General features: G+C 40.0%; 1 protein-coding gene across 1 annotated transcript; it reads right to left on the bottom strand.

The window, feature by feature from the left end:
* Window positions 1-463: 463 nt before the first annotated feature.
* On the bottom strand, window positions 464-44,752 carry MDFIC2 (MyoD family inhibitor domain containing 2). Its single transcript, XM_039388380.1, is given in 8 exon segments — window positions 464-1,089; window positions 4,933-5,154; window positions 10,123-10,191; window positions 42,847-42,969; window positions 43,657-43,714; window positions 43,716-43,742; window positions 43,744-43,821; window positions 44,735-44,752. Coding segments are annotated over 8 exon segments (855 nt in total). The 3' UTR covers window positions 464-829.
* Between the last annotated feature and the right edge of the window lie 16,196 nt (window positions 44,753-60,948).

Here is a 60,948-nt window from a genome sequence, read left to right as displayed (position 1 = left end):
GAAATCTCGAAATGGAAATAAAGCAGAGGAGTTTACTGGCTATCCACGGTGTAATTCTCCTCTGGAAGCATGCAGTCAATTCCCATTTAGGCTAATTACACTTAAGGAGCCCTTTCCTATAACTAATGAACAATAGGCATAACCTGTTATTACATAACCATAGGCACACACATTAATACACTGTCGAATGGCACTACCCTGTGAAAATGCTTCCTCCACAAAATTCACTGGAGATTTTAGCAACATTTGCTGTAATTACCACTAGCATGGTTTCTAATTCATTTAATTTTCTTTTCTATCTAAACTGAACATATAAGTGTGTTCTAAGAGATTGAATAAATAAATTTTTAATTATAAAATGCTGCTATATCATAAATTATTTATAATAACCAACAATGTGTAGTACATATTTAGGTATGAATCCATTAGGAAGATGAAGTAATATATATATCAGTCCTAAAATAATGTCCTAATTTGTCCTGTGTTTATGAATGGGGAAACCTGTGATTAAAGGAATTACAGGTTTATAAAAGCCTTGGATTGACAGTGGGTAAAGCATGTGGCACACTTGGCACTTAGGAATTCTGTTGTCATCTATGGCAAAGGAGAAGACCCTTTTTTGTCCTTTATTGGTTTCAGCAGTTTGTGAAATCACACAATCGGAACGGTACAGATATACAGACCTCCAGGGAGGGAGCAGCAAGATGCTCACAGTCCTCATTGGCAAAATCTCTGGTTATTATTAATATCTTAAAAAAAAAAAATCTCCTTTGTAATCTGTCAGTTCACTTTCAGGTAGTTTTGAGGAATTTTGTCAATTGTTTTCCTATTAGCGATAGCAGACTTCAGAAATTTCCATGGCAAGTTCCAGGCATTCCCCAGTCTCATGGCAGGACTCTAAAAGGCTGCAATCAATGTCACAGTCACAGTTGCAGTCGTTGTTGCCGTGGTCTTCGTCAGAGGTCTGGTAATATCTATTGGATGGACAACAGGTGTCTGTCAGCCAATGTTCACAGGTATCAGGCAGCATTACAAGAAAGTCCCAAAATTGGCAGAACAAGCAGGCCAGGATAAGAGTTGCACATTCATCTAAGAGAGAGGAAAAGCAGGGAGACATGAGAACAAGGGCATGTTGGATTACCCAGGTTTAGGCTTGTGTGGCTACACAGAAATGAGATGCAAAAGAGCACACAGGGTGGGCTAACAATACATTGATGATAACTACTTCCATAAAGACAAATGAACAGTTTATTTTCTATGATATTTGTGTCTGGAAAAACAACAGCTGCATGAAAATAATTTGAATGGAAACATTCTATGACAGTGAAGTTAAGAGGAATAAGCACTTTGAACCAAATTTATGGTTGGACTTGATGATCTTAAAGGTCGTTTTCAACCTAAATGATTCCATGATTCTATACTCTTTAAGTGTTTGGGCTGTAAGCTTCAGGCATCAGGGATGCTCTGAGCGGGGTTTGCAGCCTTGCAGGAGTTTGGAAATGCTGCTGGTTGGTGATGCCGCATGTTCTGCCTGACCAACTGTCCTGGTTTCAGCTGGGATAGAGTTAATTTTAGCTGGTACAATGCTGTGTTTTGGTTTTAGGATGAGAAAAATGTTGATATAGCACACTGATTTTTTTAGTTGTTGCTAAGCAGAGTTTATACCAAGTCAAGGACTTTTCAGCTTTGCATGCCCAGGCAGCAAGGAGGCTGGAGAGGCACAAGAAGCTGGGAGGGGGCACAACTGACTCCAACTGGCCAGAGGGATGTTCCAGTCCATATGGCATCATGCTCAGTATATAAATTAGGGAGAAAATGACCAGGAGTTGCTGCTCAGGAACTGACTGGACATCGGTCGGCGAGTGGTGAGCAACTGCCATATGTATCACTTGCTTTGTATATTCTAATTCTTTTTTCATTATTATTTTTCTTCCTTTTCTGTCCCATTAAACTGTATAATGAGCTCTCTCACTTGTACCCTTCTAATTCCCCCATTCTGCAGCAGGGCAGTGAATGAGCTGCTGTGTGGGGCTGAGTTGCAGCCTGGGACAAAACCATGACACCAGCACATGTGACACTGGAGTTTATTTTCATGTTCACAGGAATTTGCACTAAAAATGCTTAATGACTAGCCAAGGACAGGGAGGTAGAGCAGGTCTGGAGAAGAACATTCACAGAGGGCAGCGTGATCATCAAGTCTCAGCCCAGGGTCCTTCTACCTCCCCACCAAAATGGGGTTCTCACCTTTTCATTCACAAATGTCAATTTTTCAAAGGAGGAAAAAATTTGGAAAACAGGTCATCTAGCTAGTGTGTCTGTAGCTAGTGAATATTCCTGAAAACTTGGTCACCATGAGTAAAAGCTTTGTGTTTTGTTTGTTCCCTTCAAAAATCAACGAATTGACTCCCCACTGCTCAGCCTCCAGCATCTGGGAAGGCTGCTCGGGTGCAGCAGGTGTGAGATTCCGACTGTGTGAATCCAGTTGGAGCGCAAAGACCCAGACCTTTCCTTTTTTTTTTTTTTCTTTTTTTTCCCCCCTTCTTGTTTTTGGAAGGGAAAAATGCCTTCAACAATATGAATGTCTTTTCATTGGTTCTTTCGGGAAAGCATATGGTTATAACCACATTTCTTGCCCTAGGATGACTAACTGTGAACTCATTCAACTGCATTGGTTCTGTTGTGGCATTTTCTCTCTCACGTAACATTAAGTTCACTGCCAGGAAGTTTCCGGAATTATGCTCTTTTTTTTTTTTTTTTAAAAAAAAAAAAGCTTTCTTGCTGAAAAACAAAATTTAAAAAAATCCAGCTTCTTTATTTAAAAAAATAAGCAGTTAAGACAGGTAGCAAGAATAAATAGCATATGATTGAACTTCTTTTTGAGTGTCATATCATCACCAATGTTATCAATTTTAATACTTATTTAAATATGTCAAGATCTATTTATGTTCAGACAAGCACAACTAACTTCTAAGTCAGTTCTGTCGAATAAGAATGACTAGATTTCGGTGATACTTGGTAAATTCATGCTTATGTTTTTTTTCAAACTAAATGAACTGAAATAATTATAAAATTGAAACATTTAATAAGATGACACCGCTGCATTTAATTGTATGAAATTTACACTGTAGAAAATGTAATGATTTTATTCAGCAGTCTTTGGTGTAATTAAGACTATTCTTTTTAGTTCTTTATGTTTATGAAATTTCCTTCCTATACATAGATGTGAGAGACAGAATTCAAAATTATGTATTAATTAAGGATTTTTAATTTTTTTTTTCCCTCTCCAAAGATCTGTTTTCTAATAACAGGTTTTTTCCCTTGAATGTGTTAACCATAATGGTGCTTATGTAATCTGGAGAGAATAGATATGATTCTTAGGGCTTCATCCACGAAAGAGAGCACAAAAAAAGCACAAAATTTTAATAATAAAGTAATGTTTCAGCACAGACTCTGTGATGTGCAGTAAAGATGCTTTTAAATTCCCATCAGAGCACACACCATGAACTGTGATAATGGATGTAACACATTTCGAAAAACCTGCATGTGTGAGGCTTTTTGGTCCTGTTTTAAGTGGGGTAATGTATATAAATAATAGATATTAGCAATTAAACATCCATTCCTATGCATTCATTTATATATTTGAAAATAAATTAGCCACAAACTACATAAAAGAAGATGTAATCTCCTGTTTTCCCCTCTGTTTTCCCTGCTGTTTGCCAAACAGCGTTACTGCATTTATCTCAGTGAGAACAATGACCTCAGCTCTCATTCTCTACATTAGTAGATTAATTAGCACAAAAGAAGAATTTCTAATAATTTTTCTAGCATGCCTCATCTCTAATTTTTCCTGCTCTTGTTTGGTGGCATCTGCTTATAGAGATGATGCTCTGAACAGCCATGGTCCAACGCTCACTGAAGCCACACTGGCCACACTTAGTGACACTAATGTGGATCTGCTCCTCCCTGAGTGCACAGAACAACATAATCATCAATTTCCTCATCTATTCCTCTGCTTTCAGGGGTTCTCCATGCACCACAAAACAGGATTTGGCCTCATGTATGTAGAATAAACAGTAAGTTGTCAGAGTAGAGTGAGCTGAGTATGCAGTGACAACCACAAATCTGGCTTCCTTTGGTTTTCTTGGCTTCCATCCAGCCCTTAACATTATTAATTGAGCACAGATTGGAGGGTTTTTTTGTTGTTAATTTCCTTCACTTTTAGCTTTCTTAAGGAGTATGAAATCTGTTATTTGCATCACATGGTACACACCTGTGTGCCAGTAATGGTTGAGATAGTCAGCAAACTCAGAAAATTGGGAGTGCCTGGACTAGAGGACAAGTCCCCTAAATAAAATAAATACTTCAGATCCTTCATTAAAATTAAGTACATTCTAATAGATGTATCAGATACATCCCTTTTATACAGGATCAATGATAAAATAAAGATGTTAATGATTTCTGGAGAGCATGGCATTTTTTGTGCTGATCTATATTTCGACATTCTTAATTTAGGAATTGTTAAATGATATACAGGATATAACACACTAATCCATTATTGCAAAAGGCACACATAAAAAAACTTCTAAAATACTTCACAGAGCCTTTTTTCACATCCACTGGAGTAATCAGAAATAGCATTTATTTGATACTGATGCTGGTACCTCTGTGCAAACCCTCATTACTGAAGTACAAATGCTCCGTGGCACAATAAGCTCTACACTCCTCTCGTATGACTTTAATATCACTGACAATTTAAGATCATCTTCTAGAGAATCTCATCTACCACACAAATGTCTGCAGGGCAACTTAATATTGCTTTTGGCGATGTTCTTGAACCTCCCGTTCAACATGTAATTTCAAGTCGGATACACATAGTTCTTTTGCAATGGGCATTATTTAGAAATCAAATGTGATCTGTTTTATAAAACGTACCGTCACTGTCCCTCTGATGTACTGATGCGTCATCTTCAATGTAAGTGAATTCTCTGCATTTCTCCAGGGAAGCAATGGATGATCTGCTCGCATCTGACAATTTCTTCTCATTTTTGGTGCCCTTTGATGAAGCGTCTGTGATGCTGAATTCTGCGACAGAACTCATAACAATACCTTTCATAGGCTTTTCATCTGTGTGTTTTTCATTTGTAAGCTGGTTGTCTGGTGGGATTAGGAAAAAAAAATAGACTGTGATACCAAGACAGAGATCTGAAAGAATAACATATGCAGAATTTCCAAACCTACAGTTGTTTACTTCCAAGGCGTAACCCTTTTTACCTAATGATTTCAGTCTCCTTACAGGGATCTATTCTTAGTATAGGTATTTGTGAACTTGCCTTCTAAGGTTTTGTCTTAAACCCAGTGGACTTAGAGGCTAAGTAATAATTTACTTCCACTGGGTGGGATTGGATTTTGAGAGAGAACAGAACTATTGCCTCAGTTATCATCTATTTTGAGTATCCTATCCTAACTTCAATTTGTGATATAAAAGAATGTAAAACAATTAACTTGTTATTTTTCAACAGCAACTCTCTTTCCCTAAATTTACAGCCAACAATGTACACATAGGGGGTATCTTGATGCAGATGTGCCAGCTCACCATGGCTCATAATCTTGTAGAAAAGAAAGCCAGATGGTCTCTGTTTAACATCCAGATTCCTTATTTCATAACTTCATCCCCACTTGTGATGTTGGCCTGGAAGTCAGCTAGGAGATGGGATACTTCACATGCTGTCAGCGTGCCAGAGAGGCAGCTCAAAAACCAGAGGGAGAGCTTAATTTTAAGCCCCAACTAGGGGAAAGGTTAAGAAGAGTTCTGAGTTCAATTTATTCTTGAAGAACTTCTCAGGCACAGATAAACATGGGTTGATATATAGTTTCACTCACTCTCTGAAGTGATCAAGAGGCCAAGAAACACAGTCATTCTCTCTATGGCGGGGATGATAAAACCTCATCAGTTCTTATCTACAGCTGATTAACTCCTGCACCTCACATCAAGCACAGCGTCACTTCTTATCTTACTTAAATCTTGTGATATGCTTGCTCTTGAGCTACATACAGAAAATCAATCTTTACAAACAACTCAGTTTTGCAAATACTACTTTCTGAGAGGAACAGTAAGTGCTCTAAAGTGGTTAGTTTGCACTTGACTGCAAGGACCCCGAAGAGAGACCCTGCATATCTCTTGTTTTTCAGATACCTTTGACCTCTGACATATAGTGAAGAAAAGCCAAGGAAAGGCTGGCAGAGAGTGAAACCTTGATGAGACTGCAGTTGTTCCACCAGTATCCTTGCAGCCAAGAGGAGGAAATGTGGATGGAATGGATGAATTACAAGGTAAGTGAAAAACCACTGGGCCCATAAGGCTTGAAGTGGGGACAAGCAAGGATTTGAGGTCTAAGTGGTGCCTCGAGCAAGTCCAGTGAAGGCCACTGAAGATGTGAAGAGGCTGGAAGCACTTCTGTATGAGCAGAGGATGAGGGAACTGGGCTTTGTTGTCCTGGAGAAGAGAAGGCAAAGAACGGTGCTGGATGCTGTGTTCTACTTCATAGCCAGGGTAATGGAGAAGCCAGACCTCAGCTCCTCCCAGCAGTGAACAGAGGCAAAAGGACAAGAGGCCACTGTCGCAAGCTGCAGCAAGGGCAATTAGGATTGCACAGGGAACAAATTCCTCGTCATAGGAGGTGTAAAGCACCAGAGCAGTCCTCAGAAAAGATAGGGAAGCGTGTAGAGCTCAGCTGGGCATGGACCCCAGCAACCTACTCTTACTGCAGTTAATACTGGTTTGTGGCACAAGCAGATGAGCTGACTTCTAGAAACCCCTTCTGAACTCGTTCTTCTGGGATTTCTATGATTCTATTCATGCATAGAATGAGTGAGCAATTCATTTAAATTTCTGCTCAGTGTCTCATTGTAAATTTCATGCCATTTTAGGTCATTTTTACGTGGTGAAATATGTAGAAAGGTAAAGGTTAGTAGAGTAAGACCTCGGGAGAGGATATGCAGAAATACTAAGCTATCATTTTAATTTTCATTTTACATTTAAATCACTGCTTTAAAATTGTGTGTTGGCAGATGTATTGGCTTGATTTTGAACTTGTAATAATGACGTCCACTATGAAGAAAATGTGGAATTACCCTGTCCTGGAGAGCTTACAGGTTGGCCTTAGACAGGGAGAGAACGATGGGATGGAGAGAAATAGAGGAAAAGAGACAGTAAAACAGCAATGGCACAGAGAGGAGTCTCAGAAACCCATAACTGTCGGGTTTTATGAGTGTTATGATGAAGGAAAGCCACAGGTAAGACTTAGGAAGGGCAGGAGAGATGGTGGCTCCACTGGGTGTGACCCAGCAGTGCAAAGCATAGCACTTCTCCCCTGCAGGCTGTGCCCTCGGTCGTAGGAAACCAGCATGCCAGGCTGTGCATATCTGGTTTTGCCCATCTGTGGTGATTTGTTGATGGTTTTCCCACCAGAGAAAATAAATATAGCTCTCTTTTTTTCCCCCCTCTGTCTTCTTGGCCAGCCTCTTCAGTCCAAAATGTGAAAACTCATGCATTTTGGATGTACTTACATGTGCAGTAATCACTATTTTCCAGTGTTTATAAATCAGTGACACACCACAAGTTTTCCTGCACTTTCATTCAATAACAAACCATCTCCAGGAAAAGTTGTGCTAATTGAAGCAGCAGAGCTCTAGAGGAAGCAATGTCCTGCTTTTGCATTGGATTTATTGGATAATAATTGATTTGTGAGTCCAAAAGACACATGCCCCACCTGCTATTCAGGTGCCAATCTTACACATGGATCCTGTTTGTCCAGACTGAGAGCTACACACAAGCTGAGCCATTGAGCACACACAGATCAGATCCAAAGGCATAGGCAAGAATGACTATAATTTTCCACTTTCATAATTGGCCCAAAAATCCAAACTAGATATGTTTTACTTCACAATATATCTGTTGACTTCCCCAGTTCTGCAACAACACAATGGTCCATGGAATGCATTTAAGCATTCAACAAGCGAGACAGAAAAAAAATCAGACAGAAGTAATCAGTAAATGCCAGACTAACATTTACTGTATCCACCGACTTCTACTATTCATACTTCGAGTCAATTTTTATTCTTGAAGTGCTGTTGAAGAGAAATCAAAACCAGAAATAGAAAGACATAGACATAACCTGACTTTTTCAATACAGCACCATCAAACAAAAGGATAACAAAAGCTGTCACTCAAGGACTCTTCTGTTTGTTAAAGCATACTACATCTTGGAAAATACAGTACATTTTAGTGTCAGACTCTTAGTTTGAAAAGCTCCCTTTCAGTAATGTTATACTTGTCTTGTACAGCTAGATCAAGTCTTCATGCAATCACCGTAACAAGCAACTTGCTATGACAAGTGAGATCCTTGCTTCCAGAAAACACTGCGGGAGAGGCTAAAGCACTGTACAATTATAGGTCTCCATTTCATTTGTATGCAATTACCTTCAGTTCAGCTGTGGGTCCATCTACATTATGTCTTTTATCAATTTAATGTTTGCACAAAGTGTCTGAAGAAATAAAGATTATGCTAGACCAGCATAAAAAAAAAACGTGGTTAGCACTTTTTTCCCCCCCCCCATTATAGTTTGTTGCTGGATGGAACAGTAGTAGATTGAGAGTTTGGAACAAATAAGTGCAGCAAAATAAACTTCAAAAATATATACAACTGATATTATTTATTATTACTGCTAATTGAGAATATAAAATATTAAATTACAATGAAAGATGGGCAGAGGGTCAAGCTTTGCTGCTTCTTTTATGAGCTTGTGTTCAGCTTCAGCTGTCTGCAAATTTCTGTGTTTTTAACATGTAGAAATCAACCACTGAAGTGAATTTAAAAGAAAAATAAATGCATCACGATGAAGAAATCTCAGACTATTCAGTGTTAGACTGTTAGGCAGAGGCAGCTAAAGGTACACCCCCACAATGTGCCATTTTTAAATAGTATCATGAAGTAGCAACTTTCTTCCTCATATGGGGAAGCTGGGACTCGCCTTGGCTCTTGCAGTAGAAGACTGGGGTTGTTCACCCATGTTTGTATTAAAGATATAGTCTCAATACTCACCAGTGTCTAAATTCATGAAAGCACAAAGTAAATCACTTATTTTCCACTGAAGCCAGTCCCATATCCCTCTGGTTAACAGGGAGGAGCAGTGATACCAAGACTGGCATTTGCAGGAGGTCCCCTGACTTCTATTTTTCTTCATAGGCTTTGGACACAAACCAGTGTCTTGCAGTCCTGGAGAACAGGAGGCTGGGGTTTCCTAGCATGCATTTGAAATTAGATTTTCTATAGAGACATATAAAGAGTCTGGTTTTGATAAGGGATGGGGGGAATAAGGGGTGCTCTGTTCTGCTGGATAGGGACTGTAGCAATGTGTCTAATCCAAATAGCTCTTGGAGAAACTGGTTAGGGGGAGATGCCACTGAAAGAGAAAGAGAATTGATCTGTCACCATCGTGGGGCTCCTCCATATCTTACAAGCAAAGGACAAGGGAGCCTGTGGCTCTACTGGCCAGTGGGATTTGCTCCTAATTCACCCTGGCAGTGGCCCTTTGCCTCACACCTCTGTGGCAAGGAGTCCCAAGGGTTAATGCTAAACTGTGTGGAAAACTCTAGCAGTTTAGGACATGCAGCTTTTTAATTTCACCATGAGGCATCTTGGTGTATCAGTGCAGCAGAAGAACCAACGGAATGCCTTCCTGCTCCCCCTGCCATTTGTTATCCCATGCACTGCTGTCACTACCTGTCTGTTTAATATACCACATGCTCATCACTGGAAGAGCTGTGTGCCATGTCCACTCAGTCCCGAGATGAAGCAGGCAGAGCTACATCAGACCTGATGGATGATAACTTGTAAGTATAATGGCTTGATCTGAACTCACTGGGTTTGAAAAGACTCATAGTAAAATGAAACCCAAACCTCAGGTTTCGATGGGCACGTTTAAAAAAAGAAAAAGTAGAAAGAAAAACAAAATACTTTTTCTTGCTAGTTTAAAGGACATAATTGTCTTCCAGCAGCAATGGTAGGGAATGCCAGGGGTATCTCTGCACAATGTGACACATGCACGGGGCCAGCAGCTTACCTGGATGGTCCTCGCTGCTCGGCGTCACCCCAGGGAGTGCCAGGAGAGGCAGGGAGCTGGTACGGCTGTCTTGGGGGGAGAAAAAAAACAAGATTGCAGAGGGATAAATGTAAGTAAATGTGTTTTGGCACAGCTATCATCCTCAGCCATCTAGTGACAGTCATTGACTTTGGGAGTTGGTGCTTTGAAGTCAAACAGAAGCTAGTGTGCTTCCTTGCAGGGGGAGATTACATGGGATGGTGCATTGTTTCTGTTATCTTCTGTGTCATTTCTGGAAAGGAAGCCAAATTAAAACAAATTGCTAAGAGAGAAAGCTTCATCTGAAAAGAGGTGAAGAGGATCACCAGCAAACACAACAGTTCAGGTAGGAATAGAAAATTTGAGTGCTGGGAGGTATGCGATGAAATGTGGGGCATTATCCACACCCAAACACCACAGAAGCCTTACACGAGATTCCAAAATCATCAGCAAATGAGGAGAGAGGAAATTTCAGCCCATGCTCCAACCTCCATGACTTAGCAGTCTTGGTGGACAAGATGCCCAAGGTCCCCATGGTGGCAAGCCCAGGTGCCCACATGGGTGCTGAGCTCCTCCACCTGGGCTGCCCTTGCCACACCACGCACTCCATGCCTAGGGCTTGGAGGCTTAAACCTTCTCTCCTTATCTCTGCAAGTGTCAGGGAGGCAAAATAGGAGAGGGTGTGGGACTACCCCTACAGTGAGTGCAGCAGATGGAGCAAACTCCATGGGAACTGCTCTCATCCACGTGGGAGAGGCCAGAGGGACAGCGGGCGCCACAGCCGCCCCGCAGTGAGCTGCTCCAGACCAATACATCACGGGTGCTTTCATAACTCCGTGCCCATTACACTTTGCTGAGCTCAGGCATAAGGATGCAGGGGATTTAGAGACTGTTTATTTTTGTCATAAGGAAACAGGAAATAGTACACAAGGCTATAAATATATCTTGGGCTTCATATGACATCATGAACTCGTGCAAGTGCTTTGCTTCTGATTTACGATGATGGACTGGTAATTCACAGGAGCTTTGGGTTTACTTTATTTTGCTGTTGCAGTAACAAAGCTAATGGTGCAATCCCGGGAGGGGGTATTTTATCAATAGTGAATTTTTGACCTCATTGCATACGTTTTAACTTCATGAATTAGTGACCCAGCTAACTGTAAAGCCTTCTATAGGCTTATTATAAATCTATCACAGGACTGGCAAAAACTTTTGGCCCAGATCCTAAGCTCTGACAGGCATGTGTTGATGGACTGCATAGCAAGCACTTCCACTAATATTTCTCACTAATTATACCATATATTAAGAAAAAATGAATGAAGCCAATGTTTATATGCAGTTTTAACTGCTTTTCATATAAAAAAGCAACACAATCCCTAATAAATTTTCACCTTCAACATTTCTATTCATTATAATTTTTACCATGATGAATGAAGTTAGAACTGGAGAGGGAGGGGGTTCATCTTGAAATCTGTTCAGTGAATGACTGAATTTACTTCCCTTCCCCAACTTGTGTCGAGGAAGGAGGGAACAGATGGACACAGGAAGAAGAGGGAGGCGAGTGCAGAACGAAGGAGATGGGTGAGGAACAGATGGAGTTGGGGGAAAGTGGAGAGGAGAGTCAGCAAGGATGGTAGGAAAGTTTTCCACTTGACCTTGAGTTGAAGTGAAGATCTGCATACAGCATGGGACAGCTAGATTTTTGGGATGCATCCTTTTTTCTCTCTGTGGCACTTATGCTGCAAAGATTTTTGGGCCATCCCAGCAGCCCAGTCCATCCCAGGAGACCTGCAGAGCCAGGACTTAAATTTTTTCAAGGGGTCATTTGCAGAAAGGCCCCTGCACTGTGTTGGAGTTCCATAACGGTAATGGCAGGGGAGAAGTGTGTGTAAAGAGGACTCAAAATGAGTTGGGATGTCATAAGTCTCCCAGGCATCCCAGATGCCAGAAATTGGAGCTTATGGCTTTGAAAAGGTATCCTACACCCAGTTTGTTAGGATCCAATGGCCAAAGTACCGAGTAATTTATGATTTTACCTGCCTAAAGTAAGGCATTCGAGATGGCCTGATTTTCAGAATATGCTGAGCATCTGCGTTTTGAGGTGTATTGAATTATATATCCCAAATCACTAGTAAGTCCTGGAAAATCTTGATTATATTCTTAATTCTATTAAATTGCCTGCATATACTCCGTTGGTTCTGGCTTTGCTAGCTGAAGAATGGAAGAGGTGAAAGTTAAATATTGGCCATGTGTGTCATTCCCTTTGAAGAAAATGGGAGCCATGTGCACTCACCTAACAGCAATGTTTGGCCCCAACTATGATTTCACAGCTGGGCCCTAACTTCAGGAATGCCAAAGCACTAAATGACTCAATTGGAGTAATCTGATCAATGCTGTATTTTTGCTGTGGATTTAAATTGCACACACAGCAAGAGCAGAGTTAGTTTTCTTCTCTCTCAAAATCACTTTTCTCTGCAGATTTGATAGCATAAATATGAAGTATTGCTCTCATCACACAACTAAGTGAAATGGCAGAAAACGTATGTCAAATAAAATGCACAACATTACGTCCTTTTTAGTTTTTGGAGGCTGTTTAAGAAAACGGCTTCATTAATTTTGACTGAATAAAAGGTTCCTTTAAGGGATTTCAATAAGTGACATGAAAAATGTTAATACGAATGATCAAGACAATGGAGGTTAAAACTGTTTTGAAAATATGTTTCTTTTATAGATCTCAGCTGTTGGAAGAGTTACAGAATAAATATACGGTAGTGCTGACATTCAGTGCTGTTTCATCTTAGCGAAAGAGTTTTTAATAAAGAAAATTCTTTCCAAGGAATGCTTTCTGCAGCCAGTCTTCAAAAAGAGGTTTTCTCCCCTCCTAGTTTAATAAAAATTAAAGTAATTTATGTCATATTGATATGTCGATATGTTTTTCAATAAACTTTTTCACAGAGATTTTTTTTTTAAATTCTCTTCACTTTAAAAATTATAATTATATGTCTTCCTCCCACTTTGAAAATGGCACAAGGTGCTCATTTGCAGAGCTCTACTGTTCAAATCTTCCCTGAGAATAGAAATGTCATGACTCAGTTAACAATGCTTTATTATTCACATTGATCTTTTTTTATAGTGTTCTTTATCTCAAAAACATTGTAAATCAGATATCTTCCTCCCACTCTTTTGTTCATTTGCAAATTTTTATTATTCTAGTTTAAAAAAGCAATGGAGTGTCAAGAGTCAGTGTATATTGTTTATGTTCTTTTTGCTTTAAAATTACTTTTAACTATAAAAAGTAAGATGTATAGCAGGGGGGAAAAAAGCTGGATTTAAGGATGCTTAAAAAAGAATTGAAGGGATCAGTGTGAATTTTATACTGTTCGCTTACACCTTGGAGTTGTAACGACTTTGCAAGAAGGGGGACCAAGCACTTTATGGAAAGGGTTTTATGTGCTAATTCAAAAGTCCCTATTGCATCAGACACCATCATCCACATCGAACACTGGACGTAATTCACCCCTTAAATGAACACAAGAGCAAAATTCACAGCTGGTTTTGCCACGTGTTCCCTGGGTGGTTTACAGGCGCCTGCCCAGGGCCCTGCACTCCCATTGCTCCCTGTCAGAGCCTGGCGTCAGGTCCTCGGGAGCCCTTGGCTGATAAACACCAAGATGAATCATGGAATTCTCACAGGAACCTCACAGCTTTGGTATCAAGTGTTAGCTGCAGCAGAAACATAACCTCAGCTGGGCACAGGCAAGGCAGTCCCTGAAACCCATGGGCGCAGGATACAGCCGTGCATCCTCCGGGAGAGCCACACTGGGGACCCCAGGCCTTGTTTCTAGATTGGATCTCCCAAATTCTCCTTCAGCCACTGTTTTCTTTCCCTATCATGTTTTCCTTTAGGTCTGTATTTCTGTCCTGACTGTTGTGACTGTATGAAATGGCTTCCATGAAATAAATCCATTACAGGAATTGGGGTTAGTCCAAAGAGCAGCAGGATCCGGTGGTATTTCACATGCTACTTGTTGTTAGATCATTTTTTTTTCTTTTGCCTGTTTTAAATTTTCTGATCAGAACATTCTGGCACCCCGTTGTTATTCCAGCAGCTCTTTAAAGAGATCCTACTCTCTGGGAGTCTCTGAGAGGGAGTGGTTATTCCTGAAGTTTTCTTTAAGCTCCAGATTGGATTTTTTTGATCTTATGGAATCAGAGTATTTTGGGTTAGAAGGGACCTGAAAGACCATTTAGTTCCAACCACCCACCATGGGCAGGAACACCTTCCACTAGATCAGGTTGCTCCAAACCCCATCCAACCTGGCCCTTGAACATTTCCAGAGATGGGGAGGATCTTGTATGTGGTGTGGTGGCCCTATCATATTAAACAGCTATAAAAAGTTTTGTAAAGGAAACTAAAGTCTGCTTTCCATATTCTTTTGTTTCTTCTTTTTGTTTCAATGCTGCACTCTGCAGATATTTTGTTAAAAGGGATAATTAAAAACCTCAGAGTAGATAAGTCTCAAACTGAACCTGAACTGAAAACACACAGTCCTGTCCTTCCCTCTTCAAGTGGAGGCTTTGGTTTTACTAATGTCACCCCAGACACCATAGGGCCATGCCAGTCCTTGTTCCCTCCTTGGGCTGCAGGGATTTGGGATGCACAGCACCACACAGAGCCCTCAAGGCTGCAAGGACACCCTGCACTGGGTGCTGGGACAAGTCCATGCCAGAGCTCATGGGCAAGTGTTTGTTTTGCAGGGTTAACTCAAACCTCTCAAATTCTCTTTGTTCTTCACTGCAGAATGTGAAACTGGAGGTTTTGATGTGTTGTCTTATCTGAATTGATCTTATTTTCAAAGTAAAGAAAAAACAAACATTATCATTGTTATTGTTATTATTATTGTCCTTGCCTTGACAGCACTGCTGCATTAATTCTCTCTTCCTTCCTTCCTCTCATGGTTAATGACTCACCACACAATGAGGTTAAGACTGTCTGCAAATATGATCAAGTTTCAGAAACAAAATCCTAGCCAGAACTGGACAGGGCTTTGTTTAATACACTAGCACAGTAACTAAAGGTAAGTCTCACCCATGGACATCCTTGTGTTTGCTGTTGAGTTTGGGAAATTTATAGATAATGTAAAACAGAAAATGCTGAGTTTATTACAAAAAAAATTTTTACATGTTAATCCCTGTGTCATTACATTTGGAAAGCACTTAAAATGCTCAGTTTTATTTTTGGTAAGCACCATTTACTGAAAAGTGAAAATATCAGAGGGATCTCTAGGCAGAATTTGTGAACTTTCCAATGAAAAGATAGCAGAGTGTCTTCCTTTCATGTCCCAAGGTCTTTGTCAGTTGTGCCACTTTCTGTATGACACTGAAGTTTTGTGCCAAGAGTTTATTCCCAAAGCAGATATTACGCACGGTTATGGACACAAAGATATCCCTGCACAGCACTAATGCCAGAGGAGCTTCAAGGTTGTCAGCATTTTGATTTGGTGGGGGGATACACCATCAAAAGCATGTATATTAACACCATCAAACCATACATATTCTTAAAATATATCCAAACACTTCAAACACCATGAATTAGAGCTGCAAGTCGCAGAAGATGCAGCATTTCTCACAGATAGTCTTTAAAGCTCTACTTGTGGTAAATTGGTACATGATAACATATGACTACAAACCCCATGTCTTCTAATAAGTCATAAAGCTTTTCTTTGATTTGAACTCAATGGTGAGTGGCAATCTTTGAGAGTCTTATGTGTTCTAGAGACTCTCCTTGCAAATGCTTCCATTTGTTTCTCTCTAATCTGCATGCCATGCTGAAACACAACTGGGAGCTGGACTTGTCCAATATAACAAACATTATTAATCTTATTGCCAACTGAGAACCTTCCCAGGTGTTGCAGAACAGCCTATGCTGGACTGCACTGGAAAGCCACTTATTTATCTTCCTCAGGGCTCAATCTGGTATCATCAGATGTCAATGAAAAGAATTCCAGGGAACTCAACAGATGAGGCTCCAAACCAGCCTCCAGTATGGTAGCCTTGTCCGAGTTTCTTTGCTCTTTTCCTCAGGAAAAGTCATAGAAAAAGCAACTAGTGATATCTGAAGCACAAGATGTCTCATGCTGTGCATCTTATCACAAATCAGTTTTTTCCCTGCACCGAAGATGCAGAACACCTATTCTGGGGGCAGACAGATGACATCCACTGTTACTTATGTATGTAATAAGTACTCTTAAAACAGTGTAGTCTTGCCTGCTCTGGCAAAGGCAAACATGGTAACTGTTCTGCTCACAGCATTAAATACACTTCTCTCGCTGTGCAGTGGAAGAATGTGTTTAAACTCGCAGTCTATCACTATTCCTGGATAGTGTAGGAGAGTCAGGAACACTCAAGATGTCTTTTCCTGTGTATATTAACTTGTTCAGAAGAAAATAGTGTTCTTAGAAAACATGAATCTTACAGCAGAAGAAAGTTTCCTTCATGACTGTTACAAAGGTTTCTGAACATTCCTTTGGGTGCATGAAATATGAGGTTCAGCCTGCTCAGAAGTGCAAACACGTAATTTCTTCTCACCGTGGCACCTTCGCTGTGGTCATTTCCACCTGGCCTTGTGATGTTGGCACGCATAGTATTAGCACAAAGCCTTCATTGTACAAGCTTTTGGAGGAGGACTGTAGAACTCCACAGCTCCAGTGAAATGTCAGTGTCTCCCCAGGGCTGGCTGTTTATCCTGTTTCACCAGGAACTGTGCTTCCAAGGAGTTTTGTTAGAGTCTGATGTGAGCAGTGAACACCGTAGGTTCTAGGTGTTGGTAGATGGTAGGGCAGCACACTCCCACCAGTCTGTTAACCATGCACAAGGATCAAAGGGTTACTGGGCAACTTTCAGCAGACTGGGATTGCCAAAGCCCCAGGAGTGGCACCCCTTGTCTGTCCCTCTCAGGGCTGCCTGGGCACGGGGATGAGTGAGAGCCCAACCCTCTCCTCTAAGCTCGCTCACACTAAAACCATCACTGGAGCTTTTGCACAAGACTCAGGTGTACAACCCCTTTCAAGCAAGGAGGTCACAGCCCAGGCCCTGAGAGGAAGAAGTAGATATCAATGAAATGGAAGAGATATCACTGCTTTAACACAGATTAGCAAAATCTAACCCCCATTAATCCTTCAGAGCAGGGCCGCTGGTTTGTTCTTTTTTTCAACCTGTTCTGTATTCAAAGCAAGTACAGTTTTTTTCTGTCACTATACCACTATTGTTAACAACTATAAATGTATTAAAAACACAGGGGCATTTTAGTATGTGTATTGTGCATAAGAAATATTGTTACATGACAAGCTCCAATTGGCAAGTGAAAAGAGGTTTTATTGAAGGAAATAGCAGTAGCAAACAGTGAACTATGCAGAATAATGGTAATTGTTCCTTTAACATTGGCAGCGCACGTTCACTTAATATGACTGCTCCTCTGTCTCTGCCTCATCCAGACCCAGAGGACCTGTTAGACAAGCAGGCAGCCACCTCTCTCTGGGATCAAGCTGTCAATGGAAACTTGCTTTCTTTCTATTTCTCGGAGCTAAGCTGTACCCCCAGAGCTCCTGAAGCTTCTCCTGAGTGAAAGCTTTAAAAAAGCTCCACTCTAAATTACATCACACGAGCTGTTCTCTTCAGACTGACAGAACAAAAGCAGGGGGGAGAAACGCCAGAAGTACCATCTGAATGAATTTTGAGGTGCACAGGATGATTTTCCTCCTCATGCTTTATCAGAGCAGATTAATGTTGTCTTGACCTTGCCTACCAAAGCCCAGCAGTGTCCTCTAACTAGCAAAGAAAGTTTGCATCCTGTGTGTTTGCACAGTACTAATAGAATCATAGAACCATAGAAAAGTTTGGGTTGGAAGGGACCTTAAAGATCATCTCGTTCCAGATGGGACTCTCCAAATGCCATTATCAGAAATAACTGGAGTAGATGAGCATTAGCCACTTCTCCAATGGCTGGGTAGAAAGCAGATAAATTGGCATATCTCCCTTTTCAAAAGGCTTTCAGGTGGCATGAATTGGTATGAGAACCCTCATTTAGGAAAACATCCTCAGCTGGGAAGGGAGGGGGCCATGAGCCTTGCCCTTTATTTAGCAGATAAATAGAGGGGAGGGGAAGAGAAAGAGCAGCATTATGGCAGTTGTCCAGGTAAGGTGCAGATCTGGTAGCTCTGGAAAGGTGGTGGTTTGGGGCTACCTGATACCAAAGTAGTCTGCTGAGGTCTTACAAAAGGAAATAAGCAGGTCTCATTTGGCTCCTAAGCTGACTTTACTGGGTTCCTTCTCAATTTTCATAAGAAGATGATGGTGAGGTGAGGAGTTTGTTCTCCCACTCAAAAGCTTCTAGGCTTAGCCCCCTGTACAGCACTTCTGTGCTTGTTCTGCTGCTTTGAGTAAATCTTAAAATGTTTTTTTAGAGTCATTATTACAAACAATATTCTCATTTTAAATATGGGCTGAAGGCTGAAACAGGTGAAGAGTAAGTATTAAGTAAAAAGTGCTGCTTACATCCCCCAAGGAAATTAGACCTATTAAGCTAATTTTTTTGCATGGAATGTGCCACTTCAGTAGCTGAAATGATGTGGTGCCATGCCCTATGTGCTGTAGGGAGAAGGAGCTGGGAAGTTGAAGGCCTTACTGGAGTTTTCAAGGGGCTACCCAGTTTGAGAAAACAAGAATGGGAAAGGAGGGCTTCACTAAGCAGGAAAAGCTCCTCAACTGATGGGGTGCCTTTGTTATCCCACATACGTGTTTTTTAAACACCTCCAAACAAACAAATTGTTAAGAGAGAAAAGTCAAACTATTGGGGCTGAAGACTTAGTCCCCTAAATGACTTCACAAGTATGGAAAAAACAGTTCTTAATAGGAATTGGAGATACTCCTTCCTTTTAAGAATCCAGTGTCCTCTGGTCTCTCACTGAGATGATCTTGGCAGTGTTTTCCAACCTAAATCATTCTGTAAATCTGTATTTTCCACAGGGACAGAGGGTGTTTTTGTACAGTCAACACTTGTCCCAGCCAGGGGAACAGACACTGCTCGAGGATCCTGACTCAGTGATGCAGCATTCAACCCTGAGCTTCTGAGTGAGTAAAGTTTGGTTTTTGTTCTCTTTTTGGTGGCTCAAGTCTGAATTGTCTTCATGCACCTGGCCAGTGAAATGGCTCTGCCTTGAGCCGTGAAGGGCCATCCTAATGCTCATCAGAGCTGACGGAGGTGTTTGGCTACAGGGTATATACTGTATCAGGTGTTGTACCTGCTTTCTGTGGCACAATGAAAATCTTAATTGGGCAAAATCTGCAGTGAAATGATCACAACTGAGGCAACCACTGGTAGTGAGACTGAATACAGACCTCATCACAGTAGGCTTCATCACATCCCCTGTCCTACCAATGGTATAGATGAAGGTGTTGGACTTGCAGGTGTTGAAGCCAGCGGGTTAAGTTATTAAACATAACACTAGTCTGGTTCTCTGAACCATGGATTTAGAATATGTTGAAGGTTCAAGTTTAGCTCACCTACCTTTATTTTTCTGTTTCATCATAGTGATACTTCCTACTTTTTTTAGGTATATTAGGGTTTTGCACTGGCTTTCACCACCATGGTATCTGAGTGTCTCAAAATCAATGACAATGGCAAAACAGAAAACTTGATGGTGTCTGTAGCATTGTACATTTCTCCTCTGCTTGGAGGGGAAGACTTACATCTTATCTATGACTGAATACTTGAGTGTTATTCTGGTCCCATTGGATGTGGGATTTTGTGCCACACAGGGGTCACTCAAAGAAATAATGTTTTACAGTTTCTTTGGTACACCTGGATTTGAATACAAGTTGTGGAAAATACTAGTCTACCTTGAGGTTTACAAGTTGTGCTTGTAATAGTGGCAACCAGAAGCTGTCTTGCTTTAAAAAAATGAGGAAAATATGATTTGGAAATAATTTTCAGAACTCAGACAGGGTACCGTGATCCCGTTCCCCAGGCTCTTGATTGAAGCATATCTGGCCTTTCCTCAGGAGAGCAGTGAAGCTTCTTATGGCATGGGGACAAGTGTGTTTGTAGATGAAGACTTGTGAATCTCTGACACTGCACCACAAGCAAGACCTGGAGTCCCTTGGGAACTGCGTGTCTGTGAAGAGATTAATTTGCCTGTGCACTATGCAGACCACACTACCCTCTGCTCCCATCCCTTGGTGATTCACATCCTGTGTTGCTCTGTCTGGGACACTACTAGCTACAGGCTTTGGGGACAGAGTGAATTCCTTGCTCTCATCTGGACTGAGATCTAGAAAGTTTACTTAGAAATCTGTAGATAACGTTTCTCCCTTTAATTCTACAAGAACGTGTAAGCCGAGCTTTATGCTGTCTTTGAGCTTTACTAAAAGAGAACAGAAATGCGTTTTTCTTCCTATGCATTTATTTCAAGCCATGATTCTTCTGTTTGTCTTTCCATAACAAATGACAATGGTTCAAGCTGCATCTCTGCTAACCTTTTTCTAAGTGGTTTCAAGTAGTTTACTTAGAGGGATTATTTCATCTGCCACAGAATGTGAGGCAGGTCTGAGGTAGTGTCTAATTCGCAAAGAACAAGACCATGGAACATTAAGGCAGGAAATTTAAGGTTCAGTAGACAGTAGGATCACAAGAGAATGGAGTGATGGTTTGCAAGTGTGCTGCACTTGGGGGGAAAAAATAATTTGACTTTTCCTTTCCTGATGGGAAAGGTTTGTGACATTGAATGTGGCAACTGCTTAAATTCTGACTGTCGCTTAATGAAAACTTATACTATTTAATTCTTGTGTGGTTTAACCCTCTATAAAGTGGGAACGTGTACAGTTCCTAAGCATATATGATTGGGTGCTGAAGTTGTTGCTATAAATTAATATATAAGCTTAGTAAATGTCATTGTCAGTGTCTTGTGGTTGCCTTGTTGAGCCTCAGAAAGAGTCTTAAATTTCTATGCAGCAAACTTCTCCAGCTCTGAGAGCTTATGGTCACTAGTTAGCTACAGCAGGAGGGTCAGACTTTGGAGACTGTAGCTTCTTTCCAGCCTGCAGGTTTCCTCCCCCTTCAAGTCTGTTTTCTACTCTTGCCAGTACCCTGCCTTCTGTTTAAAAGCATTAGTAATACCAAATAAAGCTAAAGATGCTTGTTATAACAACTAAGTTGTTTCCATTTTAATCAGAGCACATGCTGATGCCAGCTCTGGCATGAAGAATCTGTGTAAGTGTCTGGTTCAGGGCACAGTAAGCTGATCATTTGTTAGAATACTAGTGCATTACGTACAGTTTTGGTTTCAGTTGTACAATTTACTGGGAGGTTGGTACGAACATTGGTAATATAATTTTTGCTTGGTTGGAGGTGAATGAACCATAAAGAATGGGAAATAAGGCTATTGCCATGTGTGCTGAATTGTGGTTTGGTAGCAGCAGTTGTCTGTAGCTAAGTGGCCATCAAAACCTTTCTTGGGGTGGCAATAAATTATAAAAAAAAAACTTCAGAAAATATATCAGTTTTCAAAGAGTAAAGAAAGATGCAGCAATTATTGTGACACAGGTCTGCAGTCTGTTTCTGATTATCCTTTTGGCTGGAGAGTTGGGGTTTCTAATTGTAAGGTTAAGGAATCCTTTTTATCTATCTCTTGCCTCCTAATCCTATGCTAGACAGTATTGATTTCTGTGCCTTTTGTCTTCTGGGGAAGGAGACAATCTCTGGCTCATGTGAACATCTTGTTAGAGTCTGCTGAGGATTAGGGGGTGTGACAGTTTTCTTGCTGAGCCTTTTTATTGGGGATTTTTATGCCTGCTTTTCTGGGAGGTCTTTGAAATGTCTTTTATGTAGCAATCATTTCACTCTTTCTTTGTTGTCTCAAATGTTGAGGCTGTATTCTTCTCATCTGTTCCTGTTTATATTCCATACTAGCTGGTCATAACAGTTTAGCTTGAAACTATCATCACACCGTGTGCTTCTGAACCACAGGAGTGTTGCTAACTGCTCTAGGAGGACTGCAAATTTGAGCTCTTTTTAGGGCATCCGAAGTTTTAGCATGGTAGTTTAGTCTGAAACACTGATAAAAAAGTTCCAGATGAAAAATAGTCTGGGAGCTGGACTTCTGAAGCGTCCACAGCTAGGTACAGGCAAATAAAAATGCTCCTGCTATAAATGCGATAGGTCCCCCTTAGGGTGGTGGTCATGGTAGCAGCTGTGCCTGGCAGGTATAGTAGGTGTTCAGTCTGGCCTAAATGTCTACAAAAATCAATGAAAGACAAGCCCATCCTGCAGGCAAGTCATCCCACCTTGATTGAAGAGTTCAAGCCAGAAAAAATTGCTTTTTGAAAGTCTGGTTTTATCCCTGTTCTCACCCCATTCTCCTGGCAGCTGGTTACAGATAATTATGCAGACCAGAAACCCAATTCCTCAGTGACTAAAGCTAGATGATAGAAAGACTAACCTTGGACAAAGAAATTAAGGAACTTAGCTTTTCACAAGAAATTTGGTAATTTTACATCTCAGTTTCAGAAAATGTTGCGGTCAGTCGATGTACTTCAATACAGGTAAAGCACAAGATTTTGTTGCCTGAAATTTTTATTAAATCAATGCTTCTATGTCTTGAGTAGTTATCTTAAAACATATGGACTTTTCATATCTTTTTAAATAGAGTATTCCTGACAATGTCTAAGTTCAGGTACCAGCTGGGGAGATCCCAGATTCAAGGTTAGGCAAGGTGCCAGGGTTATGTAGTCTTGTGATAATGAAGGTATCAGAGATAGGTTTCCGAGACATTCATATGGGAAAACCGTTTGCATCACCTTCCTCTTTGAGAAGACTGAGGTAAAAACTTTGGGTTTGGAATTGATTACCAAAACTGAGTGACTAATGTCCATAAGATGCTTTTTCAATTTTTTAATCTAACTAAACAGCGTATCATACCTTTATGGAGGAAAAAGCTACATGCATAGATGCTTATCTTTTACTGCAATAAATACCTTCCTAAAAGCTCCCTACCAAAAACTTGCCCTGTAAAACACTGCATTTCCACCTGCTTTTGCTTACTGCCTCTCCAGCCTAATTTTTAGTGTCTAAAGCCATATTTAATATCATTCAATTTCACACTTAACCACAAACCCCACTCTTCCAGATATGACCTCAGTTTATTTTATATCACACATCTTTTTCTTAAAGTATTTTATACACAGCATAATATGCAATGATACGGCACTGATGTTTATCAAAATTGTTTCACACTGTACTTATTTCCATTTCTGTCTTTTGGATCAAGTACAATACAGCTGCAGATTAATACCACCTTTTAAAATAGGCTTAATGTGTTTATTTTCTTACCACATTCACTCCATCCACTAACTTGTTATATGGATTATATTTAATGGGAATCTTGTGGGACTACCAAAGGGCATTTATTTTCTATTGAAATAACAATTAAGATAACACTCAAACCAATATAGTAATCAAATAAACCTGACAAATAACAAAAACTTTTTTAAAGCTGCAGAGGCATGCTAACAAATCTATTTGATCAATATATGGGATGTGAAAAAAGAGGAGACAAGATTGACTGATGAATAAAATGGAACTGACACAAATAGGCTGACAGCCAGTCGCAAGTCTCTTTAGGGCAAATGCAATTAACTTAGAATAATAGACTCAAATTTGATGGTTAGAAATGCATTTTTATTAACAATCACAGCCTGAATCATTATGTGCTCTTATGAATAAAATTGTAGTTATACTGGAAGTCTGTGTATACATGTATGCATGTGCCTACAAAAAAGCCTTGTTGAAGGAGACCTTTATTTTTGTGACAGAATAGCTATGTGGGATTTAAAATATAAAGCATACACAAGTAGAAATCTAAATATTCAAACCAGTGATATAAAAATCACATATGTGGTATGTTAGTGTTAATGATAAAGGCAATAAGCATCACTCCCAGGACTGCTTGTTCTTTTGGGATGTGAAATTGCAATCAGGGATTTACAGATTTCATTCTGAGGCAGAGAAGTCATTACTAGAAACATAAGCTCATTCTCTTTACTTTAATAGCTATTTTAAATCATTCATTTAGAAAATACATTAACTATTTATTGTGTAGGCAGTACATTTCTATTGGCATTCCATTTTCATGCTTTTTTATAATCCTTTTTAACAAATTATTTTATTAAAAGAAGATTAGAATTAGCAAAGGATCCTACCAATTTTTGAAAATGCTACTCTTGAAGAAGGATATTTTCCATTATTAACAGGTATGCAGTATTAAAACTTTAAAGGGAGGGAAGATATTCAATTGCTAATATGTCCTTTTTCTTTTGACCTTCGTTGCAGTGGCTGATTGCTATTTGTAAATTGCTTTCAAAATTATTAATCTCATTTAATTTCTGAATAAAAAAGTAATTTTTTTTTCCAAGACAAAAATCCTTGGGTTTAGATGTGAATAGAGCTGCCTATAGGATATGTTATGGTGCAGGGGTCTTTTATTTGTGGGAAAGATTAAAAAAACTCACCATTTAATGCAGAGAAACTCTACCTGGTATTAGCAAAGTATAACGTGAATATGAAACCATGATACCTGCAGTGTTTGGTGCTTAAGTATCTTGAGAAAAAGGTGTAATGGTAGGAAGCAAAACTGCACTGGGAATGATTTAAATCCAGTGTTCTCCAGACTAGTGTTTGTAATGGGCAACTGGCTGGAGAGGGACAGGATAGGAGCAAAACATGATGCTCTGTGATTGTCTGAAGCATGAAGAACCTGGTGAAAAACATCACTGTGGCTCTCAGACAGTTTCTGGGGTTGCTGAGATGGATTCAAGAAGCATCCACACTTGGTTTTCTCCGCTCTGAAGGTGATTTTAATCCTCCTCAATTCTCAGAAGTGAGAAGTGCACAGACATACTGGGAAGGCAAACCGCCTCCTGTCTGGTGGGGAGAGGCTCGTGGAAACCATTGAGAACAGGGACAGTGTCTGGCTGGGGAACAGATTTTTCTGGTAAACACCTGGTGTCTGGGGAATTTGTAGGCTGCCATTTTGGTTTTCTGCCTCTAATTAGCCTTAAAGTCATTGCCATGAGGAAAAAACCTTGTTGGGAACTCCAACGGTTGCTGGAGACATTCCAGCCATTTCTTTCTCTCATGATCTACTCTAGATAGTCACAGCAGCCCACCACAACACTTCCTGAGCTGGCTGCTTGAATGGCTGGTATTGCCTATTCTTAGAGATAAGATGGATGGGTCACATGTTGTTCTAGCACCACCAAACCTGGTGCGTGCCTAAAATCGCAATAATCCTGTCAGTTCTGGCACAGTTGTTTTACTTTGACGCAGAAATCATTGCAAAATACTCCAAGACTTGGATTGCTGAAGATTTCTCACAGATCTGCATTTGGTGCAGAGGGAGTTTGAGTAGTCAAATTTACATTATCTATTTAATGTCTCCTTACCATCCCTGTAGACATGTCACTAGAGCTTGATGGAAAAAAGTTACTTTTTTGAATGTGATGCCAGAAAAATAATGTGTTCTTTGACCACAGTTACCTCACACTTTAAATGAAAAATAGGTCTTACTAAAACTTTCATGTAAGTTAGTTTAGGTAAACAGACTAAGGAAAAAAGACCAGATGATCTATTGATTTAAATGGGACAGAACTGTGGGGCTGTGGGCTCAGTTCTACCGTCTTGTTGGTTTTAGACTACTGAAATACCCCACAATATTTCCTGATGGATGCTGATATAAGAGAAAGGAGGCTCAGGCCCTGCATGATGATAGACTAATTCTCCACTGATATAATCATCCAACCAGAACAGGAATGACTCATTCCATCCATAAATATCTTGAGGCCTTTGTCTGATCATTTAAACTCGTTCACACCAACCTCATCTCGTTTGCTCGAATGGCCTTACTCCTGAGTTAGAATGATACATGTAAGAGAAAATCCAGGCCCTTAAAAATAAAATCATAATTAGTTTCTCTTAATAGCTGCTCTATTAAAAAAAAAATCAGATCTTTCACAATTATATTAGAAAGCAAAAGACAATGCTTCTGAGTACATCAGGTTTTTTCCTAACTCAGCAGCCATAGGCTTGTTGGTGATGTATCATACTTGCAATATGTTTCTATTGACATTCATGTTCCATATATTTTATATTCCCTTTTCAGAAGTTATTTTGTTAAAAGAAGATTAGAACTTACCAAATGTAACTACCGGGTCTTGGAAATACTTATCCTGAAAAGAATATTTCTCCCCAGCACCTGCTGTTTGCTCTGCTCCCTCTTAAACCTGTTCTAGTTCAGAACTCTGATTTCACCATTTCGTGCTCCCAAAATATTAAAAGATTACATTCCCCATCGGTTTATGCTTTCCTCAGTTTTTATCTTCCGCAAATATGGCTTGGCCATAAATGTTCTTGATGAAATAAAAATACTTTTGCTTTGCTTTCTGTTCACCTCATCCTCGAGCAGGTGCCAGGCAATCTGCGGCAGCTCTTCTGCTACCTGGGAAATGCTCATATATAGAAACACCGGGCCAGCCTCTGTTGTCACGGCATGGAAAGCCAAAAATAGATGACATGAGAACATATTTCTTCCAATGAAAACTTTTTGCAGCTACGCAGAGTCTCTCAGATAAGCAGGTTTTAGTGTTGGAAGAGAAGAATAGTGATGGAATGAAGAATCTAGACTGCACATTTATAATATAAAAATAGTCTCTATAATACATGCTTAATTAGATAAGGATAGACATATTTGAATAATCTTCCTTCCCACAGTGATGAACACTTGTGGCAACAACTGGTCCTCCATGTTTCCTCCTATTATTATAGTTGGAAAGCCACAAGAAAGTAAATATCTTACAAAAACCATATTTTTAACTTATTTAATTTGCACTTCACTGGTTTGCTGTGTGATTAAGGGCTATCCTGAAGGCTGGGTTTCACCAGACATCATGTTGTGTTAGAGTCCCTGGTATGGGGGAAGATGGTATATTTTAAAGCCAAGGAATGGTGCCAAAAAGAATTAGAGGTTATTTGTCTGCGAAGGACCTCCTAGTTCAGCAGTCCCAGTCTGCATGACATAAAAATCTCTGTGGGCTAAACCCTTAGGTGTTTTCCCTTTCATTTCTTCTTAAACATCATCAAGTGACAGTGCCTGAAACACTTCCTGAGGCAGAGCATTGCCTAATCATCCTTGCTTGGAAAATATTTCCCTACCATTAAAGCTACATTTTATTCCTCCCACAAATCAGCATAAGGGCAGGTGTCCCATTGTGAAAGTGGAAAGTTTTATAATGGGGTAAGTAATTCCAAGTAGGGTAAAGCAGTCAGCACTGCAGGTTCTTCAAAATTTGGTATTTCTGCAATAATCTATTTCCTCCTGGTCTTGGTGGAGCAGCTTATTTATGCTTTTCTTCACAGTAAAGGGTCACATTTTGTTCTCTTGTGTGGTTTTCTTTTAAATCAAATTACTCTTAAGGACACCCAAGGTAATTGCCATTTCAGTTAGGATCTAAATATGCTAAGGCTCAATGGAAATTTTATTTATACTGGGCAGTGTCAGGGACACTAGAACAAGGGGTTGATTCTGCTTTAGCTTTTATGACAGTGCTAATAAAGTTCTCTAGTTCCCAGATAACATGTAACAGGCCCACTACTGCAGTGCAAAATTATGGTTAAGACTCAGCTGGTGGTTATTGTCCAGTAAATGTTCAACATATTTCAGTAGTGCATTAGTACATAGTTACTGTAGTGACTGGTGATTTCTGCCTTGGCCAGGAATCTGTCAAACTAAATGCTCAGTGCAGATACAGGTGAAGTGTTTCTGTCCCTGAAAACTTGAGATGATAAGCTGCAGTGTGGACACAGATTTATTTTTTTCTGAAGAACACAATAAGCAACCTAGAGAACTGTCAGGTACAAAACTGTGCTCACTTGAGTGCTAAATGGATAATGAAAAGCATATTTTTCTCCAGTTTTAAATAGTCTTAGTTATAACCTTTATTCTTTATGTTTCTTAAAATTCTTGTTTCATTTTCTGCTGTCATCACGGAGAGGGCCACGTTGATTCACCTTCTAGGTGGCTTTCCAGATGTTTATGGTGTATATTTTTAATTCCTTTAGGTTCAGTTTGAATTGTTCATAGAACACTTACGTAATTTCAGTGAAAGTTCTAATGTTCTCCCAAGAGAAGGTGAATTTGTGAGGGTTGTCATTATGCTTCTTTTCAAACAATCTCTCCCAAAAACTTAAGAAAGGAAAACCGCAGAATTGCACTAAAATGGCAAAAAAACCCACCTATAGAAAAATGTTGCTTTCTTGTGAAAATAAGCAAAAGAACTGTAACTACCCTGGAATTCAGAGTAATCTGTAGACTTTTGTGGTTTTGGGAAGCAGACTAGCCCAGTACAATTATCCTCTCTGACTGGGGCTCATAGAACCATCCTCAGTAACTTTTCTTTCAGAGGGATTTATGCTTTGCTGCATTAATGAACACAGTCACACCCCAGCACATATCACCAGAGACCCCTGTGTCTAAATCTAGGTGCTGCTCCCTAAAAGCCAAAGGGAGTTTTGCCGTTGACTTTGAAATAGGAACAAGCCCTTTATTTGGAACTTAAAGCAAGTAGGTTGGAATTATGAAGAATGAGTATTTAAAATAGCAATGATGTAATATCAGTGTCAATTCCATTATTTTAACAGATGTAAATTTGCTCTGCTCTTGAACTCTGGTGAATTTTAATGGCAATATTAAAGAGATACTATTAAGACTACTTAAAAGAACTATTTGTAAAAAGTGTCTCCAGTTGGGGGGGGGGGGGAAGTTTAAATTGCTTTTTTATTCAGTCTGCACAATTATTTATTGAATGGTTTTGTATATTACGAATTAATATGCATTAGAAGCTGAAAAGATCACATAATAATTCCAGTAGTCATTGAATATGGGAGAGCTTGCACTGTTTAGACAAAGCAAATAGACTCTTTATCCAGCTGTAGTTTGGGTAGTCTTCACCACAGAGAAAATAAGGATTTTGTGATGTACAATATGGACAACGTAGATAAAGAAAAGAGTTGAAAATCACTGCCTGAGTAACTTTAGGGTAACTTTACATACATTTCAAGGCATAATCCTTGTCAGCTCCAGTGTTGTACCTGGATAATGAATGACTAGTCTATCTTTCTAATTTTACCCAAAACCTACATTCCAGTGGAGCAGTAATGGAAAAAGGAGGTCACAGTGACCATCCCTGCAGAGAGACCTCTTAAAACTTATGTATAAGGCTAGTAGCCTGTGCTGTCTCAAAAATGTTTATATTCTGGAGGGAAAGCTTAGTTTTAAAACCAATTCTATGGCTCCAATTCAGAGCTCATAAAATCAACTGAAAGATTTTGGACAGGCTGGTACTGCACAAATACAGGCCAGAAAAGTAGGTGTTGGCACAAATATTAGAATATGAAGCTGAGAATCAGGGAATGCCAATTCCCTGATTCTAACAATTTCTAACAATTCAGTACTGGCGTTTTTATTAAGGGCTCCTTTCTCTCAGTAAAAGCAATGTCAGTCCTTTGTGGTTTTTACATCATCTACAGCTATTAATTTTGGGTGCTAAAGTTATTTCTGTTTATTTCTCGGAAATATGCAGAGCTCATCTTTATTAAGAAGTGCTGGGCACTGGCAGTTGCAGTCAAGGGTCTCAGCTTCACATAAAGTCAGATATTTAGTATATCTAAGAATTACATATACCTAAAGTAATCACACTTCTAAGTAATTGCTTCACCTCCACTCCTATTAATCATCTTCATGGAGCAAATAGTGTTAGTGCTTAATGGCTGAAAAGGATTTGAGACCTCAAAAGAAAAGTAAAAATTTGTCAGTTGTTTTTTTACCAGATAAGGGAAAATACAGTGCCTGAGCAGAGCTGGATGTTGTGAATCATTTGACCTCACAACTGTTTTTCCTGAATGGAATGCATTCTTGGAAGAATTCAGCTTTGATCCAAGAAGAAATGTCTCTTTCCATTAGTTTTTATTTCCTCTTCTTGCTGCAGACAAACCTGAATATTACAAAGGGCAAACCCATGAAACTTTCTCCAACTTTCCCTCGGGGGGGTAAAACAGGCTTTTTCATCTTCAAGTGACAGTCTTTCAGTTGTGCAAAAAATGCCTTTCATTTCAGTAAAAGCCACCACATGGGAAGCTCTAGGCTGACCTACTGTGGCAGAAGAGAAGGTGAGGATGTATTTGACTGTATCTTACTGAGGTAAACTCACATACAGATAGATTTAGACATCACTGAATATAAATACAATCTCTATGAGCGGAAAGAGCTGTTTTTCTGTTGATGGAAGCACACTATGACTAACACTTTTTTTTTTGCCGTTCTCTCTGGATCTAACAAGGTTTTCTATATTATGCAACAAACCATAATGGTCAGCTGCTCAAAGTGCATCTCCTTGGCCACCAGGTCACTGTGTTTTTGACACAGTAGAGCACTTGTGCAGTTTTTGTAGCACAGTTGACCCAAGCAGCTACAGCTCAGCATAAAGTTTTAGAGCAGAGCCAAATGCAGCCTAACAGGCAGGTTTGGAAGAGATCTCCTGCCAGAACTCAAGCCTTGTGCTGCCAGTTTGCTTGTAACTTACTGGTATGGTCCACACAGTGCTCTTGAGATTAATAAATATATAATCCCATATCCCATTACCACACAGTGTTTGAAACATTTCCCATTAACAAAATACAGAACATGCAGGTGAAAATATCAATGCATCTCATTAGAGGAGGAAAAATGGAAAACATGTATTATATTAAAGCCAAGTTTTGGGCTCTTGGGAAAAGTCTGGGGGGGAGGAATGTTTTTCTCCAGGTGGTCTCAAGTGGAAGGAAGGATCCAGTTTCTTGGCTACACCAGCAATTAGAAACAGGGCAACACTATAGCCAAGATGTGACCTCTAATTCTTCATCTTCCTATTCTGTCAGAAGCAGGTTCAGCAACAGGCCCAAGAATAAGCCTAAGAACTTCAGGCAATCCTGGTGACTTTGCTCTTGAAATCCTGGTCTAAAGAATCATATCTGATGTTTGCTTTAGGCCAGCATTTGCATAGGTTGTTTCAGGTTGCACAGCAACCTGTAGAGTCCTGTGCTCTGATTTTCTTCAGCAATAAAAAACCCCCTTGAGTGTAACAGAGATGAAGGTGGAGCTAAAGTATAGGGGGATTGAACCCTTGGGGAAAAATAATACAGGAAAACTGTATGTGATGAAATCATACATTGCAGACCCGTGACCTGAAAATCAAACAGACCAAACCACTCAAATCTTTGAGTGACAAAACCTTTTTCTACCACTTTATAGGAAAGCTGGGGACTGAAGTCAGTCAAAATACTGTTGGGGGAACGGAAGAGGAACATTTATATTATTAATTTCAGTGAGCAGCTTATATTCTCTAGGTCTTGATGGCTGGACCAGCTGTTGAGCCAGCTATGCCTGGGCAGATGTTCAATTTGTGTCCTGAGTCTGGGAGGGACCTTTGTAGTTGCTGAACTCTGCCTGAAAGAAGAGATTCAAAGGGACCAAAGTCCTTTTATTCTTGTAAGTTGGATGGAGAAACCTGGTGTAATGAAAGGTGTCCCTGGGAGTTGGAACAAGATGATCTTTTTAAGGTCCCTTCCATCCCAAAGTAATCTATGATTCTAAGTAGATAAACAGCTCTCACCTACTCATTCCTTCCTGAGGTTGAAATAATCAAACCCATAATTCAGTGGGAGTATTTTAAGGGAAGCAGCTCTACTTGGTGTGGGCTTAGAGAACTGACTGCCCCATTTCTTAGATAAACACAAGCACGTAGTATATCCTAACAGGTTTCCTACCATGCTTTAGGGTACTTTAGGCAAAACCTGGTGCATCAGTTTTTACCTGGGGTCTTCCTACCTCGCTGTTAATGTAGTGTTTCTTTAGGGGGGGGAAAAGCCAGCCAAAGAAATCACAAGCTTGGAGCAGGAGGTCTGTTGGTTTTCTGCTCACATAAATTGCCTGCTAAACACACGTGGCCCTTAAAGGGCTGCGTTGGGGGGGATAATTCCCCTGGCAGTGCAGACCACATGTTCCTGCTGGTCCATGCACTCGGTGCAGCTGTACAACATATCACATAACACGGTCGGCTGCAGGCACGCTGCCCTGCCATTCCAGGGGGGGGCCCAAAACTGTAAATAGAATGGGCAAAGAAATTCCTGGAGACATAGCACTAGCTGGGGGAGCAGGAATGCTTGAGCCAACTGCCCAAGGCTTGTAGTCAAGGTCATTTGTCAGGGGACCAGGCCTGGCCCAGGGTGCTCAACTTGTCCCAGGCTCTTGCCATGGTTGCATGTCCTGGTCTTGCTGACATTGCACTGAAAAACCTCTTTATGGGCAGAAGGGGCACACAGTGTTGTGCAGCTAAGATTTTGTTGTCAGTCTAGTTAAAGTTTTATCAGTCCAAATTCTCTAATTGAGAAAAGCCTTTACTACATAGTCAAATTGTTGTACCAACCTTTTCAGTACCTGCACCCTGAAAGGGTGTTGTGCTCACCCTTTCCACATGTGACATCCCATCCCACGTGGTGTCCTGAAGCTCCTGCTGTGTTTCCACCTTGGCCATCTTCTTACCTTGTCTCCAACCAGCCCAGGGGCTAATGCCTACCCAAGGGGCTCCAAAACAAACAAGGGCACTAATGAGCCAGCAGGGATACCTGGCTGTGGGAGATGTGACCTTGACTAACACACCTGCAAGATTCTTCAGGCTATGGAGCAGGAGGGAAGGGAGAAGCCACGTCTGACAGGCAGGATGGGAGCCAAGGGAAGGGTAGGTTAGATGTGGCCCAAAGGGCACTACTAGACATGTGCACCGTATATTTTCCCAAAGCTGATGAGGATACATCATTACAGTTCAATCATCCATTGCTCAGTTATCTGATAAGTTTTTTGTTTTTTGAAAATATTCAGAGATTTAAAAAAAAACAAACCCAAAACACCAACTTGGGAAAACTATGGCATTTTACATATAAATCTGTTTTATTTTGTGTGAAATTTAACTGAAATGATCTTAATGATTTATGTAAAGTGAAATATTGGGTTTTCCTTTTTCTTTCTCTTCTAGACCTGGTCTCACACAGGCATATTAATGATTATTTGTCAAAGTCACACTGTTTGCTTACAAGGTACGAAGGCTTTTTAGACACTATAATGACAGCTTTTGATTCACTTGATAATATTTAGAATAAGCCATAAAAGCCAATCTCTGAACGAACAGACCGCTTTTATTGGCTTTTAGTGCTATTACTGCTATCATAAGTGGTAAATTGGCCTAATGCAAGTAATACTGCTGTGTCATACTGTAAAAACCACTGCTTAGTTTTATATTTTATTTATTTTTTTATGAAAAAAATTTAAGGCACGGGGACTCTACTATCCTTCTACAACTCTTGGTGATTCCCTCCAAATCAGAGCTGGTGAAGCTTCCACTGCTGTTTGGAATTTCTTTGCTCGGTGATTACCACCTCTAATGGAACAGGACTGATCATAAAGTTAGGAACCAAGAGTGTGAGTGAAGTGATTACCTTGCTGAAGCTCGTAGGCTGTTTATTTATTTAAATCATAAATTAACTAGAAAAAAAAAAGATCACTGCTTAGCTGGAAGCTGAATTGGATATATTTCAAATCCTTTATGCTACATTTTTATATGGCTTGTTTTATAATAGCAATAGTATTTTTTTAAATAGTAAGCACTTAAAATATCTGCTGACAATAAATTTGGTCACTACGTCATCCAGCCAGAATGACTACCAGGTGCCATAATTGCTTTTTCCTATGATTCTTTTGGCTTTCTTCCCCTGCTTCTCACCATGTCTTCTATTGTTTTGCCTACTCTTGGAATAGAAGCATGGATTTCAGCGACTTAAAATTCCAATAACATACAATTTTTTTCTTTTAATCAGGAAAAAAGGAGTTTATAATAGAATTTTATGTTTTTCTTAGTGTTTATAGATAAGGGAAATAGTTGAGAAAATGACACTGAAGATATTTGAATTGACTTTTGAGTTTCTGTTCTTTTATCTTCCTCTTTCTTTCCCTTTGCCCATGTACTATCAAAGTAGACACTTTTCAGCAGTTCTTGTTTGGAAAGGAAAAGCGTAGTGTGTTTTAAACTTAGTTAAAACTTGAATACTCTAAAGTCAAATATAACTTTATCATGATATACTCTGTGGCCATTAAATAATTAGTCTAATGATAGAGAAAAGTCTATCCTAGTTATAATCACTAATTTAACTTGAACACATGCTTGAAATAATTATTCACATTCAATGTGCTGTTGGAACAGGAAGAATCATATTCCAACTTTAATTTTGGCATCTAAGTATTTGTGGATACATGATAATATTTTGGCACATGTGTTAGTTGCCCGGGGTGAGTAACAAAACAACTTGATGTTAAAAGTGCTTAACTTCTTTTTAAGATAACTATCCTGACAAGGATCACACAGAAAAAAAAAATCTTCCCTAATTCTGATATCTGAGTTTTCTTCAGTTGAAAGATACTGATTTGACCTGTATTTTACTCTGAAGAACTCAAGTGGTCTTATTGACCCAAAATCTACACTCCTTTTAAATTCCAGGTGTCACGACATAAGCCAAATAATGTTCCCATCTGCATCTCTGCTCCAGTAGCATCTTCTTTCTTTTGAAACTGTTTGTAGACATATTTCAGTAAGGAGAACATAATCTGTCAGTAATCAGTTCTTTGATGCCTCAACACTATTGTGGCAATGTTTGTTTTTCTGTAGAGCACAGCAGTGAGAGGTGCATCTATTCCTCTATCTCTGGAGTCTGCTGACGTATTCAGGCACAAGTTTTTCTTCCTGTGCATGTTTCTGTGCTGTGTATATTCATTTATGTGTGAGAGAAGAAAACATTATCATGTTTAACTGCTGCAATCATAAGCACATTAAGTAGACAGATAATAAACAATCCATCTGAATTTATGATTAAGTTAATTGTGCCTGTGTTTTTCTAACGTGTTTATTCAGATTAAAGACTGAAATTAGAATGAGACTATATAATCAAGAGACCCTAAGAGACTGTTTGACTCCTACAAAATAAAAATTAATTTAGTTTAGGGGGATAACAAAGATCACTGTAGCACTTAAATATCACTTAGGTGGTAAAGAGGCCTTGTGCAATTCTCTTTGAAGAGATGAATCTCAGTAGTAGTAAGAGTTATTAAGGAACTCAGCTGACACTGAGGGCTTCACAACCTAATTTTTGTATATGCCCTTCTGCCCAGCAGGCACCAGACTCACAGATTCAATTTCTGTACAGCACATGCAGAGGATCAGGTAACTGGGAGCACCAAGCTGATGGGAGAGGCGAGGAAACAAGGAATTAAAGTAGGAAAAACACTGGAAGGAATGGGGAGAAGGACCAGCCAAATTTACTTAGGGCTGCTCCACCTGCATTGGGCTCCTTCATCAGTCACTGCTCCTGAGGCTGCGCAGGAGGAGATGCTCTAGTCCCTTCCCACCTACCTGAGGGTGAGATCCCTGCTGGTGGACTGGGCACGAACAAGTCTCAAATCCCTCGCTGCCTGTGCTTAGCAGTGTGTTACAATCATAGAATGCATTGGAAGGGACCTTAAAGATCGCTCAGTTCATTTGTGTTACTACTCCAGATGAGAAGGAATACAAATAATAATTAATTTTTGAGCTTTCAGAAAAAAAGTTGACCAAAGAAAGCAACACTGGGCTTCACTTTTACCTTGAAGAGAAACAACCCACTCTTGTGAGCGTGGTACATATATTGAATCTAAGGCCAACAACAATCCTGACAGGGAGCAGTCACACAAACAGATGCTATAAATTATGAAGCTTCTAAAATACTTAGTGCTTTTATTAGTTCTGTATTTTCTTTATCAGGTTACTAAATTCTGTTTAGTACAGGCATCTTTCTGGCTTGTAGTGCCTTAGATCTAGGAGACCAGTTTGGCATTCGACCCTTCCCTCTATGACTTGAAGCGGTAAAATGAGACATGGCTTCATTCCTCCTGCTGCAATGATGCTCTAAGATGATTAGAGGGATCTGTCTTAAACGTACTGGGACAGATCAAATCTTTTGCAAGCCAGTGCAGCTCTGTTGCTTTACTGGAATTACTCATTGCTTTGACACTGGCCCTTAGGCTAAGATTTTCCATGCACCAATTTGCCATCTTAAATAGGAAGTGCTATTGAGGCCCTTGGATATGTGGATTCTGCTTTAACATCTATATTGCCGAGAAACTCAACAACTAGGGAGTGTCTGTATGGTTATTTTATGTTTTACTCTACTTATACCACTGAGAGCAAAATTCTGAATATTTTGCCCAAGTACAGCAAAGAATAGAATTGGTCTGGAAAACTTCCAGGAGTGAATGAAACAATATCTTAAGGTCTTCCCCAAAATTGGCAGTTGAATGAAATAGAATTTTCCTTTGTTGAACAAATTTACTTAAGGCAATCAAACCTAAATAAATCTTCACTTATATTTTTGCGATCAATATCCAGTATAGGAATGTGACTTTAAACTTAACCCTATGACCCAGAGAAGTATCTCCATCTTTACTGTACATCCAAAGTCTTACATCTCCAAGGATCTGCCAGCTCAAAGATCAAGGACCCCTCAGTTTATAACACTGTAATTAGAAGTGGTGATTTGGGACCGTTGCGGATTTCATATACTCCCTTGCCATTGGAAGAGTCTTTAAATCTGCTGGTTTACAACTTAAAGCAAGAGTTGTCTTCATTAATTCATTTGGTCATAGTCCTGGAGCTGACAAGGCATCTTCCAGGAATTTGAGCCCCCTGGGATCCTTGTCATCAGTTTTTAAATGTGCTTTTTCTTGTGTATGTGTGTGGTGTTCTTATCTGGAAACAGTCTGCTTGGATTACAGCATTCATCTTAGAAGCATTTGGCATTTTCTGTTACATGAAACTGAGAAGTCTTTCTTTGCTATCAGTCTCCTATAAAGCTTTTCAATGCAATGACTTAATTCAGGCTGAAAGAAGAGAGTGAAAAAAGCTTCTGGACCCAAGTCAGCAAGATTCAGGAAACAAGTGTCCAAGCGTGTATGTAAAATTGCATTCACTGACTTCTGAGACTTTAAAAAGAAATTCTAAAAATGTCATTTAGCTCCCTAAACACAGGGATGAAAGTCAGATCAAAACACTCTACTGTGAATAGTCTCAGCAAAGGTACAAGCCTTGTACTTTTATTCCAGCCCCCACAAACCAGGTATAAAACTGGAAGGTGGTGAAAGAATTGGGAAAATCCCTGAGTGTCTCCAGGACAACTTTCTTTCTGCAAAACCAGACTCATGGTGTTATGTCATCCTTCCTGCTTTATCACTGCTTGTAAAAGTCTCTCAAAGCCCCTGGGTAACAAAGAGAGGTGTGTTCCAGGGAAAAGGCATTTTTGAGTGCTGCCATGTAGAAAGCTTTTGCTCTTACCCCCAGGAATACAACCCCAGGGCCAGGCTGTGGGATGTTTAGGTGTGGTACAGTCAGGAATAGTCTGCTGGGATGTACCACTCTTAGAAATGTGGCCCAATCTCACCCAATGGGATTAATATTGGAATAAAGTGTTATTTGAATAATGTCACTATAGCCAGGTCTATGATGTGAGTAAATCTCCCTTTTCATATGAAATGTAGTCCTTTTAAGGGGTGAAATATAATCCTGAACAGAGACTCTATTTACCACTTAAGCCCTATTTTATGGTTTAAGTGTTGACCTTGCACTGACCCTCAGCACAGGGCTGAATTTCACCCTACAGCAAAAATCTGCTGGCTAGAGCAGTGGATTAGAGAAATTGGGGCTAGACATTTTACTATTTGCAAGACAATGAAAACAGGCTTATTTTAGACAAAAATGTTTCTGATTTATGAGAATTTTAGTGCAGAAAGGGGCTATTTTGGAGAAAGTCTTGAGATTAGAATTTCAGTTATATTTTTGGCAGGAGAGCAAGGAAGCCATTTCATTAAGTTTTCACTGGAAGTTATATATGGAGGGCATTTGTGTACACAGCTGGGCAGCATAAAACAGGAGGGCTTTGTGTGAAAATATCCTGAAATGAAATTTCATTTCTGTATGAGTTGGATCTGCGTTCCTGGGCTGCCGTGGCCAGTTTTGGATGAAACCATGGGAGGGCAGTATGAGGCCCTCATACATTTTCCCTTACGTTTGCAATGGACGTAGAAATAGTGAACAGACCACTGTGGTCTCTGTGCAAAATCAGTGTCACCTTTTATAGCTTTATGTCAGTAGATAAGCTCCTGCCTGCTCCCACGTATCCATATGGCTGTAATCATCAAGTGATACCAAGAGATTTGTTTGTAAAGAACTCCAAAAGCCACATGCTGAGGCTGGTGTGAATTTAGCTCTGCTTTGACCTCCCTCCTTTTCCACCAGATGGCTGCTAATCTGGCACTAAATCACTGCCATGGTGGAAAGAGCCCCTGGTCCACGTGGAAGAGGCTGTGACTGTGCTGGGCAAAGTGGGACCATCCCTGAGTCAGCCCTTGGGAGTATTGCTCGATCTTGACCCCACTAAAGGGCACATCTTGTGTAGTTTCCAGATTTTACAGGGCCCTCTAGTAACTGTGCTTGATTAGGAGCCCATGCTCTTGCTTGGGGTGTGATGATCTTCTTGTTGCACATCTTATCACAAAATCATAGAGTAGTGGTTTGAGTTGAAAGGGTCCTTTAAGGTCATCTTGTTCCAACTCCCTGCCCATGGGCAGGGACACCTTCCACTATTCCAGGCTGCTCCAAGCCCCGTCCAACCTGGCCTTGGACACTTCCAGGGATGGGGCAGCCACAGCTTCTCTAGGTAACTTGTTCCAGGGCCTCACCATCCTCATAGGGAAGAATTTCTTTCTAGTATCTCATCTAAATCTCTCCTCTTTTAGTTTAAAACTCTTCCCACTTTTCCTGTGACCATCTGCCTGTGTAGTCTTGTAGGGACATGGAGCATGGAAGACAGAAGCCCCTGCAGAGGACACTTCTCTAATATTACCTCCAAGTTACATTGGTCGTTCTTTTCTTATCCATGCATATTCATATTCTATACACTGTCATTTATGTTATTTTGTGCTTTTCAGAGCAAAATGCAAAGTAGGAATAACACATGCACTGAGGATTCCTGCTCTAGTTTCTCGTGGCAGATAACTTTGCAACTGCTTCTTTGCAAATGAACTCGCGTTCCCCTCTGCCCAGAGGTTTTACAGGTACTGGCGTGGGAAACTCTATATCTCTGTCCAAAACTGTCTCCCATCTCCACCAATAAGCTCTCCCTCATGGGAGGAAGCAAGAAGACATAACTGCCTCCACTCCTACACAAAATAGGAGTCGTTGTCTGCTTTTGCTCCTGTGTCCCAGGCTTTCCTTGGGTTGGTTCTCATCAGTCAGTGCTAAGGTCAGACAAGCAGAACTGCCTTTTCTCAGTGCTCATTCATACTGATTCTGGTGGATTCGCATGTGATGGTCTGATGCATAACCTCCAAATGCAGGGTTTCTCATCTTTAGAAATAACAGTCTGAAGAATATTCCATACTATCAGAAAACACTGCTGGTGTATATATATATTCTTTACCCTGAGACATCTTGGTATAGAACTGCGATCATTTCACTGTCCTTGTTCTCACTTTCAAGTCAGGGAGTCTCTCATGTTATCTACATGTAGACTTAAGTGCTAAGTGCCTCAAGAGGTACAGAGATGTTTTAGGACTTCCTTAAACTCTAAGCAAACATAGAGCACGCTTTTACCAGTCTGTTCCCCCATGTACATTTTGATTGTTATTTGATTCTGTGATCTGCTAGATCCTGTAGACTATCCTTCACCAAAAAAAAAGGTTTGTAGGACAAGCAAGAAACAACAGGAGAAGGCAAATATGACATTATCCTCTTAAAAAAAATACAAACTGGGGCCATGATTATGTACACGTTTCTCTCCAAGACTGTGTAGACTTGTGCAACGTTATTTTTTTCCCTGTATCATCTTTAACTCTCATCCATACAATCCTATATTGCCAAACTACTGTTTTTCTGTACTTTTCACAAGACTGGTTTGGTTTCGCTTTTCCTTTGGGGAAGAACTTTTCCCTCAGAATGAGGTTTTGATTTCTGCTTTTAGATGCTTCAAGACAGAAGCGAACTATCTTCATCCAAGAAAAAGGAGATGATAAATAATTGGCAGCCAGATTAAAATCCCACCCCACCTTGATTAAGCAGTTTATGATGTTGAAAAACAACCAAAAAAAGTGATAAGTACCTTATTTTGGTGTTGACCCACTGTACTACCAGTCCATAAGCTTTTACTTTGCAAAGCATTAGGAAAAAATGAAGTCTAGGAAAGACACTAAAGCCACAGCCTAGTCTATATCTTTTTGTTTATTTCTGATACTATGTGGTTCATGATTGTTTCTTTTAGAAGGAACAAATAATCAATACAAAGCCATGAATAAAAATAACTTTTCTTTAACACTGGATGCTAAAAGAACATATAGTCTTCTTACTGTGCCTGATGGAAACAGTACAAGTCTGTTCTCCACAATTCGTTGTTTATTGGAATGCCTGAAATCTATACATGAGGTATTTTTAAAACATTTAAACATAGAAGTTAAGCTTCTGCTCCAGACAATTTGTTTCACCATATTCTAAAAACCCGGTGCATACCACAGAAGTGCTTAAAGCAAAGAAACAACAACAAAATTTTTTAGAAGTAAACTTCAATATTAGATAAAATAATCTCCAAAAATAATTCTCAAGGAAAATTTGCTTTCCTCATGAGACAAGTTCTGTTATTTACTGACTCAGCTGCTGTACAAGACCCTCAAGGCTCCAATTCTCTCTGTGGCACTATGGAAAGATGTGCCAATAGTCAACACTTAGCTCTTTCTGAAAGATTATAGCTCTTCCAAGTACAGAACAATCAAAGGTTAGTAATGATCTAGAAACTTTGGATGGTGTCTCTCCTTAGGAAATGGAGAAATAAACCATTGTGAATTAGTGTCACTCAGTGAAATGAACTCAGGAATGTGCAGGGATGGCACCTGACTCCTGGAGCAGGTCTGGAGCAGAGGATAAATAACAATATGGGACTGTGAGAGCCCCTGCTCATAGATGTGGACCAGTCACGGTCCTCTGTACCTTTTTTCCCCTTTGTAAAGCTGCAATATCTTGTGTTCTAATCTCCTGTGATGGAATAAATACTCAATTCAGTTACATGTTTGCTGTTTGCAGGGTAAAGTCCAGTGCTATCTTGTAGGCTTAGACCTCGACCTCACTCAGCTGTCTCTCTCTCTCTGATGCTCAAACTACAAAGCTTCTGCTTGCAGAGTTTTTATTGAAGTTATCTGACCCCTTGCAAGCAGAGGATTTTGAGTGTCCAGCCAAGCAAAACTTCATCTTGGTCTGTCAGGTCTGCTTCATTTCTGCAGAAACGCTGCATAAACAAGGAAAGCTGCAAGGCAGGGACATTATTTCAGGCCTACTGTATTGCAAACTCCCTTGCAGCTAAAATATCTAATGTACAGTTAACTGCATGAGCTTAAAATAGTGATGCACGTTTCACAGATGACATAACAGTGGCTAAAAATGAGCCTTTTCCCCAATATCCCCACAGTTAATGTTTCAAAATATGAGGTCACTTGTTGAGTCTTTCCAAAATACTTTTGTTAGGATTAGCATATAACCGTTCTAATTAAAAACCATCATTTGCACCACACTATGAATATTTAATTCCTACCTTGGGCACCTTGAGAGTGTCTGCTTTGAAATTCTATTTAATTAGAATGCTACTTGTCTGTATGACATACAATAAAGTGATTCTTCTATGACCAACAAACATACATAAACACATAATAAGCCATATCCTAACTTGGCAAATCTATTTTTTCAGCAAGAAAATATCCTAAGAAACTTCCCTCTTTATGTGTACAGGAATATGCAATATGAAAATCTTCACAATTTCATGACTTTTCCTTCTAAAGTAGTTAAACAAACAAAATGTAGCACTTGAAATACTGGTATTTGTTGCAAATGAGTTACTCAACTCCTGTTATTTTTCAGCCTTTAAAACTGGAAAGGTCCCCATACTTGTCTTTCATGACTTCTCCACTTTTGAGACTATATTTCTATACATACAAACCGCTGACAACTGATGCTACTTTATTCTCAGATAACACACTGCCAAATCCAAAGATTCAGACTTAACCTTTACTTGTATTTGAGAAAATCAAATTAATATTAATCTAATTCAGTAACAATTTAAGTGACTGAAAACTTTTCATCAAAATTAAGATGATGATCCATACTTCTTACTGGCTTACAGTTCAGGTCAAATAAAATTTTCCCAGGAATGTGAGGATATTAGTAAAATGAGCTTTCAGGTTACTTTAAAATTTGGTAATTTAGGCCTTTCTGTAGCGTAAAAAATTGTATGTGCATGTTGCGTATAAGTCAAGTGATGGAATTTGTATGGTAGAAATTTCTGGTCATATTTAAGCCTATAGGGTATTTTTTTGCATTTTTCTTTCAAAAAATAAATTAATAAATGTGAAATATCTCTGAACACAAACCAGTAACTAATAACTCAATGAAACTTACCTTTCTTCAGCCAAGAAATATTTTGCTTCTCATGTTCAAAACTTTCTGCTGGTTTGATTTTTACCTTGTCTGTCTTGTCTTCTGACATCTGTGGGGGAGAAAAGAATTTTGGGGTGTCAAGTTCTCTTAACAAAAGTTTGACAGAGAAAGATGTTCTCTGCTTATGTTCCTGCCATAATAAATTGTGCTTGCTCACACAGACACTTTTTTTCCTGCAGATTATCAATACTTTATAATATCTGAACCATTAAATTTATGTTGTGTTCCTAAATGCTTTATCAATATTACATACTTGCTGTTCGTAGAGTGATGCTTTTGTAATATAACCATAAATTACACTGTGAAATAAATTATAAGCTCATAGCATGGTGGTAATAGATAAACATGTAACACAGAATAGATTCAGTCTGGCTAAAAAGGAGGCACCCAGGCTGCCTGTTTGTTCTGGTTCAAAGTTGCTGTAAAGCCTGCTGTCAGAGAGGTATAACTATACAAATAATAATAATAAATATTTATAAAGGCAACTTGAACAAAGTGTACCCCCCAAAAAAAAAAATCTTCACTGCACTTGTAACAATTTATTTGCTGTAACGCGAACGATCACAAACAGTCACGGTACCTGAGGGCATTGTGTGCACAGGAGCTCTCAGCCCAGGCACTGTGGTTTACTTCCACTGCCCGCTAGGAATAAGATTAGGCTGCCCAGGCTTCTCCTGACTGCTTTATATTTTCACTGAATCCAGTTAGGTAAAGCATTTCTCTATTTTTACCTGTATCTTCCGAGTGGGGGGAGCAGCAGGGCTCAGTCACAGGAGCAGCGCTTGCGGCCGAATCCCTCCTTGTGTGTGGATGTCCAGCATTCCCATACACCGACAAACCGAAAGGATGAGCAGTGCAACTCCCTGCCTGCCTGCTGTGTGGTGCCAGATTTGTCTTGCTGCCAGAATCAGTCAACTTATTGCTGAGGGTTTGTTTCTGTTTGTTTGGTTTTTTTCCCACCCTTGCTTTTTGTTTGCATGCTCTTATAGAGCTGGGTAGGGTAGGGAAGGAGGGGGCTAATCAGCACCCCAGCACTAGTGGAGCGATAATAAAATACCAAAAGCTTTTCAAAAAGGAAAAATTGGTTTGGAAATGTTATTACTGCAGTTCATAACCCAGTGGATCTGCAAGAGGAGGAGGAAAATAGAAAGGGAACCAGGAAATTAATAGCGACAAATCAGATAAACGTGTCAGATTTTTGGCTAAATATAAGTTAAGATACCGAAGGATGTAGAAATCAGACACTAAAAGTCTATTTACAGCTGTCACTTTGGCAAAGAAATGGTCTAAGCTGGTGGGGAGCAGGGCGCTGTGACCCTCCCCAGCTCAGGAGGGTGAAATCCATCCTTATCCAGTGGGAAGGTCAGCCCTCACATCCACTGCCACAGGGCTGAGTAGCCCCTCTGGGAACAGCACAAGGGCTGGGTGGGCTTGACAGCAGCACAGGGCAGGGAACAGCCTAGACTGCCCCATACCTTGAAGGCACTACAAAGTTAAGGTTCTTAGTTGGCTTTAAAAATTCTCTTGACTTAATTACCAGCAATATTGCTCCAATGTCAGTAGGAGCAGGGTGAAACCTAAAGAGAACAACAAGATTTTAGGGTGTTCAGATGTTTAATCTTTTCTATAGGACAAAAAACCCAAGCCACTCTGCTTCCCACAACTGAATTTTGAAAGTGTTGGGTTTGGAGTAGATGCAGAATTACTCAGTTATCTTACTTTTTAAGCAATATTTACAAAATTTCAAGCAGCATTTGTCACCAGATACTATAATCCAGGATCCCAGTGCTTAAGTGTGGCCAATAAATAATAACATATTCCCTTTGTTATGACAATTATCTTCCTTTACTCTCCCATCACATGTCATTCTTGCAAGAAAAAAAATGTTTTCTTTCTTTTTTTTTTTTTAAATCTCCTGTGCCAACATGACTGAGATTCTTCTACCATCTTTAGCTAATTGTGAATTGCATGGTAAGTGCCTACTTACCTCTCCAAATTGAAATGATTAGTCTTGCATGGTTTGAAAACCTATTTTAAGCAGGGTACTTTGGAAATAATTGCAACCACGGGGGGGAAACATCTAGGGGTAATATTTTAAGATCTTTGTTCCATTCCCTTTGGAAGCAGCTTTGAGAATTATGTATTTTCAATTGCAGTTTCTCTCTCTCCCAGAAACACTTGCCTATTTTTCCATGTTGTTGCATCTGCAATGCTTTAAATTTATCGGTGGTGCTGGTTCTTCAGCTGGATTTGTCAGGGCAGTCTACGGAGCTCCTGGTGGGTCCTGATAAAATCAGCTGGGCTCCACACAGAGCAGTCTAGACCTCTCTGATTGCAACTTGGACCTGATGCTACTGTGCATTTCAGAAGCGCTGTTTAAAATGATGATATGGGTGGTTTCCAAAACAAACTAGAGTGAAAATTCCCTAGTTCATCTGGCATGCCCTCACTGCTTTTCTAGAGGTTTTGTCAAAATCCCAATGCCTCCCAAAGAAAGCAAAACAGATGAGAAAAAGCCCCTCTAAAACCACAGCACTGAAAGCTGCCGTCGCTTGATATAACAGCCCCTGAAATCTTGTCTCTCTTAAGCTCTCCTTGAAACTAGCAGGAGCTAGAACTGAGCCCAGGCTCAGCCTCCTGGCGTGCAAGAAGCCAGGGTGCTTCACTGCTCAAAGGCAGCCCATTGCTAAATGTACCCTCCACAGCATGACAGTACCAGTTTGACAAAACCGAGCAAACACAAACCTGACTTTAAATCAGATTTTTCATCTTAATATCTGACCTTATACCTGACTTTGAGCTTCAGCAAAGATAATGCAGATTAGTGCTCTGAGATGTTCTCTTCACCTGCTGTCCTCAGCTGAGGTGCCCTGTAGGACCCCTGGGTGTTGATGGCATGCAAACCTACAGAGGTTAGTGAACCCAAACCTCAGGAAATATCCCACCAGTGAGTTAAGAAAACATTAAATAACTGTCCTGTTCTGAGTATTGTCCCTTACTGACATTTGATTGATGGTCCTAATGTTTTCAATCCAGGAGTATTAAATGCAACCTTTCTTAATCTTGGTCAGCTCCAGTTTTCTACTGAGACATGTTCCCGTGTGCTATTTTTGGCTTTATTTAATTAAGTTATTCTGGATAAATGCATCAATATTTCTGTTTCCTAATCAATCTTAAAGTAGTTAGAGGAAAGGCAAGCTTGCCATGCATCCTCAGTAATGCCAGGTTTTACAAAGGAAGAAAAACACATTATGAGAGAAGGTTATTAAAATATTGAGTAAACTTGTTTCTGTTAAAGCTGTAATTGAATTTTTAAAGCCCTGGCCCATTTTAAACACTGAACTTTAGTTTATGGTTTGATAATTCATTTCACTTTCATTTTATAGGCTTTATTTTATAGCTACTAAATATCTATGGGCCATCCCTTGTTCCTTTTCCTTTCAGATTGTGAAATAGGGCATTTAAATGGAGGATTAAAAATAAAAATCATAATGCCAAAATAGATGTGATATCAATCGGTTCCCAGATAAATGTACTGTATCAAGTGCTTGTTGAGATTTAGGAGTATATTTTTCTGGTCTGCTCAACTGGGAATGCAATCAAGTCTTTGCAGAGTTGGAGAATAGGAAACTTTAATAGGTTGTAATAACTATCAAAGCAGAGGAAAAAACTCATTGTTGGTCCTAGCAAGAATAAAAACTCTTAATTTCCTTAATGTTAGGTCAAGAGTCTGATGCTGGATCCTGTCCTGAGTCCGACGCAGGATGTGTAGCCATAGTCAGGAGAGTTTTTGGTTACATCCATGGGTGCAGCATTTACAATATTTAATTTCACTACCTTTGACTTTTTACTGGAGTCTATGAACTGTGTACCTAAAAGCTGATTTTTTCATGTGAGTTTTACACAGCCTAGCATGAAATTAAGCAGTTGCTTTTTTCTTGCACAATCCATGTAAAACATAGCCACTTGTCCACGGGCAAGTGGCGCTCTGTAGCTTTGGAATACCCCACACTGTAGTAAATGTGGCTTATTAAAAAAAAAAAAAAAGTGTGATGATACTATGTCTTTGCTTCCTTTTGCACCCTGAGGTGATCATTTCCAATAATAAAGTGAGTATAATGTGATGTGCCCTGTCAAAATTAAGGAATTTCTTCTTGATCATGCATCTGTAGGTAGAATATTAAGTTGTGGAAACACGAAATACAGCCAAATTATCCTGGTGATTACATGTAAAATGCACAGTTTTTTAGCTAAACCGTCATGTCCTGTGAGTACTTCAAATGCAAAACAGGCTGTTTATAGAGACTACCTCAAACTGGCACTGACAAATGATCTATGTGCTGCAGAGGCTCAGAGCAGTTCAAAGACAGGATTTTACTCCCCATCACTCTGCCTTGTAGACACTCCAGATAATTTTTCAATAATTCTGTGTCCTACAAGAGGAGACACAGGGTTTTATTTCACTTTTTCACTCAGTGCCACTGTGGGTCAGTGAAAGTCTGGGAATATGTTTAGACTGGAGGATGCAATAAAAGCTTGAAAAGAGTTGCAAAGGCAGGTTAGCATAGAGGTCACTAACGTGGAGAAAGCCCAAACCCATGAGATTGAGAATGCTTTACTGAACAGTAAAGAAAAGAGAGAGACTGCATGTCTTTCATTGTCCAAGAGGGCGGGAGGGAGGTTACTTGGTGTTCATGTGAGAAAGTGATGATGGGGACACTGCTGGGAGAAGAGGATGAAGGTCAAGTGTGAAACAAAGTTGAGAGGATGATATTGTGGAACTGGGATGGGGAAGGCAGAGAGACCCTGGAGCTGTGAAAGGCCCGTCCAAGTTGGGAAAGGGTCTGTGAATGCAGCAGTGAAACACCTTGACCATTTTCTCCCCTATCAGAGGCCCCAGTGAAATTAAAACCCAGAGTTTATAACATACAAGCTATGTGTGCCTTCGTATATCCTGTCCTTAAGCAGAAAATCCTCCAGTGCTGTGTCATGTTTTGTCCATCACAGGCCACGTTCTCCAAGACCTCTATATGTGCTGTTCTGCATTGCCCTGTCATTTGAGTAAAAAGTATCTTAAACCCAGCGGATTTTCAAAACATTGATACATAGTGTTTTACGTCATTATTTGACCTTTTAAAGGCTCGGTCTGGTGCATTTGGAGAGGCAGGTTAAACAGCTCCCTAGTGTCCCTTGGCCTGGAAGGATCCATCCCTGCTACAGGAGACTTTTCCAGACAAATATTTAAAACTCTTTTGGGCATTACAGCAAAAATTGAGAAAGATTTGTTATGATGAAATGGAAAAAAGCTGAATAATTGCTGCTATATCACAATGTATACTGTTATAAGGGAGATAGGAATATGACCATCTCATGGAGGCATTGTATCCTTTGGCAGACAGGTGTAACCAACAGAAGTTAGGAGGCTTTCATGTCAGGTGTAACAGGTGCAAAAAATGAAGGTTATATTTTCATTGCAGCAGTTCATTACTACTGCCTAGGAAATGGCTATCTTGTATTACTGAAGGCCTCTGGCTGAATGTTTTTACAGGATTTTTAAAGGCAATGATCTCCTCCTTTAGCTCAATGCAGGATTGATTTGTGTCTCCTTGCCAATGCTCAGACAACCTGTTCTTGGAGTCCCATGAAGACACACAGGTACATGCCCTTTCCAGGCAGTCCAGCACTTTTTTTTCCTGATAACAAATACACAAACTTATCATGATGTCTAACCTAACTCTTCCTTCACTGTAGATTCAACCCCTTAACTTTCATCATTTCTGTTACACTTGTGCAAAGCTGAGTTCTCCTTCCCTTTGCAACAATCCTTACAGCAAATAAAGGGACACTATCACATGTTCCCTCAGCTGTTTTCAACACTTACATTTAGATAACGTTCTTTAGCCTATGATCAGTGTCATGGTCTTTGTTCGAGTGTCACTTTTCTGGTAATGAGGTGTCTAACAGTGGTCACATTCCTCCTAAGGCTTTGCCCACGTGGGATAGAGCAGTGAGGTTACTGGCATGTTTTACAAGATTTCCTGCTGTTTACACATCCCAGAATGATATTTGTCTCTTTCATGACAGCATGAAATTACTGACTTATGTTTGGGTTTATCCCGTTCCCCAGCCTCCCTTCTGCAGCATAGCAACGTAACCAGTTGTTTTCCTTTTTAGTGCAGCTGTTTACTCCTACCTAAGCATGGACTTGTGCAGCAGTGCTTCCTGAATTTCACCCTAATCTTCTCCATACTGTTTTATTGGTATGTGAGGATCATTTTGAGCTCTCATCCTGTCCTTTGAAGTGCTTGTTAGCCTTGACCTGTTGTGGTCCACCATCAGGCTGGTGAATGCTTGCAGAATTCCTGTGGAAATCACTTGCCTCTGCAATATATGTTCTTGGAGTAGGTCAGAAATGAAGCTTTATGTTTCCCAAACAGCACTTTAATGGATGGCTCCTGTGCCCCCACAGTTTATTCCCTTACAGAAATCCATGAATATCTCTTATTCTCTGGCTCTTCATAGTTTAATAAACTACAGAGGCAGCTTCTTGAGTACTGGTATGACACATGTGAGGCCACAGAGAAACATCCCTCATGTTTTCAGTAAGTGCATACTGGGATCCTGACAGGCAGATCACGCCGTCTTGAACACTATTTGTGAGCCAGGTAGGAACAGTGACTTGTTACATGTTGCATCGTATGTAACAAGCCAGTGGCAAGTATTTTCTAATGAAGAGGAATCTGAGCACTTGCGGACTCCTTTGCTGACTGGCAAAGCTTGACAGCACCTCCCTAAATAGCACTACCCCAGACGAGATGTCAGTGAAATCACTGTGCTTTTTAAACAGAGGGAAAACCGACTTAAGTGTTTTCCCCTCATGCTTTTAAATAAGCTGATTCCCAACAGCGGTTGAAATGTGGTCGCTTCTCGGAGGTGCTGAGTAGAGCTGAGAAGGAGGATTTTTTGTCTAAATTACTCTTACAAGAAAAAGACAAAATTAGATCTCTACCTTATTTCAGGAAGCTGTCAAAGGAACTTGTAGCCATCTTGAAGTCAGCACTGTTATTTCTCAGCTAACCACTACTCAAATGAGTTTCTTGGCTTTTTTCTAAGTTTGTTTTGTTTAAATTCTGATCAGGCCAAATAGAAGTCAGCAGCAATGAGAAATCAGCAACCTGGTGAACTCTTAGGTTCAGGTTTATGCTCTGGGGTATAAGAAACCTCAGGTCCAGCTCCCTTTGCATGATTGTTTTCTTCCAGCTGGATCAAAACAGGTTTGACAGGAGAGACTAAAAACTTGTCCTAAAGGAACCAATAGGTTGCTGGTCATGGGGGTTACCTGGGATCTTTCCTTCTAATGCTTCTATGAGATACTTTGTGAAAATCTGTAATTTGGACTGTTGAAATGTCGGTCTCGAAGTGTTCAGGGCCTGGTTGAACAGGGTTCTGAGCAACCTAGTGGGAGATGTCCCTGGTTGTGGAAGAGGAGTTGGAACCAGATGGTCTTTAAGGTTCCTTCTGACCCAAATCATTCTATGATTGTATGAAATGAGAAAAATTTTGAAGTCTCAAAATTCTGTGTAAGAGGGAACGTGTTTCCTGCCCGAGCACATGCAACTGCAACTGAAGAAAACGTGAGATCTGGGAGTTCAGTGCCCTGAAAATAAGGCCTGATGTCAAACTGAAATTGAACTTCAAAAAGAAAAGTAGTTTTCTGGCCCTTTTGGAGCCAAAACAAAGAAGTATTTATTCTATTTGATCAGCTATTCACAAATGATGCCTTTGTATCTTTAAAATAACTACAAACCAAATTTAAAACTGGAAGCTCTCATCTTTGATGTTATCTGCAGATAAGATAGAGCTTTGAAGCACTAACAGAGGCTAATTGGAACAGAATACCAATACAACTGAAAATTAATGGAAAACACAGGAACTGTTTGGAGCACTGTCACTCTAAACTGGGACTGTTTCTTTTCAAATCCTATAGAATTTCAGGGAAAAAGTGCAGTTTTCTGGACTGTAGATGAAAGAGGAGAATTGTCCTATTCAATGCACAATGATACTTCAAAACTAATTGTAGACTTTAGTTACTTGTATGTATTCATTGTATTTTTAAGTATCAAAATCTTTTCCATTATGTAAGAGGCTGTAGGATGCGGGGAAAGGTATGCCACAGGTGAAATAGTATCAAGTGCATGTTTTCATTTGGAACAGGTCTTTTTTTTCCTGTTTTGTTTTGAGCACAGCATTTCTTTCCATTCTGAGCTTGAAAAGAATTTGTTAAAGTTGCTGGAAGGAAAAAAAAATAAAATTAGTGCTATATATAGGAAAGTATGCAGATGAGAATAGAGCAAAATTATATCTGCAATCAACCCTAGACCTGATAATAAATTGCCATCAGTCCTAACAGTGGCACAAAGGAGACTAAAATTTACCCCGGAGTTTCAACTTATCTCTCTTAGGCCAAGGCTGTTCTGATTCTCCCTGAGATTCAGTCAGCTCCTGGTGAGAGAAACCAGGGAAGGGCAGAGCACAGTGGAAAGGGGGCTTGGGACTGTTTTGGGGAAAAACTTGCCCTGGTGCATGTTCAGGCAACACCTTGGATGTGCTGCTTTGCCCTGTGGACAACCTCAGACCCCAAGTTGGGATGATCCTTTCAATGTCTGCCAGCAGTAGTAGTAAGATGTGTATGTTTGAATCCTTACTCCTGCAGCTTAAGTAGACAATGTACTCTCTAGATTTGTCCAAGAAACCCACTCAGTAGTAAAAGAAAATTATTCCTGTAGCTTAGCCAAATACTCTGATATTAAGCAATGCCAGAACTGAGGTTGCTCAGGCAACCTTATTTCTACTCCCTCATTCATTAACATATTAAGTGATCATATGATTGAAGCTACTAATTTTTATTTCAGACCATATCTTGAGTTCAGACAAAGTTTTGTGCAAGGCAGCTTGTCCTGCCATTGAAAGTCTTAGGATGGGGTCTCAGAGTCTTTCAAGTACTTTACATGCTTTGCTGAAAATGTGAGGAGCAGGAGGTATGTGGCCATTCTGAAAAAAAAAAATAAATCTGTCAAACGTGAGTGAAATTTCCTTTGAGGAAAACTGCTTGTCTGTGAGGTCCCAGCATGGAGACCCTCTGCCTTCTTGGGGGACACCCCTTCACCCTCTGCTTTCCTGCCCTCTCAAGGGTCACCCAGGCAGAAAAGCCTCTGTACCCACAGCCCCATGTGCCCATTTCTTTTAGCTGTGATTCTCACATTAGGCAGCATCTTTCTGACCAGATATGTATCCACTGACTTCTGGGGAGCAGTCAGCTCTTTGTCTTGGGTCTCTTGTAAAGCACCATCTATCCTTGCCAAAACCGCGATTGAAAATACTGTTGATGTCATTGCCTGCAGTGTTTCAAACCACTCACCATGGCTGTTCTATTTCCACAACTGGTTTGCTACCTCAATAGTCATTAGTTGTTAGCTAATCCAACAGTGATTCTATTTTCAAATATTACCTAGGTGGTAAAACTTAGGATTTATGTATTTTTGCAAAGGTTTCCTTCTGTTGTGCAGTTTGGATGACAAAGCACTCTAAAACTATGTTTAGTTTTCTTCTTGAAAGCAGAAGATATCTCTTTTATCTGTAACAATGAAAAGTTGTACAGTATCAGCAGCTTTTGTTTTAATGCCTATTGCTTTTCCTTCTTGAGAACTTGGAATTTTGCAATCCTGTTAAGTGCCTGTATTCTCCGATAAATATTCTGCACTGTTGCTATACTTCAGTTGTTAGGTTTCTCAGGGGAAAAAGGCAGTTAAGAAAGAAAATGAATAAATAAACAGCTCAAGGCCTTGAGTGTCCAAAAATATTGCAGTATCTTGATTTGAATAATCGAAAATTGCGACACTTTATTTGGGTACATTTCAGCACATTGGAAGCTTTGCATGCAAATCCAAACTCTGCCATTCCCTCCAATTCCTTTGAATATTTTCATTGCTCATCTTTTCCTAATTTGTCTGTTCCAACAAAAATGACAAGCCTATTTGTTATTTTCAAATAAAGTTAACAACTCTTGTATTAAATGAAAAAAATAGCCCACCAAATAGAATGGGGGGTTTATCTTCCCATAAGTTCACAATTACTAAAAATCCCTTGATTTTCTTCTTTTATTTAACTGTAGGAGTACAAGAGATACCTACACAGGATGCAGATCTATTTCAGAATATTTTAAGCTGTACTTTTCTTAGTCTTAGCTAGAAATACTGGAAATCTAAGTAAAAACAGCAACAAGACCCCTGCTCCGAACACTTTGTTTGGAAGCTGGACTTAGAGAGGATGTAATGCTGTCATCCCAAGTGAGAGCACTTTAATGGAATTTTGTTTCTACTTAAAATCCAAAACAAAGCCATATGTCAGCAAAGTCTGACTTCTCTCAACATCTGAGAATGCCAGGATGGTTCATTCAAACTACGTCTTTGGTCCAGATCTGTTCCTTTCCATGTCTTATCACAAAACCAAGGAAAAGGTCGCGGGCAAACTTGAAGAATGGGGGGAAGGGTCTCCTTCCTGCCTCTAGCCAGACCTTGGTTCTTCAGACAAGCTATCCCCATAGGCTCACTGTGCCTAATCCTTTATTTCACACCTCCACCTCCTTTAGTCGAAAACTCTGCTGACCCAGAGTACAGGAGAACCCAGGACCACTTTGGAGATCTTCAGATACACCTGTTTTATCAGGTCTGTCCCAAATACAGGGAAAAGAGACCCAAACCCATTGTTTGGATGGGGCAGTGACATGCACAGCCAGGACCTGACCAGGTCCAGGGCTGTGCTGAGCCTGACCCAGCCCTCGGAGGTGGTGGTGGCTGATGTGAGGACATTGCCATGGGGAGGCTCCAAAGGCTCTCATTGCCTGGCCCAGCCTCTTTGACAGTACTTAATTTTTAACATGTGGAAATTTCTGAAATATGAATCTTGAAATATCTGCTTAGCTTGCCTAGAAAGCTTTAATAATTAATGGAAATTCAGACTTGAGGTACAGTAATGATTTATATGGGGAACTGTCTTTACACAATCTGCTCTCAAAGCTTTCTCCCGTATTACTCTTAGTGTCTAATTAACTTCCGAAGAGTGATACTGCTACTTTCACTACACTGATTGATCAAGGGCTTAACTGCAAGTCATATTTTCCAAGTGATTCCCCAGTGTTTTCTCAGCTCTTAGGAGTTCTTACTGAGGAATAGACCTGTCTTGGACATCAGAAACTACTTTCAAGTTTTCAGATACTACATCTCACTCATCAGGGTGTTCCTGTTGCTGCTTTGCCCACATAGCCATTGCACAGAAATTTCTAGTCTTTAGATACAGTTTTGAGTTGTGTGGTCTAAACATCTTTCTCTTCCTCTGTAGCAGTTCTTCTTTGTACATCTTTTGGAGCATGTTCCTTTCACTCTTTGAGACTCATGATGATAAAGATACACTAATATAGTCAAATACACTAAAAATTCAAGTAACCAATAATGATTTAGGGCTAAGATGTGGCATTGAAAGTACTAGCTAAGGAGGATGAAAATAGAGGTTCACTCCCTTGTTTTGCCATTTGCATAGTGAGGGATCTGTGTAAATCATCTATAGAGACCCCAGGACTATCATAATTAGTACCATGTCTGTTTTCATGCTGTTGAGTATTTAATTTGTTCAAATCACAGCTGTGTGAGAGTGAAAAGAAAAACTGACAGGGCAGTGAAGAGCAGAGAAGGTCTCATGCACCTCAGTGTTTGTTCTTCTGTCACTAAATTTGGCTGTCCTGAGTAATGCAAAGCCATAAAGCCATGGGCATGGGAAACACAAAGTGCAGCACAGTTCTTTCTTTTTTGTTCTTTTTTGAACAGTCCCTTCCCAAAATCATTTTTAGGATCACCAGAGGATGTTGGGGGTAAAAAAACCACATTTGCTCAGTAGCTAATTATCTGTTTAAGGCCTATTTGTCCCACCCTTTCCTGTTCCTTGCTTGTGATATTAATGGATCTCCTAGCCGTTGGTAGAACTTGCCTCATTATAGGGAAACAATATGTTTTATAAATATTTTCTCACCCATAGCTACAGTTACATTTGATATTGGCAGCTCATGGTCAGCTGATGCAGAGACCTCAAGGAGGGGCAGTTCTTGGGCCACAGACAGACTCTCCTGACCCCAGGAGATCATGCTACCACTGGTACCTTTCTTCAAATATATCACCACCTACAATCTGCTACTTTCTTAACCACTTTCCTCATTATTGGTGGTGATAAAAGTCTTCTCCAGTGTAGGCGCTTTTACAGCAGTCCTGGATGTGCCATGTATTCCCAGGATAATTTTCTTCATGTATTTTATCCTTTTTTAAATCCTTTTCACAAAGACTGTGCCTTCACCTTGCACTGAGGGCTTTGCAGTGATCCACCAGCTTCAGAGACTATGTGTTCAGGCTCATCTGTAACTGACAGCCACCAGCTTGAGAGCATCTACTTCCTTGGGATCCAAATATTCCTCTGATGGGATTAATGGCCCCACCTTTTAAGAAATTAGCTATACCTCCATTTCCTCCTTCCATCCAAACAGCATTTCTGATACTTACAACACCAGCCAGAGCAAAAGAGGAGATAAAAGCACTGGTGGCAGAGTTCCATGTGTGAAGGAAGGTGTCATAAAGTCTTGGAGGGCTCATCCAGAGTTTGTACCGAAATTAATGACTGGCTTTGTCATTTAAATCAGCCTGGAATCCTAATATATTTATTCTGAAACTTCATCCAAAAAAAGTGAGTCTGAGAGTCCTACATTGGAACTTCTCAGAGTATTTAATTTCTCTGGAGCTAAAATCAAGATACTTAGTGTATCTTCACAAGTTACAAGCAGAGGCTGATAACTGAATTCAGGAATTTTGTGGGGTTTTTTCATTCTTTCTTATATGGAATTGTGTTGTTCAATTTTCAGCTCATTCTGTTCAGGTAAGAGTAAGTTTGGGAGCTGCTTTGACAAATGCCTTATGCTGGAATTCCCCAAGGAGAGCTACATAAGGACAGATACACATGTTGATCCAGCATTTCTTTCAAACTGAAGCATTAAGACTTCATGCAAACTATATTAGAGATCCTATGGACATGCTTCTACTAAATTCTGATCTACTTTACCAATAGGAGAGAATACATGGAAAGCATAAAGAAGAAATAAGGATCTTCCACAACATTTTGTCCTATTAAAAAAAAATGGAAAGTATATAATTTTGACATCTGAGTATCAATGTTTTGTGCTCCCATTTGTATCATTACTTTCAGAAAGAAGCATTTTGCCATGATAAAAGATGTGCTTGGTATAGGTGGAACATAAATATAAAGCATTGTAGATGATAATGCTTTGTCCAACTAGCAAAGTGTAACACTGGAATTGTCCAGTGTTTTGTATTAGCATAGTCCTGATCCCAAGAAAGGATAAAACTAGGGTTAAGTTTTCTGCTGGTTTGTAAAGGTAATCTCTTGTGAAAATCTCATTGAAAATCAGTTGCAGAATTAGTGCCATGTACTCAAAGAATTGTAGGTATATTTCTTATATGTCATCTCTTAGCAGTATTGGTAGTAAACCTTTCAATGTCTGTATCCTAAACCAAAAGTTTCCAAAATATGTTATACCAGCATAACATATGACTACTGAGGGACAAAAATGTGATCCCCTGTGCAAAAATAAGCGTTTTCTGGATAAGAGTAAATATTAGGCCATGGAAGAAAGTGATGTTTTGATACAAATACCTGTACCTCCTACTACAGATGTCTTGTTTATCAGCCTGCCTCCCTCCTTGTGGTACAGCAGAGGCTTAGAAACAAAAAAGGTGGGAGGAAAACCCTTACAATTCCAGGCATAGAGTTGTCTTGGTGCACCTATGAATCACTTTGAAATGCTCACATTCCTATTACAGCAATTTTAATAACAAAATACATTGCCCAGACAGCCTGATGTTAAATGTGTGCAGCTCTTTAGAGGAGAAGGGCTGCAAACAGCAACATTTAAATTGAGGGGCTTCTTCAGGGTGAAGCTACACAAGAGCTGATCAGTAAAGCAAGAAATCACTGCTCTAGTGTGTGCAAGGGAAAGAGGTAATAGGGATGCTGCTACCTGAGAAAAAGGGCAAGTCATCTCACAGATAAGGGAAGAGAGATCTGTAAGGGGGGGAAACTATGTAAGGAAAGATTAGAATTTTTTAAAATGGGGAAAATTGTTTAACATTGAAGTCGTATCTCAAGCCAGTCCTGTCTATCCCAAGACCACTGCACGTTTGTAACCTCAACTTTGCAGACCACACTGTTTCTCCCAGATAACAGGGATATGCAGATAGTAAGAGGCACAAAAATAAATTAGAAAAGGATTTCTTTAATGCTTCTAATAATGTATTTGGCCATGATTATCATAATGAATCTTGTAAAAGGAATTCACTGTTTCCCCTTTTGTATGATGTATTTCTGACCTTCACCCACTTGATATGCGATTCCTATTCAGCAAAGGTGCCCATAATAGAGGGGCAAGAAGCATGATCAGAGTTCAAACAATAGGGTAAGAAATGCAGAGTAGTGGGAAAAAGCTTCCATTTTCCCATAAGCTGGGGCATACAAGATACTGCAGCCTCAGCTCTACAGTATCTTATGAACAAACAAATTATGCATGAGTTTGCTCAGGGGACTACTCAGCTACTCAACAATAATGGGTAATTGCCCTCACAAACTTATCCTCATATCACTCATACACACCAACACTTATACTGAAAAGAAAAGACGCGAAGAACAAATTTCAATATAAAACACATTATTATTATGAAAATGACACATTTCCATTTAACCCTTTTCTAACAAAAAGAACTCACTGCGTTTCAAAGAAAATGGGGCTAGGGAATTTTAAACATTAGTCTCAGTATTTTCCCTTGGAAGGCACACTCAAGATTGTTTTACTTGGCACATTCTGTACTCTTCATTGTAGCAAAGGCTTGCGGGTATCTAATGACACAATCACAGAATGCCATAGAAATTTGGAACAAAATCCCCATCTTCGATACAATTCAGCAGATTCACGCCATATGGAAATCCTGCTGTTTAATGTAACACCATTAAAAGCCACATATTGCTAAATTCATCTCTCAAAGATTTTTGCAAAAGTTGCAGGAACAATATTATTTCTGAGTTTTTAACCTTTATTCAGCCTCCAGCATTCTTAGGAGTCAAACGCGTGTTTCATAACTGGAAATCCAACTACTTCATATGCTGGTGATATTTTGATTTCTCAAACATACGTAGTAATATAATGGTCTGGTCTCCTTCATGAAGAACTACTAAGTTACAACTTGATCAATAACTGGGAAAGAGATGAACCATAGCTAGAGCTTGGGGTCCTGAAATATGGTAGATTAATTTAAATTTATTCTATACATCTTCACCCTGAGCATCTTACTCATTCCTTTTCTTTACTATATACTATCAGTTCTATGTGGCAAGTTCCCTGGGTCTGAGATTGTATGATAATATTTTGATTTGCAAAGCTCTTTGGTATTTCTGGACTGTAAATGAAATCATTGATAAATCTGTTTGCTGCACAGCCACTCTTATGCATTTTCATCCATCCCTTTTGGAAAACCTACTGAAGGTAGTGTTAAGGACATGGAATATGAGTAGACAGAAGGTAGTTCTGGCTGCTGTGTAGATGCTTTACCCAACATTTTCAACCAACCTGCATAGATCTCAGCTCTCCTTACTGGACTGCTCATAGGTGCAAGGATTTCCCAGCTTCATCTGCTTGCAGGAATTGCATCAGAAAGGACACAGAAAGTGGTAAAGAATCCAGCCCCTTGTTACAGTGTGTTTTCCCAAATTCCTGCTGAAACCTGAAGCAATGTTTCTACCCAATGTGATAATGTGACTAGAGAGACATCATGAAAATGGAGTATCTTTTAACTCAGAAGTACCTTGTGTAAGATCTCTGTACCAGGGAGCTTGTAGGCACCTGGGAGGAGTCCTACACCAACTGTGAGCTGACTTTTCAATCCAAACCTATTTCAGATTTATCAGTTTTCTTTTCCATGTCTAAAACTGGGGGAGGGATTATCAAAAGAGTCAAGGCCAGCATCTCCAGGTGGGGCAGTTGCAGCCAGACTCCCAAAGAGCCAACCTTTCTGGATGCTCAGCCCTCCTGAACACACGGTGACCACAGGTGTCTAGAAAAGGGTCAACATCTTTCATAAAATATAATTCAGGAAGGATCCAAAATCTCTTCCAAGTCAGCAAGAATAATGGCAGGTGACTTGAAGCTTGAGAGGTTTTGCAGAATCTTCTGTTATTTATATGACTGTGTCAGGGATGAGCAAGATGAGTTGGGTCTAACGCTTCCAGGAGATGACAGAGGGGTTTAGAGAGGAGTGAATGGATCTGAACTGGGAAGGGAGAGGAAACATGGATAGCTTTTGTTTGTAAATTCATGGTTTATGAGAATAATGCTCTTGATCCCAGGGGCCAAACTTCTGGTAAATTTTCAGAAATTGTTGGCAGTCTTGTAAGTCCTAGATTTCCACTCCAGAGTTGCAACAAGACAATTGCTCTCACTTTGTCAATATGATCCTATCAGTTTCTACATCTCTTTAGGGAAAACTAGCACAGCAGCAAACAGTTGTAAGGGGAAGAATAGCTCTTTTAATAGGATCAAAACACACTGAGTAAGAAATCAGCTGGATAAGAGAGGAGTACCAGTCCTAAGAACCTTCCCAGATTCTGGCTGGTGCACTTCTAGCAAGTAACAATGTGTCTCTGTAGCAGGAACTGGTGAAGCTGCACTTGAGGGCTGTGATGACATTTGTATGTCCCTAATATATTTATAACTTAGGACAGAGTACCTGTATGTATGCCTCACATTTTTTTCCTGGTAGATATGCAGAGATTTAAGCAGGTGAAAATGTGTCCACAAAGGACCATAAAGAAGAAAAGGAGTTATAAGGTAATGCAGCAAGAGTGCTGATGCATGGTTATTGAAAGTAAAAATGGTTAACATGTGGAAAGAGGTATATAAGTGACTGCAAGCCACTTTTTCAAATGTCTTTCCCTGTTGCTCTCAGCAATATCACTGAATATGATCAAATCGTTTTTCCGCTCCTTTGGCACAGTACCTTTCCCAAGTTAACAGCCACCTTAAAAAAGAGGGCACGGGGTCCACCACAGATAATGCATGTTCTGTTGTGTGATTCCCAAATGCTGTTAGGGGTCTTCATGGGGGATTAAAGCCACTTACCACTGGTTTGCCCCTGCTCCCACTGGTGTCGGTGTGAGGATCCTCACACCTCAAGTCTGGGGGCTGTGCACAGGCTCCCAGCCCTGCTGATGTGGAGGCTGCAGGATGAGGCCCTTGGCTGCAGGTTTAGCAGCACCCAGTGTGCGTCAGTTCCCCATGTGCAAGCATTGGTATAGTTTTAATTTATTTTTAAGAACACAAAGATACATGATTTAAATATTGTGAAATCCTGTATATATTTTGGCTCAGTCAGTCATATGCCTGTTTACTCACAGATTCCCCAAAATCTGCATTTCCTCAGGCATTCATGTCTTTCAGATTCTTTATGCTGTTTTTCTGCCTCAGTTATTTCTTAACACCGTGCTGCCTGCTTTTCCCTAAATCCAGTGGAATATGGCCTTTTTGGTTAGGCTTGGTTTTACCACACACGGTCAAGTGACCACTGCTTGATTCCCTCAACGCAGAGCCAACATACTTATAGTCAAAGTGGGAAACACCTTTCTGCCCTCTGTCTGCCTCCATCCCTCTCTGTGCAAAAAAATAAATTAACAAAATCTAATTGTGAGCAGCATCATAACCACAAGACAAAGAATGACAAAGGAGCCCTGCTTGGTAACTGGCTGCAGCTGAGTGATGCAGGCTGTGTTCTCCCAAGCCGGGAGCAGGCCCAGATCTTTCTCACATTCTGGACAGGTACTGCTTAACTAAAATATGTGGTTAAATTTAAAATGGCATCGGGAAATGCCTCCCTCCTTGGGTCTTTGTGTACGGCAGGTTTAGGATGC

Source organism: Pipra filicauda, unplaced genomic scaffold (genome assembly GCF_003945595.2).
Source record: "Pipra filicauda isolate LSUMZ 115617 unplaced genomic scaffold, ASM394559v2 scaffold63_size3267554_pilon, whole genome shotgun sequence".
NCBI classification, from domain to species: Eukaryota; Metazoa; Chordata; class Aves; order Passeriformes; family Pipridae; genus Pipra; species Pipra filicauda.
This window is presented reverse-complemented; position numbering and strand designations above follow the sequence as displayed.